The following is a 72089-nucleotide window of genomic DNA, read 5'->3' as shown; positions in this document are numbered from 1 at the left end:
GGCAGTAAAATGCTCAAAATGAGACATCCTGCTAAAATGGGGTAGTAACATACTCAACATCACCAGTCAAGGTTGTAAGATCATACTAAACAGGCTACACCGGAAGTACTCGAAACTGGGGTATGACTCTGATCAACCAATCCTATGGGACTACGGAGTAGTAACACGTGATCCTGATAGACGGAAGAGAAAGCCTAGTTCCTTAACCCCGCAGGAAAGATATGATGACTCAGATCAGAAGGCCATGAGGTATAAGGAGTAAAAAGAGCCTTACGTTCCTTCCCACAATCAATTCCCTCACATAACTAAAGAATTTTAGACTCAACTTCGACCAGTTTGGCTTGCTAATCCTATAGGCAGTCAGGCTCTGATACCAAAGCTGTCAGGACCCCGACTCAATGCCACATCGATCTAGCATGTAACACCTCATATCACTTTGCGGCCTCACGCACGGTATTCCCACGGGTGTCGCCTTACCTTTGCCCGGGACCGTTTGCGCCTTTTGGCACACGTATATGATTGTGTCGCTAGCATCCATATGATAAGGAGCCCGGGCTGACATGGCTAGTCGTAAACCCAAAGTGGCACAAACTTACAGGGACAGGCATCCATGACCCAGCATCGAACGTGTCGGTCATCAGCGAGTGAATCCAGGCTGTAGCGCTGGGCTAGCAGGACTCTGGTGAACCGGGCTGTAGCGGGCTAACAGGACTCCGGTATTCATCGCGTGACATTTCCCCGAAGGGACAGACACAGGAACGAAGAAGGACACATGCCGGCCAGCCTAAGTGTTCCGGAGCAGTAGCACGCTACCATGGCTCAGTGGAAGCACTAGGAGACATTTCCCGGTAAGAGAGGCTACTAAGAATAAACAACTAGATAGTCAGATCCCACACATAACAATACACATTACACGTACGCATAACATGCAAGTATGTGCTGTACAACATGGCATCACAGCATAACTCAACAACTCATATAGATAAAGGCTCAGAAGAGCCATCATAGCATTTATTGCAAACAGGGGTCACAAGACCCATCATACAGAGCATACAAGCAACAAGCGGAAGCATTACATGTCTGGGTACAGATATCTACAAATGAAAAAGGCTGAAGAGCCTGACTATCTACAACATCCGATCAAGATCGTAGCTGAGGTACAAGCTACTCGTCGAAGTCCACGAGAACACTAGTAAGACCGAAGTCTCCGCTGCAAAAACATAAATAAAGCACCATGAGTACAAAGGTACTCAGCAAGACTTACATCAGATCCTATCATACATGCATTTGTATCAAGAGGGTAATGTGGGGTTTAGTTGCAGCAAGCCAGCTTTGACTCTGTGGCTATCCTGTTCTACGACTACCAGAACTTCTTTGAGGTGATATGGCGCACACGAGTCCACTAATCACCACACAATACACTACTATGGATTCATTCCTATCTCCCTACGAGAAGTCCATCCATAGCACTCACACTTGTCTTGAGCATTTTATAGTATCCACTTTAAGTTATCTATGTACCATGTAAGCATCCAAGAAGTCCATATCCGCGGACCCGGCTATTCGAATAGATCATGTTAACCCTGCAGGGGTGTACTTCTTCACACACGCTCTCGCCACTTACCGCCATGTACACGTCATGTATCTCGGCAACCTTCAAGCGGAAGCCTGGCGAGGGTGTCGGCCACGACCTGACTAACCACACAAGACTCTAGTCCAGGTTTATCGCCTATTCGGGTTCTATCCGCAAGGAGATCCGGCCGGGGTGTCGCTCACGGCCCCAAACAATGTGAACAGGGTTCCCAAGCCCACCTCGCCGGATGGATCTACGCTTGGTACACCGTGCCACTTGTGCCTAGTCTGTCCCAAGCCCACCTGGCCGAGTGCCACTTGGTAGACTACTAACACTACCTACAAACACCAGAAACTAGTTGCAACTCCTGGACAGAGATCAAGTTGGTTAATAAGCCGAGAGGGGTCGAGTTACCGGAACCCAATGTGTGGTAGTATCGAGTCATTGGACGACATACACAGAACTCGGTGCTTAAGGACGGTTCCAGTGAGACAACCCACCATGTACTCCTACATGGCCTCTCACCGCTACCTTTACCAAATCGTGTTCACACACTTCACTCTCAGCATCAGAACATATCGTAACACTCCAATTCATTCCCAATGAATCAGACCTGACACAACTCTAAGCAATAGCAGGCATGGCATGGTAGGAACACAACATGGCTCAATCAACTCCTACACATGCTAGTGGATTTCAACTATTTACTGTGGCAATGATAGGTCATGCAGAGGAATGGGTTCAACTACCGCAGCACAAAGTAGCAGATGAATCGTTGTTGTCCTAATGCAATAACTGAGAGCAGGAGCGAGAGGGTAGGATTGTATCGGAATGAACAAGGGGGTTTGCTTGCCTGGCAGATCAACAAGGGAGGCACTGCTTCGTAGACAGGTACTCTCGAGCACTCTTCGGAGCAGGACCTATCGAGAAGGAACGGTGCCAACAATCAAAACACAAGCATATGCAACAATATGATGCATGATCATGGCATATAGATGTGATGCTGTTTGAGCTAATGCAGCTAGCATTCATTTGCTTGAAGTCCATTTGAATCAAGAATTCAAATGCAACTCCAAGCTAAGTCTTTATAAATGCCATTTATGTGTTTTCACCTATACAGTATGTATAAGTTGGTTTGTCATGCATGAAACTAGTACAGATGGAAAGATTGCATTTTTCTGATAATTTTTCATATGTAAGTTATTTCAATCTGAGCTACGGTTGAATTTCTATGAATTTTTGAAGTTTTGAACATTTTCTGGAATTTCCTGTTTTAAAATAATTCCAGAAAATAAATAATTGCGTCAGCATGACGGCAGCGTGACGTCAGCAAATCAACGTGGCTGACCAGGTCAAACCTGACGTGCGGGGTCCACACGTCAGTGACTATCTAACTAATCTAAGTTAATTAGTGTTAAACTACTGCTAACTAAAATGCCAATGAAGTTAATTAAACTTAATTAAAAACTAAACTAGGATTAGCTGGGGCCTGGGCCCACTTGTCAGCGACCCAAGGGAGGTCAAACCCCTGGTCAACAGGGCCTAACCAGCCGGCGGCTCGTCGCCGGTGGCAACAGACGCGGCGGAGGGCTCGGGTTCGCTCTCCCGGCGACCATTTGGGCGGCGGAGAGCATCTGCGAGGAGCCCAGGCTCGCGCGCATCCAATGGGACACGCGGGAGACCGTGGGGGTGCCGGAGCTCGCCGGAGCAGAGCTCGCGGCGGCGGCCGGAGTTCGGCGGCTTGCGGGCGCGGCGTTGCCGTGCACGGCAGTGGATGCGGAGGGCTCCTACGGCCTCCTGGCGTCACCAGGAACACGGTGACGCGCGCGGGTGTGGCTGGCTCGTGCTCTGGCCACTGTGGCGCCATGGCCGGCGGCGAGGAGCTTGCGGGCACGGTGGTTGAGCTAGCTAGACGGGGCAAACGAGCACGGGGAAGAGGGGGAAACGAAGTAGAGCTCACGGCGGATCCAGCGAAGGCGTCAGCGAGCTCGGGGAAGACCTGGTGACAGCGAATCGACGGCGGCGGACGGCGGAGCCCGAGGAGGAAGACGATGGCGATGGCGGCGATGGAGGCCGTCCGGAGGTGCGTGGCTCGACGAGGAGGTAGCCGGCGACGTGGCGGAGCTCGTGGACTCTACGGAGGGGCGAGGGGAGGCCGGTGGCTACGGTGGTGCTCGTCGGTGGTGGCGGTGGCGTTCGGTCCAGCGCGAGAGAGAGAGAGAGCAGAGGAGAAGGGAACACGGGGGAGAGTGAGAGGGGGTCGGCGCGGCGCGTGGCGACGTCCGGGGCGTCCAGGGCGACGAGAGGGGGAAGCAGGAGGTGGCGGGGAACGTGGCCCCGGCCGGACGCATGGCCGCGCGCGCCGGCGCGTGCCCCTGTCCTCCTGGCGCGAGGAAGGGGACGATTGGCACGTCCAGCTGGCTGGGCCGGCCTGCTGGGCCGCTGGGCCAGGCCAGGCCGCACAGTGCCCGGCCGCGGGTGAGTCCAGGTAGGTTTTTCCTTTTTTTATCTTTTCTATTTTCTGACATTTGTTTTGATTTAATAATAATACTAAATCATTTTATTTCCTTATGCCAATTTTTATAGAAGCTAGTTATATTATTCCAGAGCTCCTTAATAAATGACATAATTTTTGGACATATAATATATATATAACATTTATATATCCAATGCAAATAATTATGCATTAATTCCAAATGCCCAAAATATATACTTATGAGCTCCTAAAAATATTGGTTTGATTTTTATCTCTGTCCAATATTTTCAGAGAGCAACATGAGCATTTTCTTGGACCTTTTTGGAGCACTTTTTGTTTGGGCCATTTTAGAGATGATTCTGAGGGTTTCTCAAATCCTCATTTCAATTTTAAATGAAATTTAAACATGATGCACACATGACTAGCTAGCCTTGAGCATACCAGAACTAGGGATGTGACAACTCGCCCCCACTTGAAAAAATCTCGTCCCGAGATTCAGGGGTCGATGGAAAGGAAGCGGGGTACTCCAGTCGAAGACGATCTTCTCGCTCCCAAGTAGCTTCTCTCTCGGAATGATGAGACCACTGAACTTTGAGAAACTTGATGTTATGACGTCGGGTGACACGCTCTGCCTGATCAAGAATGCGAACCGGATACTCTCGATATGTGAGGTTATCTTGGAGATCAAGCGTTTCGTGGTCCACTCCGCGGATAGGATCCGAGAAGCAACGCCTGAGTTGAGAGACGTGGAAGACATCATGAACTCGAGAAAGATGTGGGGGTAGTTCCAACTGGTAGGCAACCTCTCCTCGTTTAGCGAGAATGTGAAAAGGACCAATGTAACGAGGAGCCAACTTGCCCTTGATACCGAAACGATGGGTACCCTTCAAAGGAGTAACCCGAAGGTAAGCTTTGTCGCCAACTTTATAAGTCATATCCTTATGATGACGATCATGCTGGCTCTTTTGACGAGACTGGGCTGTTTTCAAATTCTCACGAATGATGCGAACTTGCTCTTCTGCCTCCTGGATCATGTCCAGTCCAAAGAATTGTCTTTCACCGGTTTCTGACCAGTTCAAAGGTGTTCGACATCTTCGTCCATAGAGTATCTCAAAAGGAGCTTTCTTGAGACTGGATTGATAGCTATTGTTATAAGCAAACTCGGCAAAAGGAAGACATTTCTCCCAATCCATACCGAATGAGACAACGCAAGCTCTAAGCATGTCTTCGAGAATTTGGTTGACCCGTTCCACCTGACCACTCGACTGAGGGTGGAAAGCGGTACTGAAGGAAAGATGGGTTCCCATGGAAGTTTGGAAACTCTCCCAGAAATGAGAAGTGAAAAGACTGCCACGGTCTGAATTGATCTCTAGTGGAACACCATGAAGTGATACTATTCGAGAAATATATAAGTCAGCGAGCTGACTAGCGGTGATGCTCTCTCGAACAGGAAGGAAGTGCGCCACTTTGGAGAGACGATCAATGACTACGAAGATAGCATTATTCCCTTTCTTGGTCCTGGGAAAGCCGGTGATGAAGTCCATACCAACCTTATCCCATTTCCACTCAGGAATAGCTAAAGGCTGAAGGGTGCCAGCAGGCCTTTGATGCTCTGCCTTAACGCGACGACAAACGTCACATTTAGCAATGAACTCAGCGGTTTCTCTCTTCATCCTAGTCCACCAGAACCTCTGGCGTAGGTCCTGATACATCTTAGTACTACCGGGATGAATCGTGAGAGGAGATTCATGCGCCTCCTTAAGAATCAATTGTCGAAGATGCTGCTTCTTGGGGACCACCAGGCGGTTCCCAAAGAAAACGACACCTCGATCATCTATAGAGAAACTACCAGCAATACCCTTGGCAATGTTTCTCTTGATCCGGGTAATCCCCGTATCATGCTTCTGGGCTTCTATGATATGATCTACAAGAGTAGGTTTCGCCACCAAGGTAGAAAGGAATCCGTGAGGAGCAATGTGAAGGTTAAGCTTACAGAATTCCTCATGGAGAAGTGGTTGACCCTGCTGCAACATGAGATTGTTGCAATAGGATTTACGGCTTAGAGCATCAGCCATGACATTAGCTTTGCCTGGGGTGTAGGTAATCCCTAAGTCGTAGTCTGAGATCAACTCCAACCAACGTCTTTGCCTAAGGTTCAAATCCGGTTGGGTGAAGATATACTTGAGACTCTGGTGATCGGTGTAGATCTCGCAATGTTTACCAAGAAGGTAATGTCGCCAGGTCTTGAGTGCATAGACTACGGCTGCAAGCTCTAGATCATGTGTAGGATAATTCTCCTCATGTGGATGCAACTGAAGAGATGCATAGGCAATCACATGACGATCCTGCATAAGAATGCAACCTAGTCCCTGTCGTGAGGCGTCGCAGTAGATAATAAAATCTTTAGTGAAATCCGGTGGCACAAGTATGGGAGCAGAAGTCAGGCGTCTTTTCAGTTCCTGAAAACTGTACTCACACTGTGGGGACCACTCAAACTTTTTATCTTTCTTGAGAAGTTCCGTGAGGGGTTTGGCTACTTTGGAGAAGTTTTCAACAAAGCGGCGACAATAGCTGGCTAGTCCAAGGAAACTCCTAACTTGTTTAACGGTTTCAGGTGGAGTCCAATCAAGAACGGCCTTAACTCTCTCAGGATTGACAGCAATGCCCTTACCAGAGATTACGTGGCCTAGATAGGTCACTTCTGGCAACCAAAATTCACACTTGGAGAACTTGGCGTAAAGGCGGTGCTCTCTGAGTTTTTCTAGCACAAGTCTAAGATGTTCGGCATGCTCTTCCTCGTTCTTCGAGTAAATAAGAATATCATCGAGATAAACCACGACGAACTTATCTAGGTACTCCATGAAGATCGAGTTCATCAGGCGGGAGAATGTGGCTGGGGCGTTGGTTAGACTGAAGGACATAACGGTGTACTCGTACTGGCCATAACGAGTGACAAAAGCCGTTTTGGGAATGTCCCCATTTCTGATTTTGATTTGGTGGTAGCCTAACCTCAAATCCATCTTGGAGAAGACTGAGGATCCAGCGAGCTGATCATACAGATCGTTGATCCTGGGGAGCGGATATTTGTTCTTTATCGTGACCAAATTAACGGGACGATAATCTACAACCATCCGGTCCGTACCATCCTTCTTCTTGACGAAGAGGACGGGGCAAGCCCAAGGAGAAGAACTAGGACGGATGAAACCCTTTTGCAAGGACTCATCAAGTTGTTTCTTAAGCTCGGCTAGTTCTAAGGGTGCCATTTTGTAAGGTCTCCTAGAGATTGGAGCAGTTCCTGGGATAAGATCTATGACGAACTATACATCTCTATCAGGTGGAACACCTGGCAGTTCCTCTAGAAAGACATCCGGAAAGTCACGGACTACCGGGATATCTTCAAGGTCTGGAAGAGGGCTGGCATTAAGAGAATAGAGTTGGCGCTTTGCAACTCTGGTGGAGACAGTGACTATCTTGCCAGATGGGTGTGTCAGCTGAACAGATCTGGTGTAACAATCAATCTTGGCATGATGAGCTGTCATCCAGTCCATACCCAAGATGATGTTAATATCCGAGGACTTGAGAGCTATAAGTGATGCAAGGAATACAAGTCTGTCTACAAGGATTTCGTTACCATGGCTTACACTAGAATTTTGCCATTTGGATCCAGGAGTTTGAATAAGTAGTGGGGAGGGCATATCACAAAATGACATGTCGTGCAAGCGGGCATAGCTTTCAGAAATGAAGGAATGAGACGCTCCAGTATCGAATAGAACCGATGCTGGGTTACAGTTGACAAGGAGTGTACCAAGAACGACATCTGGATCATCATGAGCGTCTTTAGCTGAGACGTGATGCACAAGTCCAAGTTTAGGGTGAGCTGACTTGGCACTGATCATCTTGCGTGATGGCTTACCACGGCCAATAGACTTCTCGGGCTGGGGTGGGGCAACTCTGGTCTGAGTGCAGATACGAGCAATGTGGCCTGGCTCTCCGCACTTGTAACAAATCTTGGAGGTAGAACGTGGACCCGTATTGGCAGGTGGTTCACCAATAGGCCTGGGTGGTGCATACCGCTGAACTGGGTGAGGCGCCACACAAGATGGCCTCGGTGAATATCCGGGTGGAAGAGCAGAGTTCGGAATCCAAATCCGGCGCTTCTGAGAACTAGAACCGGAGGAAGATACCAAATCACGGGTGTGCTTACGAGACTCCTCGTAGGTGAGCTGAGCTGTCTCTGCATTAATGGCCTTGTTCACAAGAGCTTGGAATGTATTGCAATGGTGCAAGTGGAGATCACGACGCAACTCGGGGTTGAGACCCTTCCGAAACCTAGCCTGCTTCTTGGCGTCCGTGGACACCTCTTCTGTGGCATAACGAGCAAGGTTCTCAAACTCTCTACTATAAGCATCAACAGCCATCTTACCCTGGGTGAAACTACAGAACTCTTCTCTCTTGCGATCGATGAGGGCTTCAGGAATGTGATGCTCGCGAAAAGCCTCACTGAAATCCCTCCAGGTAGGAATCTGGCCAGCTGGAAGCATAGCCTCATAGTTTTGCCACCAAAGACTAGCAGGACCTTCCAGGTGATATGCAGCATAGGTGACCTTGTCATCTTCAGCTACGTTCGCAGAACGGAGCTTGTGTGTGATGCTACGGAGCCAGTCATCTGCATCGAGTGGCTCGATGGAATGATGAAAGGTAGGTGGGTGCAAGCGAATGAAGTCATGAATGGTTGCAGACCCTTTGAACCGATGTGCGGTGTTCTCCTCGATACGTGCCAACAAGCGGTTAGACTCACGCTTGTTCTTCTCCATCTCTAACATGAACTCTATCAACGAAGGCTGGTCGGGAGGATCCTCATCCCTACCATCTCCGTGGTTCTGGCTACGAGCAACAGAACTTCGCTTAGCTGATGACATCCTGAGAAACGAAACCAAGGACGGAATCAGCATCAACTATAGGCTATAGAATGTAGGACAAGGAAATTAGTATCTCTCGAACCCCTAGGGAAATTCCGGCAGCATAACGGCAGTAAAATGCTCAAAATGAGACATCCTGCTAAAATGGGGTAGTAACATACTCAACATCACCAGTCAAGGTTCTAAGATCATACTAAACAGGCTACACCGGAAGTACTCGAAACTGGGGTATGACTCTGATCAACCAATCCTATGGGACTACGGAGTAGTAACACGTGATCCTGATAGACGGAAGAGAAAGCCTAGTTCCTTAACCCCGCAGGAAAGATATGATGACTCAGATCAGAAGGCCATGAGGTATAAGGAGTAAAAAGAGCCTTACGTTCCTTCCCACAATCAATTCCCTCACATAACTAAAGAATTTCTAGACTCAACTTCGACCAGTTTGGCTTGCTAATCCTACAGGCAGTCAGGCTCTGATACCAAAGCTGTCAGGACCCCGACTCAATGCCACATCGATCTAGCATGTAAAACCTCATATCACTTTGCGGCCTCACGCACGGTATTCCCACGGGTGTCGCCTTACCTTTGCCCGGGACCGTTTGTGCCTTTTGGCACACGTATATGATTGTGTCGCTAGCATCCATATGATAAGTGTTGGGGAACGTAGTAATTTCAAAAAAAATCCTACGCACACGCAAGATCATGGTGATGCATAGCAACGAGAGGGGAGAGTGTTGTTTACGTACCCTCATAGACCGAAGCGGAAGCGTTCACAACGTAGAGGAAGTAGTCGTACGTTCTCCTCACGATCCAACCGATCCCAGCGCCGTTACTCCGGCGCCTCCGAGTTCTTGACACATGTACAGCTCGGTGACGCTCCTCGGGCTCCGATCCAGCAGAGCTTCGGGGAGAGAGAGTTTCGTCAGCACGACGGCGTGGTGATGATCTTGATGTTCTACCGACGCAGGGCTTCGCCTAAGCACCGCTACGATATGACCGAGGTGGAATATGGTGGAGGGAGGCACCGCACACGGGGCTAAGGAACGATCTCAAGGATCAACTTGTGTGTTCTAGGGTGCCCCCCTGCCCCCGTATATAAAGGAGCAAGGGGGAGGGCCGGCCGGCCCTAGGAGGCTCGCCAAGGGAGGGGGGAGTCCTCCTCCTAGTGGGAGTAGGACTCCCCTTTCCTAGTCCAACTAGGAAGGAGGAAGGGGGAAGGAAGGAGAGGGAGAGGGAGAGGGAAAGGGGGGCCGCGCCCCCCCTCCTTGTCCTATTCGGACTCCCCATGGGGGGGGGGGGCGCGCCACCTCCTGGCGCAGCCCTCTCTCTCCCCTCTTGGCCCATTAAGGCCCATTACTTCCCCGGGGGGTTCCGGTAACCCCTCCGGCACTCCGGTTTTTCCGAAAACTTCCGGAACCTTTCCGGTGTCCGAATATAGCCGTCCAATATATCAATCTTTATGTCTCGACCATTTCGAGACTCCTCGTCATGTCCGTGATCACATCCGGGACTCCGAACTCCTTCGGTACATCAAAATACACAAACTCATAATATAACCGTCATCGAAACCTTAAGCGTGCGGACCCTACGGTTCGAGAACAATGTAGACATGACCGAGACACGTCTCCGGTCAATAACCAATAGCGGGACCTGGATGCCCATATTGGCTCCTACATATTCTACGAAGATCTTTATCGGTCAGACCGCATAACAACATACGTTGTTCCCTTTGTCATCGGTATGTTACTTGCCCGAGATTCGATCGTCGGTATCCAATACCTAGTTCAATCTCGTTACCGGCAAGTCTCTTTACTCGTTCCGTAATACATCATCTCACACTAACTCATTAGTTGTAATGCTTGCAAGGCTTAAGTGATGTGCATTACCGAGAGGGCCCAGAGATACCTCTCCGACAATCGGAGTGACAAATCCTAATCTCGAAATACGCCAACCCAACATCTGCCTTTGGAGACACCTGTAGTACTCCTTTATAATCACCCAGTTACGTTGTGACGTTTGGTAGTACCCAAAGTGTTCCTCCGGTAAACGGGAGTTGCATAATCTCATAGTTATAGGAACATGTATAAGTCATGGATAAAAGCAATAGCAACATACTAAACGATCGGGTGCTAAGCTAATGGAATGGGTCATGTCAATCAGATCATTCAACTAATGATGTGACCTTGTTAATCAAATGACAACTTCTTTGTCTATGGTTAGGAAACTTAACCATCTTTGATTAACAAGCTAGTCAAGTAGAGGCATACTAGTGACACTCTGTTTGTCTATGTATTCACACATGTATTATGTTTCCGGTTAATACAATTCTAGCATGAATAATAAACATTTATCATGAAATAAGGAAATAAATAATAACTTTATTATTGCCTCTAGGGCATATTTCCTTCAGTCTCCCACTTGCACTAGAGTCAATAATCTAGATTACATAGTAGTGATTCTAACACCCATGGAGTCTTGGTGCTGATCATGTTTTGCTCGTGGAAGAGGCTTAGTCAACGGGTCTGCTACATTCAGATCCGTATGTATCTTGCAAATCTCTATGTCTCCCACCTGGACCAAGTCCCGGATGGAATTGAAGCGTCTCTTGATGTGCTTGGTTCTCTTGTGAAATCTGGATTCCTTCGCTAAAGGCAATTGCTCCAGTATTGTCACAAAAGATTTTCATTGGACCCGATGCACTAGGTATGACACCTAGATCGGATATGAACTCCTTCATCCAGACTCCTTCATTAGCTGCTTCCGAAGCTGCTATGTACTCCGCTTCACATGTAGATCCCGCTACGACGCTTTGTTTAGAACTGCACCAACTGACAGCTCCACCGTTTAGTGTAAATACGTATCCGGTTTGCGATTTAGAATCGTCCGGATCAGTGTCAAAGCTTGCATCAACGTAACCGTTTACGATGAGCTCTTTGTCACCTCCATATACGAGAAACATATCCTTAGTCCTTTTCAGGTATTTCAGGATGTTCTTGACCGCTGTCCAGTGATCCACTCCTGGATTACTTTGGTACCTCCCTACTAAGCTTATAGCAAGGCACACATCAGGTCTGGTACACAGCATTGCATACATGATAGAGCCTATGGCTGAGGCATAGGGAACATCTTTCATTTTCTCTCTATCTTCTGCGGTGGTCGGGCATTGAGTCTTACTCAACTTCACACCTTGTAACACAGGCAAGAACCCTTTCTTTGCTTGATCCATTTTGAATTTCTTCAAAATTTTGTCAAGGTATGTGCTTTGTGAAAGTCCAATTAAGCGTCTTGATCTATCTCTATAGATTTTGATGCCCAATATGTAAGCAGCTTCACCGAGGTCTTTCATTGAAAAACTCTTATTCAAGTATCCCTTTATGCTATCCAGAAATTCTATATCATTTCCGATTAGTAATATGTCATCTACATATAATATCAGAAATGCTACAGAGCTCCCACTCACTTTCTTGTAAATACAGGCTTCTCCAAAAGTCTGTATAAACCCAAATGCTTTGATCACACTATCAAAGCATTTATTCCAACTCCGAGATGCTTGCACCAGTCCATAAATGGATCGCTGGAGCTTGCACACTTTGTTAGCTCCCTTTGGATCGATAAAACCTTCTGGTTGCATCATATACAACTCTTCTTCCAGAAATCCATTCAGGAATGCAGTCTTTACATCCATTTGCCAAATTTCATAATCATAAAATGCGGCAATTGCTAACATGATTCGGACAGACTTAAGCATCGCTACGGGTGAGAAGGTCTCATCGTAGTCAATCCCTTGAACTTGTCGAAAACCCTTTGCGACAAGTCGAGCTTTGTAGACAGTAACATTACCGTCAGCGTCAGTCTTCTTCTTGAAGATCCACTTGTTTTCTATTGCTTGCCGACCCTCGGGCAAGTCAACCAAAGTCCACACTTTGTTTTCATACATGGATCCCATCTCAGATTTCATGGCCTCAAGCCATTTTGCGGAATCTGGGCTCACCATCGCTTCTTCATAGTTCATAGGTTCATCATGATCTAGTAGCATGACTTCCAGAAAAGGATTACCGTACCACTCTGGTGCGGATCTTACTCTGGTTGATCTACGAGGTTCTGTAGTAACTTGATCTGAAGTTTCATGATCAACATCATCAACTTCCTCACTATTTGGTGTAGATGTCGCAGAAACCGGTTTCTGTGATAAACTACTTTCAAATAAGGGAGAAGGTACAGTTACCTCATCAAGTTCTACTTTCCTCCCACTCACTTCTTTCGAGAGAAACTCCTTTTCTAGAAAGGATCCATTCTTAGCAACAAATGTCTTGCCTTCGGATCTGTGATAGAAGGTGTACCCAACTGTCTCCTTTGGGTATCCTATGAAGACACATTTCTCCGATTTGGGTTCGAGCTTATCAGGTTGAAGCTTTTTCACATAAGCATCGCATCCCCAAACTTTAAGAAACGACAACTTTGGTTTCTTGCTAAACCATAGTTCATAAGGTGTCGTCTCAACGGATTTTGACGGTGTTCTATTCAGTGTGAATGCGGCCGTCTCAAGAGCATAACCCCAAAACGATAGCGGTAAATCTGTAAGAGACATCATAGATCGCACCATATCTAGTAAAGTGCGATTACGACGTTCGGACACACCATTACGTTGTGGTGTTCCGGGTGGCGTGAGTTGCGAAACTATTCCGCATTGTTTCAAATGTAGACCAAACTCGTAACTCAAATATTCACCTCCACGATCAGATCGTAGAAACTTTATTTTCTTATTACGATGATTTTCAACTTCACTCTAAAATTCTTTGAACTTTTCAAATGTTTCAGACTTATGTTTCATTAAGTAGATATACCCATATCTGCTTAAATCATCTGTGAAGGTGAGAAAATAACGATATCCGCCACGAGCCTCAACATTCATCGGACCACATACATCTGTATGTATGATTTCCAACAAATCTGTTGCTCTCTTCATAGTACCGGAGAATGGGGTTTTAGTCATCTTGCCCATGAGGCACGGTTCGCAAGTGCCAAGTGATTCATAATCAAGTGACTCCAAAAGTCCATCAGTATGGAGTTTCTTCATGCGCTTTATACCGATATGACCTAAACGGCAGTGCCACAAATAAGTTGCACTATCATTATCAACTCTGCATCTTTTGGCTTCAACATTATGAATATGTGTATCACTACTATCGAGATTCATCAAAAATAGACCACTCTTCAAGGGTGCATGACCATAAAAGATATTACTCATATAAATAGAACAACCATTATTCTCTGATTTAAATGAATAACCGTCTCGCATCAAACAAGATCCAGATATAATGTTCATGCTCAACGCTGGCACCAAATAACAATTATTTAGGTCTAAAACTAATCCCGAAGGTAGATGTAGAGGTAGCGTGCTGACCGCGATCACATCGACTTTGGAACCATTTCCCACGCGCATCGTCACCTCGTCCTTTGCCAGTGTTCGCTTAATCCGTAGTCCCTGTTTCGAGTTGCAAATATTAGCAACAGAACCAGTATCAAATACCCAGGTGCTACTGCGAGCTCTAGTAAGGTACACATCAATAACATGTATATCACATATACCTTTGTTCACCTTGCCATCCTTCTTATCTGCCAAATACTTGGGGCAGTTCCGCTTCCAGTGACCAGTCTGCTTGCAGTAGAAGCACTCAGTTTCAGGTTTAGGTCCAGACTTGGGTTTCTTCTCCTGAGTAGCAACTTGCTTGCTGTTCTTCTTGAAGTTCCCCTTCTTCTTCCCTTTGCCTTTCTTCTTGAAACTAGTGGTCTTATTGACCATCAACACTTGATGCTCCTTCTTGATTTCTACCTCCGCAGCCTTTAGCATTGCGAAGAGCTCAGGCATAGTCTTTACTAACCCTTGCACATTATAGTTCATCATGAAGCCTTTGTAGCTTGGTAGCAGTGATTGAAGAATTCTGTCAATGACACAATCATCCGGAAGATTAACTCCTAGTTGAGTCAAGTGATTGTAATACCCAGACATTCTGAGTATGTGCTCACTGACAGACCCATTCTCTTCCATCTTGCAGCTATAGAACTTATTGGAGACTTCATATCTCTCAATCCGGGCATTCTGTTGGAATATCAACTTCAACTCCTGGAACATCTCATATGCTCCATGATGTTCAAAACGTCGTTGAAGACCCGGTTCTAAGCCGTAAAGCATGGCACACTGAACTATAGAGTAGTCATCAGCTTTGCTCTGCCAGACGTTCTTAACGTCGTCAGTTGCATCAGCAGCAGGCCTGGCACCTAGCGGTGCTTCCAGGACGTAACTCTTCTGTGCAGCAATGAGGATAATCCTCAGGTTACGGACCCAGTCCGTGTAATTGCTACCATCATCTTTCAACTTTGCTTTCTCAAGGAACGCATTAAAATTCAACGGAACAACAGCACGAGCCATCTATCTACAAACAAACATAGACAAGCAAGATACTATCAGGTACTAAGTTCATGATAAATTTAAGTTCAATTAATCATATTACTTAAGAACTCCCACTTAGACAGACATCTCTCTAGTCATCTAAGTGATCACGTGATCCAAATCAACTAAACCATAACCGATCATCACGTGAGATGGAGTAGTTTTCAATGGTGAACATCTTATGTTGATCATATCTGTTATATCATTCACGCTCGACCTTTCGGTCTCCGTGTTCCGAGGCCATATCTGCATATGCTAGGCTCGTCAAGTATAACCTGAGTATTCTGCGTGTGCAAAACTGGCTTGCACCCGTTGTAGATGGACGTAGAGCTTATCACACCCGATCATCACGTGGTGTCTCGGCACGACGAACTTTGGCAACGGTGCATACTCAGGGAGAACACTACTTGATAATTTTAGTGAGAGATCATCTTAAAATGCTACCGTCAATCAAAGCAAAATAAGATGCATAAAGGATAAACATCACATGCAATCAATATAAGTGATATGATATGGCCATCATCATCTTGTGCTTGTGATCTCCATCTCCGAAGCACCATCGTGATCACCATCGTCACCGGCGCGACACCTTGATCTCCATCGTAGCATCGTTGTCGTTTACGCCATCTATTGCTTCTACGACTATCGCTACCGCTTAGTGATAAAGTAAAGCAATTACAGGGCGTTTGCATTTCATACAATAAAGCGACAACCATATGGCTCCTGCCAGTTGCCGATAACTTCGGTTACAAAACATGATCATCTCATACAATAAATATAGCATCACGTCTTGACCATATCACATCACAACATGCCCTGCAAAAACAAGTTAGACGTCCTCTACTTTGTTGTTGCAAATTTTACGTGGCTGCTACGGGCTTAGCAAGAACCGTTCTTACCTACGCATCAAAACCACAACGATAGTTTGTCAAATAGACTCCGTTTTAACCTTCTCAAGGACCGGGCGTAGCCACACTCGGTTCAACTAAAGTGAGAGAGACAGACACCCGCCAGTCACCTTTAAGCACGAGTGCTCGTAACGGTGAAACCAGTCTCGCGTAAGCGTACGTGTAATGTCGGTCCGGGCCGCTTCATCTCACAATATCGCTGAACCAAAGTATGACATGCTGGTAGGCAGTATGACTTATATCGTCCACAACTCACTTGTGTTCTACTCGTGCAAAACATCAAACCATAAAAACCTGGCTCTGATACCACTGTTGGGGAACGTAGTAATTTCAAAAAATTCCTACGCACACGCAAGATCATGGTGATGCATAGCAACAAGAGGGGAGAGTGTTGTCTACGTACCCTTGTAGACCGAAGCGGAAGCGATCACAACGTAGAGGAAGTAGTCGTACGTTCTCCTCGCGATCCAACCGATCCCAGCGCCGTTACTCCGGCGCCTCCGAGTTCTTGACACACGTACAGCTCGGTGACGCTCCTCGGGCTCCGATCCAGCAAAGCTCCGGGGAGAGAGAGTTCCGTCAGCACGACGGCGTGGTGACGATCTTGATGTTCTACCGACGCAGGGCTTCGCCTAAGCACCGCTACGATATGACCGAGGTGGAATATGGTGGAGGGGGCACCGCACACGGGCTAAGGAACGATCTCAAGGATCAACTTGTGTGTCTTAGGGTGCCCCCCTGCCCCCGTATATAAAGGAGCAAGGGGGAGGGCCGGCCGGCCCTAGAGGGCGCGCCAAGGGAGGGGGAGTCCTCCTCCTAGTGGGAGTAGGACTCCCCTTTCCTAGTCCAACTAGGAAGGAGGAAGGGGGAAGGAAGGAGAGGGAGAGGGAGAGGGAAAGGGGGGCCGCGCCCCCCCCTCCTTGTCCTATTCGGACTCCTCATGGGGGGGGCGCGCCACCTCCTGGCGCAGCCCTCTCTCTCCCCTCTTGGCCCATTAAGGCCCATTACTTCCCCGGGGGGTTCCGGTAACCCCTCCGGCACTCCGGTTTTATCCGAAACCACTCGGAACCTTTCCGGTGTCCGAATATAGCCGTCCAATATATCAATCTTTATGTCTCGACCATTCGAGACTCCTCGTCATGTCCGTGATCACATCCGGGACTCCGAACTCCTTCGGTACATCAAAATACACAAACTCATAATATAACCGTCATCGAAACCTTAAGCGTGCGGACCCTACGGTTCGAGAACAATGTAGACATGACCGAGACACGTCTCCGGTCAATAACCAATAGCGGGACCTGGATGCCCATATTGGCTCCTACATATTCTACGAAGATCTTTATCGGTCAGACCGCATAACAACATACGTTGTTCCCTTTGTCATCGGTATGTTACTTGCCCGAGATTCGATCGTCGGTATCCAATACCTAGTTCAATCTCGTTACCGGCAAGTCTCTTTACTCGTTCCGTAATACATCATCTCGCAACTAACTCATTAGTTGTAATGCTTGCAAGGCTTAAGTGATGTGCATTACCGAGAGGGCCCAGAGATACCTCTCCGACAATCGGAGTGACAAATCCTAATCTCGAAATACGCCAACCCAACATCTGCCTTTGGAGACACCTGTAGTACTCCTTTATAATCACCCAGTTACGTTGTGACGTTTGGTAGTACCCAAAGTGTTCCTCCGGTAAACAGGAGTTGCATAATCTCATAGTTATAGGAACATGTATAAGTCATGGATAAAAGCAATAGCAACATACTAAACGATCGGGTGCTAAGCTAATGGAATGGGTCATGTCAATCAGATCATTCAACTAATGATGTGACCTTGTTAATCAAATGACAACTTCTTTGTCTATGGTTAGGAAACTTAACCATCTTTGATTAACAAGCTAGTCTAGTAGAGGCATACTAGTGACACTCTGTTTGTCTATGTATTCACACATGTATTATGTTTCCGGTTAATACAATTCTAGCATGAATAATAAACATTTATCATGAAATAAGGAAATAAATAATAACTTTATTATTGCCTCTAGGGCATATTTCCTTCAATAAGGAGCCCGGGCTGACATGGCTAGTCGTAAACCCAAAGTGGCACAAACTTACAGGGACAGGCATCCATGACCCAGCATCGAACGTGTCGGTCATCAGCGAGTGAATCCAGGCTGTAGCGCTGGGCTAGCAGGACTCCGGTGAACCGGGCTGTAGCGGGCTAACAGGACTCCGGTATTCATCGTGTGACATTTCCCCGAAGGGACAGACACAGGAACGAAGAAGGACACATGCCGGCCAGCCTAAGTGTTCCGGAGCAGTAGCACGCTACCATGGCTCAGTGGAAGCACTAGGAGACATTTCCCAGTAAGAGAGGCTACTAAGAATAAACAACTAGATAGTCAGATCCCACACATAACAATACACATTACACGTACGCATAACATGCAAGTATGTGCTGTACAACATGGCATCACAGCATAACTCAACAACTCATATAGATAAAGGCTCAGAAGAGCCATCATAGCATTTATTGCAAACAGGGGTCACAAGACCCATCATACAGAGCATACAAGCAACAAGCGGAAGCATTACATGTCTGGGTACAGACATCTACAAATGAAAAAGGCTGAAGAGCCTGACTATCTACAACATCCGATCAAGATCGTAGCTGAGGTACAAGCTACTCGTCGAAGTCCACGAGAACACTAGTAAGACCGAAGTCTCCGCTGCAAAAACATAAATAAAGCACCATGAGTACAAAGGTACTCAGCAAGACTTACATCAGATCCTATCATACATGCATTTGTATCAAGAGGGTAATGTGGGGTTTAGTTGCAGCAAGCCAGCTTTGACTCTGTGGCTATCCTGTTCTACGACTACCAGAACTTCTTTGAGGTGATATGGCGCATACGAGTCCACTAATCACCACACAATACACTACTATGGATTCATTCCCGTCTCCCTACGAGAAGTCCATCCATAGAACTCACACTTGTCTTGAGCATTTTATAGTATCCACTTTAAGTTATCTATGTACCATGTAAGCATCCAAGAAGTCCATATCCGCGGACCCGGCTATTCGAATAGATCATGTTAACCCTGCAGGGGTGTACTTCTTCACACACGCTCTCGCCACTTACCGCCATGTACACGTCATGTATCTCGGCAACCTTCAAGCGGAAGCCTGGCGAGGGTGTCGGCCACGACCTGACTAACCACACAAGACTCTAGTCCAGGTTTATCGCCTATTCGGGTTCTATCCGCAAGGAGATCCGGCCGGGGTGTCGCTCACGGCCCCAAACAATGTGAACAGGGTTCCCAAGCCCACCTCGCCAGATGGATCTACGCTTGGTACACCGTGCCACTTGTGCCTAGTCTGTCCCAAGCCCACCTGGCCGGGTGCCACTTGGTAGACTACTAACACTACCTACAAACACCAGAAACTAGTTGCAACTCCTGGACAGAGATCAAGTTGGTTAATAAGCCGAGAGGGGTCGAGTTACCGGAACCCAATGTGTGGTAGTATCGAGTCATTGGACGACATACACAGAACTCGGTGCTTAAGGACGGTTCCAGTGAGACAACCCACCATGTACTCCTACATGGCCTCTCACCGCTACCTTTACCAAATCATGTTCACACACTTCACTCTCAGCATCAGAACATATCGTAACACTCCAATTCATTCCCAATGAATCAGACCTGACACAACTCTAAGCAATAGCAGGCATGGCATGGTAGGAACACAACATGGCTCAATCAACTCCTACACATGCTAGTGGGTTTCAACTATTTACTGTGGCAATGACAGGTCATGCAGAGGAATGGGTTCAACTACCGCAGCACAAAGTAGCAGATGAATCGTTGTTGTCCTAATGCAATAACTGAGAGCAGGAGCGAGAGGGTAGGATTGTATCGGAATGAACAAGGGGGTTTGCTTGCCTGGCAGATCAACAAGGGAGGCACTGCTTCGTAGACAGGTACTCTCGAGCACTCTTCGGAGCAGGACCTATCGAGAAGGAACGGTGCCAACAATCAAAACACAAGCATATGCAACAATATGATGCATGATCATGGCATATAGATGTGATGCTGTTTGAGCTAATGCAGCTAGCATTCATTTGCTTGAAGTCCATTTGAATCAAGAATTCAAATGCAACTCCAAGCTAAGTCTTTATAAATGCCATTTATGTGTTTTCACCTATACAGTATGTATAAGTTGGTTTGTCATGCATGAAACTAGTACAGATGGAAAGATTGCATTTTTCTGATAATTTTTCATATGTAAGTTATTTCAATCTGAGCTACGGTTGAATTTCTATGAATTTTTGAAGTTTTGAACATTTTCTGGAATTTCCTGTTTTAAAATAATTCCCGAAAATAAATAATTGCGTCAGCATGACGGCAGCGTGATGTCAGCAAATCAACGTGGCTGACCAGGTCAAACCTGACGTGCGGGGTCCACACGTCAGTGACTAACTAACTAATTTAAGTTAATTAGTGTTAAACTACTGCTAACTAAAATGTCAATGAAGTTAATTAAACTTAATTAAAAACTAAACTAGGATTAGCTGGGGCCTGGGCCCACTTGTCAGCGACCCAGGGGAGGTCAAACCCCTGGTCAACAGGGCCTAACCAGCCGGCGGCTCGTCGCCGGTGGCAACAGACGCGGCGGAGGGCTCGGGTTCGCTCTCCCGGCGACCATTTGGGCGGCGGAGACCATCTGCGAGGAGCCCAGGCTCGTGTGCATCCAATGGGACACACGGGAGACCGTGGGGGTGCCGGAGCTCGCCAGAGCAGAGCTCGCGGCGGCGGCCGGAGTTCGGCGGCTTGCGGGCGCGGCGTTGCGGTGCACGGCAGTGGATGCGGAGGGCTCCTACGGCCTCCTGGCGTCACCAGGAACACGGTGACGCGCGCGGGTGTGGCTGGCTCGGGCTCTGGCCACCGTGGCACCATGGCCGGCGGCGAGGAGCTTGCGGGCATGGTGGTTGAGCTAGATAGACGGGGCAAACGAGCACGGGGAAGAGGGGGAAACGAAGTAGAGCTCACGGCGGATCCAGCGAAGGCGTCAGCGAGCTCGGGGAAGACCTGGTGACGGCGAATCGACGGCGGCGGACGGCGGAGCCCGAGGAGGAAGACGATGGCGATGGCGGCGATGGAGGCCGTCCGGAGGTGCGTGGCTCGACGAGGAGGTAGTCGGCGACGTGGCGGAGCTCGTGGACTCTACGGAGGGGCGAGGGGAGGCCAGTGGCTACGGTGGTGCTCGTCGGTGGCGGCGGTGGCGTTCGGTCCAGCGCGAGAGAGAGAGAGAGAGCAGAGGAGAGGGGAACACGGGGGAGAGTGAGAGGGGGTCGGGGCGGCGCGTGGCGACGTCCGGGGCGTCCAGGGCGACGAGAGGGGGAAGCAGGAGGTGGCGGGGAACGTGGCCCCGGCCGGACGCGTGGCCGCGTGCGCCGGCGCGTGCCCCTGTCCTCCTGGCGCGAGGAAGGGGACGATTGGCACGTCCAGCTGGCTGGGCCGGCCTGCTGGGCCGCTGGGCCAGGCCAGGCCGCACAGTGCCCGGCCGCGGGTGAGTCCAGGTAGGTTTTTCCTTTTTTTATCTTTTCTATTTTCTGACATTTGTTTTGATTTAATAATAATACTAAATCATTTTATTTCCTTATGCCAATTTTTATAGAAGCTAGTTATATTATTCCAGAGCTCCTTAATAAATGACATAATTTTTGGACATATAATATATATAACATTTATATATCCAATGCAAATAATTATGCATTAATTCCATATGCCCAAAATATATACTTATGAGCTCCTAAAAATATTGGTTTGATTTTTACCTCTGTCCAATATTTTCAGAGAGCAACATGAGCATTTTCTTGGACCTTTTTGGAGCACTTTTTGTTTGGGCCATTTTAGAGATGATTCTGAGGGTTTCTCAAATCCTCATTTCAATTTTAAATGAAATTTAAACATGATGCACACATGACTAGCTAGCCTTGAGCATACCAGAACTAGGGATGTGACAGATTGGGCTTGGGAGGGGTGCGCCCTCCACCTGGCCGCCTCCTCCTCTCTCCCACTATGGCCCAATAAGGCCCATATACTTCCCGGGGGGTCCGGTAACCTCCAGGTACTCCGGTATATGCCCGAACTCACCCGGAACTATTCCAATGTCCAAACATAGGCTTCCAATATATCAATCTTCATGTCTTGACCATTTTGAGACTCTCTCGTCATGTCTGTGATTACATCCGGGACTCCGAACTACCTTCGGTACATCAAAAAACGTAAACTCATAATACCAATCGTCATCGGACGTTAAGCGTGCGGACCCCACGGGTTCGAGAACTATGTAGACATGACCGAGACACGTCTCCGGTCAATAACCAATAGCGGAACCTGTATGCTCATATTGGTTCCTACATATTCTATGAAGATCTTTATCGGTCAAACCGCATAACAACATACGTTGTTCCCTTTGTCATCGGTATGTTAGTTGCCCAAGATTCGATCGTCGGTATCTCAATACCTAGTTTAATCTTGTTACCGGCAAGTCTCTTTACTCATTCCGTAATACTTCATCCCAGAACTAACTCATTAGTCACAATGCTTGCAAGGCTTATAGTGATGAGTATTACCGAGAGGGCCCAGAGATACCTCTCCGAAACACGGAGTGACAAATCCTAATCTCGATCTATGCCAACCCAACAAACACCTTCGGAGACACCTGTAGAGCACCTTTATAATCACCCTTTTACGTTGTGACGTTTGGTAGCACACAAAGTGTTCCTCTGGTATTCGGGAGTTGCATAATCTCATAGTCTGAGGAACTTGTATAAGTCATGAAGAAAGCAGTAGCAATGAAACTAACACGATCATAATGCTAAGCTAACGGATGGGTCATGTCCATCACAGCATTCTCCTAATGATGCGATCCCATTCATCAAATGACAACACATGTCTATGGTTAGGAAACATAACCATCTTTGATTAACGAGCTAGTCAAGTAGAGGCATACTAGGGACTATAGGTTTTGTCTATGTATTCACACATGTGCTAAGTTTCCGGTTAATACAATTCTAGCATGAATAATAAACATTTATCATTAATTAAGAAAATAAATAATAACTTTATTATTACCTCTAGGGCATATTTCCTTCAACAAGAAGTAGATGATGATCAGATGAACACGGACCACACTAGGGAACCCGTCGGTGATGAATTCATCAATCGCAAACAGTTGTATACTAGCAGGCATTTGCCCACAACACACACGACTTATTCCATCACAAACAGGTAGGATGGATCAACTATATGCCACGTATCGCACATTGTCAAAAAGTAATGCGGTAGACCTTTTTTAACATGTGTTAAAAAACAAGGACCTTGAGGTTAATTTAACTGATGGGATGGATCACAGAGGTCATTTAATTTGACCTATATGACCCATCCTATCAGTTAATTTAACATCAAGACAACTTCCCATCTAGTCACCCATCTGATGGCTGCTCCAGCCTGATCACACTTAACTTGAGAGCTCTTTTAGATGAGATATTGGTGGAGCAACTAGTCCTTGCTGATATAGGATGCCTCTTCGCATCCTTATTGCATACCCGGATGACCCGTCGCCCAATGGCCAATAGATGTTGTGTAGACAGAGCATATCACATACATCTTATTAGAAGCAATCGTCTGTGTTATTATCGGTCTTCGCACACATTTCTGATTACAGATATGTTTGTCGCGTATCACACACATCTTGTTATATTGAACCATTTATGTTCTCTTGTCTCAACACAAATAGTTCATCCGAGTGAACCGCATGCCGTATATCGCACACACCCTGATCTGGCTGACCGTTTCTTTTGTGTTGCCTAATCACAAACAGTTCATCCGAGTGAATCGTATGTTGTATATCGCACACACCTTAATTTGGCTGCTCGTTTCTTTTGTTCCTCCTCATCGCAAACAGTTAATTGAACTGAATAGTATGTCCTACATCGCACACACAACTAAAATTTGAACCGTGTTTGATGCATCCGTCATCGTAAACATTTTGCACCTTTTTGGCATTTTTTTACACCACCGTTTGTGATTATTGCATCGCACATAGTTTCGTCGAAGGGTTTCTGATCATAGTGTCGCGTTAGCAGCATCCTGTAGTAGTGTAGGGACACTATTGTCATACTTGTGCATTGAATGTAGCTAATATTTGAGTGTGTTTCATGAATGGATCAACGATCGAGCATAAAGGTCTAGGGATAACTTTCTTTAGCATTAATATTTTGAAAGACATGGTTGCTTGTTAGTATGCTTGAGTATTGATGTCTTCATGTCGAATTATAGACTATTGCTTTGAATCATTCAAGTCCAAATGCCCATGCTACAAAAGAAAGAGTATATGATGAATATGATAGGTAGCATTCCACATCAAAATTCCATTCTCAATTGCTACTTTATCATGATGAGTTTTATGAAAAAGTGTTGTTGTTATAATGCTAGGAAAGTGACTGAAATTATCATTGATCAAATCTATACACTATGTTAGCATTCACACTTCATAAATTATTTCTTTTATCATTTACCTACTCGAGGACAAGTAGGAATTAAGCTTGGAGATGCCGATGCGTCTCCAACGTATCTATAATTTATGAAGTATTCATGCCATGTTACAAAATTTTTATATGGTTTTGATATGATTTGCATGGAACTAACCCAGACTGACGTTGTTTTCAGCAGAACTATCGTGGTGTTGTTTTTTGTGTAGAAATCAAAGTTCTCCAAATGGAGCAAAACTTTTTGACGGTTTTTTGGAAGAAAAGAGGCACTAGAAGCTTCGTGGGAGGACCAGAAGGTGAAGGAGGCGAGCACAAGACACCTGGGCGCTCCACGAGGCCTAGGCACGCCCAGGTGGGTTATGCCCACCTCGAGGCCCATCTTCGCGTGAAAACGACGCTGAAAAATCCTATAAATACAGAAACCCCCAGAAATAACCCTAGATCAAAAGTTCCCCCACCGCAAGCTCCGTATCCACGAAAAACCAATCTGGACCCTGTTCCGGCACCCTGCCGAAGGGGGATATCATCACCAGAGGCCATCTTCATCATCCCGGCAGCCACCATGATGAGGAGGGAGTAGTCCACCCTCAAGGCCGATGGTTTGTACAAGTAGCTATGTGTTTAATTTCTCTCTGTGTGTGTTCTTGAGATGGCACGATCTTGATGTATCGCGGGCTTTGTTAATATAGTTGGATCATATAGTGTTTCTCCTCTCTATCTTGTTGTGATGAATTAAGTTTTCCCTTTGAGATTTCATTCTTATCGGATTGAATATTTTTATGGATTTGAGAGCACTTGATATATGTCTTGCATATGAATACTCGTGGTGATAATGGGGTATTATATTGATTCACTTGGTATATGTTTTGGCACTCAACTCGCGGATTCCCGAGGTGACATTGGGGTAATCTATGCATAGGGGTTGATGCACGTTTTCATCCTACTTTCTCCGGTAGAAATCTTGAGGCACTCTTTGAGGTTCTTTGTGTTGGATTGAGTATTATGAATCTGAATTTGTTTTCGTGTTATTTTAGTACGAACTCTTGGGCAGATCGATCAGAAAGGATAACTTGGGGTTATCTTAGTACGAACTCTTGGATAGATCGATCGGAAGGGTGTTATCTTAGTACGAACTCTTGGAAAGATTGATCAGAAATAATAATTTTGAGGTGGTTTCGTACCCTACAAACAAATTCTTCTTATGTTCTTCGCTAGATAGGAATTTTGGAGTGATTCTTCATCGCATGTTGAGGGATGGTTATATGATCCAATTAGATTAGCATTGGTGAGAGATTGCACTAGCGAAAGTACGGACCCTAGGCTTCATTTTCAAGCATTGCAATATCGTTTGTGCTCACTTTTGCTGCTCGTTACCTTGTTGTTTTTTTCTTTGTTCCTATTACAAAAATCGATGTCTACTATCATTACTACAGTTGTATCACCATCACTTCATCGAACTAGTGCACATATACAAATTACCATTGTATTTGGTGTGTTGTGGACACAAGAGACTCTTTGTTATTTGGTTGCAGGGTTGTTTGAAAGAGACCATCTTCATCCTACGCCTCCCATAGATTGATAAACCTTAGGTCATCCACTTGAAGAAAAATTGCTACTGTCCTACAAAACTCTGCACTTGGAGCCCCAACACTAATCTACAAGAATAATTTGTGTAGTAGACATCAGTGGTAATCTGCTGCATATTTGAACACGAGCGGTTTTTTTAGAAAAATACTGGCATGATATCTTAAGTACACAAAAATTGGCACCTGGGCTCAAGATGGACAGAGATGGACAGGTTCTCATTTTCTTAAATCCAGATAGGTCAGAATACGACCTTCATAAAAGGATTCAAATTTTGTATGAAAAAGATTTATTTTCTTTTTGTTTTGTTTAGGTTAGCTGTTTTGTTCTCATTCTCATGTATATCTGGATTATGACTTCACAAAACGAGCTATGTTTTTCTAGGCAAAAAAAGATTATGAATGACTCATTTTTAACCTTGTGTCACCTGTTTATATTGTTTTTCCTATAATATCATATCCAAATTGACCTTCTGATCTTTGAAAGGTGTGAAATAAATAATACTGAATTTGCCATATACAATACATCAGAAGAGTATATAAGAACTAAAAAGTAGATACCATGCGATGATCCGAGTGAGACACAATTCCCCGCCCATCTATCAATTCATTAAATAAATATTGTTAATTAACGCTACTTGAAGCAACGATGCGTCCATCCCATTGCTTTGATAATCCCAGTGGGGTATTTCTTCCCAGTGTATTATGTATCGATGGCTATTTAAGGATTGGTTTTGCGGATGCATTTCTGTAATTGTTCCTGAATCTTGATTGTATTCTTAGGCTTAGTTTGTGATTGTGATGATTGCTATAGCCGGGCAAAATAGAGCGTGTCATTCTGTCTAGTATATATCAAATATCGAAACAATGATATGCTGGGATAACATAAAAATCCAATGCATAAACGTGACACAAGAATGCTAGTTATATACTTGTCTTTGTATGATTTTAGATATTTATAACATTCATACAATAATTCTTTTTGTACCATGTTTTAAGCATGATTGTAACTGAAATCCACGTACATTTTTTTATTACTAGGGTACAAGTATAAGATATTGTGATGAACGTAAAACCCCAGTTAGTTCAAAAAGATTGTTTCATATTTTTTTTGAACAAATTCAATTAGTTTTTCTCCTAATAACAATACAAACAAAGACAACAAGGCAAAAAAAATGCATCCACATCGTTCTAAAAGAGTGAAATCTCCGTTTGTTTGGAAAAAAAATCTTACTAAACAAGACAAAGTTACACTTGTGAAGAATATACATGAGTGGAAATTAAATTTGAAAGATAGAAATATCATATCTACATGATTAATGAAAGAAAGCGACTAGATTGCCTTTGTTAAAAATGGCTCAAGTGTCTTTGCAAGGGAAATCAATCATTGCAACTTTATTCATTGGTTATAATGTTACATGGTTTGCTACTCACACTAATATTAGATCGGGTGGATCATGCAACCACATGTTGGCGGGTGATGCAACAAAATTGCTAGATAAGAATGTGCAACTTGACTAGCTTCCCTTGGGGCATTCTTCATAGCTTGCAGCTGCAACACCAATGAAATTCTTACCATTATGCATAGTCTCTCTACTACCTCCACACACCTACAATTGATTATTAGTCTGCATCCTTAGTCTTGAAAAGAGCAGATAGCCGCCCCTCAAGACCCTTGCTTCTTGCATGACGGTCGAATTAACATAGTGTATAGACGCTATGAATTTTCTAGGATCATTATAAGTGTTGCATTAGCACCCCACTCTCATCATTGTTATCGAAAGCTAGATCCACATCTAGTTTTACATAGTTCTTGGGTGGCCTTCTCCTAGCCACATCTGAATCCCTTCTGTCTTCTATGTATCTATAGCGTAATGAGACACAAGGCATAATGGATTGTATTGAGCGAACTAGAGCTTGAATTGGTTTAGCTCGAACACTATTGGACGCCAATACCACCACTATTTTTTGAGATCCACATATTCCATCATGCGAACCAATGTATACGTATTTGTGGATCTTTATCTCTTCATGAGTATTGGGACATGCCTAAAGCAAGGAAAAAAACTTTTTTTGGCTTTGTTAAAAATTGCACAAGATATTAGTATACTGAGAAAACAACGAGAATGAAGTACTATATAGAAAGCTTCAGGCGAATGTTACAGAAAGAGAAGCGATGTTAGGGCATCCACAATGTTTGATTTTACTGCCTCTATGGCCGCCTCCATGCCTTTAGAGGCCGGCCCCATACACTACAACTGTCTGCCTCTAGGCAAAAACGTCTGTCATCTCCTCCAACCGAAGAGGCAGCCTCTAAGCCTTTTCTTTGATTAAAATATTCTCACGGGCCTACTTGTCATTAAGATGATCAAGTTCATGCACAGTTCTGATCAGGAGACACAAGTACAAAATAGAATTATTTAGTTCTTTTTAAGGGGTACAGAAATATTTAGTGTCATGGTTGGGCTATACATTGCATGTCTTTTTTTATCAAGTTTAGAGGCGGGTATATGGGCCCCATCTTAGAGGTAGAGCTGCCTCCAAACACACTGTTGGTGCTCTTATGCTCCTTCTTAGCCCATGATAGCCTACAAGGACTCAACTGTAATTATCTAGCCCAATTTCAGCCCAGAGGAGAAGGACAAGATTGTAATTCCATCTTTGCAGAAAGGACCTGCTATTTTTCCCAGTCTAGGGTGCGCGTGAGCACGAGCCCAAATCGGTGCCCAAACCCTAGCCGCACGGCCAGATCGTCGGCGTCTCCCGTAGCCCCGCCCCACCCGCCGGCTTCCCCGCTCGACTCGGCCTCGCTTCTCACGTGCCGGTTCGGTAACCCTAGCGCGGCGCCGGCGGCCGGCGTGCGGGGCAGCAGGCTTCGGCGCCGCGTGGGCCGTTGGGGCAAGCTGCAGTTGCGAGGTGCGTGTCGGCGTCAAGTTCAAGCGAGCAGTGGGGCAGTGTCAGGCGGAGCGGCAGCATCAGTGAAGCTCAAGTTCAAGCTAAAGGTTTGATAACAGGATCGACTGACTGATTCTTCCATTCCGAGTCTTTTATTTTCTTTATTATCCTCGGGTGATCTTTACAGCAATGTGGATCTCTCCACCGACCAAGGAAGAGGTAGCCAAAGCAACGATTGTATAATTCCAGGGAATTTGTGATTAAAAACGGCTCCTGGGATCATAAGGTCGCAGGGTCGCAGCCAATAGTGTTGTGGTCGCTCATGAGCTTCCCACTGTAATGGCCACGGTTGACAAGATACTCCAGTGTTTTAACATATGTCTTTTTTTATCAGATATTCACTTGGTAGGAATTCCTTTCATAGAAAGTTCATTGCTTTGTGCTCCCGGAGTCTGTAATAAGTAGGCTGGCTTGTGGTATTTGGCACCCTGCTTCTCAGCGTTGCAGCCGCTTGTGGATGGTAGTTTTTTTTTCTTTCCTTGTTTTTAGCTTAGAGTTGATGCTGGTGACATTTGTCCTTCGGGTTGAGATGCACTGGACGTGTTGCTCCCTAGAATCTCTAGTCCGTCTCGGTAGCTTGTGAACCTTGGGTTTCTTTAATGGAAATCGGAAGGGGGAGACCCTTCTTTTATAAAAAAAAAGGTTATTGCTTCATGTATGTTTAATAAGGCCCCTAAATTTCTGTCCTGTTTCATGTGAATTTTAAATTGTACATGATACGTAGCAATGTGTTTTTACTAATGGTGAATTATTAATCCATTCCACCCCACCCAGATGGTTGCAATTGTGCAAAGTACTGAACCATCGGATACTTGGTATGTCTGTCAACCAAAAGTAATTTGTAAGAAGCTCAGGGCTGAAGATAATAAAATATATTTCCTTACCAGTCATAGGCTTGCATATTGTGAGGTAGGGGAATGCTGGTACCATGCATGGGAAACATTTAATAGATTAGAGATTGTACCTAAGCCCTTCAAGCACCATTAGTTTACTATTTGCAGCCAAGTCCAAGTTGATCGAAACTAGCTAGGGACTGCATATCTGAAAAGTTAAATTTGTTGGGAGGGTCCTGTATTGGTAAAGTGCTATATCGTACTTGTGAAGCACTCGATAATTGAATTTGCTCTTAATTATTAACCAACCAAACTGTAATACAATTAATTAGGATAAACTGTCTTAAGGGCAGCCCTAGTGCTCCAGCCTGGACTGTGTCATCATACTTACCATGTAGGATTTTATCTGACGTGGAGGGGTAATTAAAGGAGAGAGAAAGGGAGATTGTATCCTCAACACGGTGCAACTCTTTTCGGCGAAACCGAGGCATAATAATATGCATCTTGATCCGGTGTGCCCTATTCTCTCACCCTCAAGCCTTTCTGCTCCATGACTCTGCCACCATTTGCTCCTCGGGGTCGCCTTGCTTGTGGCCACCACTAGTAGCCGATGTTTTCCCTTTGGCCCAAGATGCGGCGTCGTCTCCCCTCCACCCCAAGCCGCTGCATTCGTCACATCGTCGTCCCGAGCGACCATCGTCTTGCATCTCATCACCCAAGCTGCCACCGTGCGGCCACCAGTTTTGCCGCTTGCCTGCTCGAGTAGCTCCTTGCAGACGACGCTCGATCCCGGGAACAAGCCGTAGGCACTGCCATCCAGGACATTCTCCGTCCGCAACCCTCCTTTACGCACTCCTTTAGATATCTAAGCTCGGCGGTTGTTGGAGCCGGGCTCCTTCACTGGCCGACACCTAGAGCTCCTTGTCAATCAGTGGTGCTACAGGCAGTGGCGGAGCTTCTTTGACAAAATAGTGGGCCTACGCCCAGTTTTGCTGCAAAATAGTGAGCCTAAGAGGAAAACTGGGCCACGAGAAAAAAACTTGGGCTATGCTCTAGTTTGGCCTGTCCAGCCCTTGACTGTAGCTTTGCCGCTGCCTGCAGTGGCGTTTAGGGCTGTGCAGGTAGCCGCATTTTGGGCGACAAGCTGGTCATCGACGCGCTCCTTGCCGATCTCACTGAAGTCAATTTGGACCTCATCTCTTACCATGAGTCAAGTGCATACGACTAGTTACATTTCATTGCTCTTCTTGGAATGGAAGCAGAGTGGAGTCATTTGTGGACCATCGGTTCATTTGTTCAATTGATTTTGCAGATTCTCTGTTTGGTATCAGCAATCATGAATTTGCAGAAGCTGCTTTTAGAATTTAGATATTTTAGTGTGCACAGTTGTATGATTTGGAAAGGTGTGTTACAAATGCTTAATGCTTTCTCTGAAATGTTCGCAGATGGTTCCGTGAAATCTAACAAGATCTATCTGAGTGATTCCATATTTTTAAGAGAATCATGTTTGGATGATATTTTTGGAAAACCATATCGGGCGTTTCAGTTGTCAATTTGTTCCAGAGCTGTAGATGAATAAGCATCGTGAGAGCGTGCAATTTTCAGTTAATTTTTCTTGTTATGGTTACTTGCGTAATTGGGCAACTCATTTTTTAGTAATTAGGCTCGACGTGTGGCTGGTTTCACACCACAAACAGACCACAAAGTTGAGATGATAATATTAATCACAAACCAAGTTAAATAGATGTAACATTCAAGATGCAAACCACTCTAGTAGATGTATCTAAGCACCTATTGAAAGTATGAGATACAGCTTTAGATTCCTAAACCTGGGATGTACATTAGTTCACTGTTGTTTTATCATCTGTTTGTGGTTGTAACTCAAGCTCTGCTTTCTCAATGGAAAGAATTGCAAATGTCACTTTGCGTTTTCTCGAAAAAAAAATTAGATTCCTGGGACTGCCCTAAAGCTAATAGCCCTAAAGATTGATTATTTTCTTATTTGTTTTGAATGTTCAAACAATATGGAAGTTTGTCAAACTCACTTAAATCAATGCTCGATTTTCTATACCATGCAGACTATTTTTCTATTATTTTTAGTTGGCTCTTTTGATAACCTGCTATTTCTGTCTCATATTTTTCTAAACAATCTGCTTGGTGCAGCGGTAAAGCTGTTGCCTTGTGACCATGAGGTCACGGGTTCGAGTCCTGGAAACAGCCTCTTGCAGAGATGCAGGGAAAGGCTGCGTACAAAAGACCCAAAGTGGTCGGATCCTTCGCTGGACCCTGCGCAAGCGGGAGCTACGTGCATCGGGCTGCCCCTTTTATTTTTCTTAACAATCTACAACTGGAGTTTGATGAGCAAGTTTATCACTGGGCAATACTCAGCACAACTATTTCTTGAACTTGAAGCCTTTTCTTTTAACGGGTTAAATACATACCAACTGAGCAAAAAGGAAAATTGAAACTGCCATAATTGGCTCCCAGTGTAGGCTAACTAGGTTGCCTTTGGCATCGAGGTGGATTATGATGATCCGACATTCCTAACTAGCTCTTGCCTAATTTTTCATTTGGCTATCATACATTTTTCTGCTCTCGTGGCTATTTTCCCACATCAGATTTTAAAATAAGTTAAGCATGATTCAGCAATCACAAACAAATCCTTATTAAGTGTAAATCTTATGAATTTTGCAGATCATCTCAGGGATCTTTGGATTGGCTATATCATCTTAAGCCATGGGGAGCAGACAAATTGTCGCTGTTCTTCAACTAGGTGGAGTATTCACAACTGATGATGATGGGCATATGACCTATTCTGGCGGAGAGGCACATGCGATGCTTGTGAAAAGTGGTTGGACTTTTAAAGCGTTTAAACATGAGATATCTTCAACACTCAATAACCTCAAGCTTGATTCCTATGCATTCAAATACTTCCTTCCTAAAAATAATAAGACTTTGATTTCAATTTCCAATGACAAAGACCTTAAGCGCATGGTTGAATTCCATGCGGACTCGGAGACAACAGACATCTACGTCATTAAGAAGGTTGACAACAGGTAACCTTCTGACTGATATAAATATCCCTCTTAAGCGTATTTTAAAAGTGACATGAGATATATTTACAGGGTAAAGAGCTCTGTAGCAGACTCCAGTGCTCCTGCAGATTCTGCTATAATAGAGACTACTCCAGATGGATCTAAGCGGCAAAAGATATGTGCAAGTTGGGAGAACACAATCACTGGAGTTGGCCAAGTATTTGAGGGTCCAAAGGAATTTCGTGATGCGTTGCACAAGTATGCCATTGCACATAGGTTTCATTACAGATTTGTCAAGAATGACTCTTCTCGTGTCACTGTGGAATGTACTGATGAAGGATGTCCCTGGCGCATACATGCTTCCAAATCTTCTGCAAATCAGGAGTTCATGATCAAGAAAGTGGTTGGGAGCCATACATGTGAATCAGAGACAGTCAAAAGTAATCGTCTAGCTTCTCAAAAATGGGTTGCTAGTGTTATCAAGGAAAAATTACGTGACAGTCCAAACTACAGGCCAAGAGATATTGCAAATGATCTCCAGCGTGAATACGGACTAAGCCTGAACTATTCTCAAGCTTGGCGAGGCAAATTAATAGCTCGAAAAGAACTTTACAGTCCACATGAAGAGGCATGTAATCAGTTACCTTGGTTTCGTGATAGAATTTTCGCAACAAACCCTGGGAGTATGGCAACAGTAGAGGCATTGGAAGGTTCAAAGTTCCGCTTCTTTGTTGCATTCCATGCCTCCCTTCATGGTTTTGAGAATGGTTGCAGGCCTCTTCTCTTTCTTGACCTGATAACTGTGAAACCAAATAAGCATTGGAAACTATTAGGTGCTACTTCTGTTGATGGTGAAGGTGATGTGTTCCCCGTTGCATTATCTGTAGTGGATGACGAGAGTCAAGAAAATTGGCATTGGTTTCTTGAACAGCTAAAGGCATCGTTGCCTATGCCTGGAGACATAACATTCATATCAAATGGCAGAAGTGGTCTGTGGGATGATGTTTCTCTAATATTTCCAGATAGTTATCATGGATACAATGTCAACTTTTTCATTGAAGAATTTAAAACAAAATTGGATGACAGCTGGAGTGAAGAAGTAAAAGATATAATGGTCGAGCATCTTAAGGATGCCATATATTCGTGCAGAGTTGATGAATTCAATCATTATCTTGATCTCATCAAAGCTGAGTCTGATAAGCTTGCTGAATGGCTTTTGGAGACTAAACCTGAGCGGTGGTCAGATGCGTTATTCAAAGGGTCACGTCTTGGCCAATACACATGCAATATTTCCGAGACAATTGCAGAGTGGATCCCCAACAGATATGAGCTCCCTGTAGTGCAGCTGCTTGATACAATCAGATGCAACCTGATGGAGATGATCTATACACGCAGGGAATCTTCCAATACATGGTCAGAAGTATTAACACCATCAGCGAATCAGAAACTTCAGGAAGAGATGAACAAAGCTCTTTCACTCAGTGTTGTTTGCTCAACTGAAAATGATGGAAACAATAATGTGTTCGAAGTATGTGATGGTTCGGTCTATACAGTCAACATTGATACATGGGAGTGCACCTGCAGAAAGTGGCATGTGTCTGGGATTCCTTGCTGTCATGCCATCGCTGTGTTTGAGCAAACTGATCAGAATCCAGTCGAGTACTGTGCCAAGTATTTCAGAAGAGATTACTACCGCATGACTTACGCCATGTCAATCAACCCGATACCTGATGTCATTGTACCTCCTGCATCAACTGACCTAACGCAGAGCATGGGATTGCAACCATGCCCCATTCTAGCCCGCCGCCAAGTTGGCCGACCAAAGGAAAAGCCAGCTGATCCTCGTATTGCAATTAAAAGGGCGGTGCGCTGCAGCAGGTGCAAGGGCTATGGGCACAACAAAGCAACTTGCAAAGTCCCTCTCACAACATAAGTTGTACTTGCTGTTATCAGTTCTCAGAATGTACATTATGTTGATAGTTGCTTTCCTTCTCCTTAATGAACTCTAGTGGTACCTTTATGTGAAGATTTTCATCGTTCATCTGACAATGTGCAGAACATTACCTTGTCTGTGTGGATCATAGCCCGAAACGTGTTGTACTGCTGCTGTGCGTTATCATTGAATATTTAGAAACATTTCCTAGTAGGCGGCATGGGGAAAGATTTTGAAGGTTGTTTGAACTGAATAACTGATGCACACTGTTATATCTATCTCCCTTTGTTCCCCCAGGCCCGGGCCTGATTTACATGGTTGTTTTTGCCACCAAAAAGCTGTTCGTTACGTTTCCTTTTGGTGACCTGATGCAAATCATTCTCTTATCACAAGAGGGGTGGGTTTTGAGCAGTAATTCAAGTTATATGCTCCCTCCATCCGATAATATAAGAGCGTTTTACACTAGTGATGGAGGGAGTAATATCTTGGGATTCATATATATAAGAGGCAATTTATGTAGCACTAACATCACCACAGTATAAACTAAACTGGTTCTTCAAGAATCATCCCTTCTATGCAAAAATCGTCATCTGTTGTGGAATTCGCTTCAGTCTTTCACTGGGCCGAATTTTTTACTCTCCAGCAATAGCTCTAAGCGGGAAAACCGTCAAGTCATATGTGCAAAAGTTTTCTTGGCGGCGAATTTCAGGAAGAAATATTTTCTCCAAAATAAACAAATATTGTGGAACAGGGAAAATGCCATTGCGCAAAGTGCAATCTTACGCAGTTTGTGACTTGATTGGGAGATTTTCAAAGTAAACGTGTTCTGCAACATCTAAACCATTTTTCTATTTCTCGCTCATTGTGGGAGATGCACAACCATCGAGCCCATGACGGTCGAATTAAGGTTTGAGAAGTGTCCCTAACACTAGGTGGACAGAGCAATTTTTTTCCTCCAGACTTCACCGACGAGCCCTTGGATGTGCCTCCCCTATGCTTGACGCTCTGGCGGCTGGTGGCGGGAGTGGAATCTCGGTGCCTCTGCTCCGCTTAGTATTTTAGATTCACCCTTTGATATCACACTTCCAATCAAAATTTGTACGAGATTGGCGTTCGAAGAATAAAACATGGTTTGATATAGAAACTTTAAGTGGGTATCAAATAAACTGGAATGAACGGTATAATCCACTAGGTAACAAACCATATTTTATATGCAGCCATTTGCTTGAAACTAATATAATCTGTCATCTAGAGGACGCTTCTTGGGGCTTGTTGAACTGGGGCTGAGCACGCCAACAAACAGCTGCTAAAGGTTAGTGACGAGAATGTGGATTATGTGATCATATTTGAAAATTGATGGATGTCAACGCTGTCAACAATGTGGATTATGTGATCTAGAGAGAATATGTGAAACTTGATGGATGGCAACGCTGTCAACAAGGAGGCAGGTAGATGGCCACTGGACGGATCAAATGCAGTTTTTCAGACAGTAGAAATTTCATTATGGACTGAAAGGATCTATTGGTTGAGTGGATGTCAACTAACAAGATCATAACTTCTGGATTAGAAACTTCATCTACAACTGATAAAATTGAAAAGTGCATTTGATTCCAGTACCATCACAATAGAAAATTGGACCAAACTTTCCTACAGCTACCTACATGTTCAACAACACAACTACGTACGCCAAGTCCAAAGTAATTGATCAAATGCATTTTTTTCAAAAAGTAGAAATCACATTATGGACTGAAAGGATTTATTGGTTGAGTATATTTCAACATACAAGATCACAACTTCTGGATTACAAACTTCATCTACAACTGATAAAATTGGGAAGTGCATCCGATTCCAGTACCATAGCAATATAAAATCCGACCAAACTTTATCATACATGCTACCAATACAGCGACAACATTCCAAATGATGATGCACGACGAGTTCAATCCTTCTCAAAAGATACTGGAAATTAAAAAAAACAGCAATTATGATAGAAAGTGTGGCAACAAACTACATTCCCATAGATTGCTATGCTGTCTTCGCCATGTAGATGTAGTCAAGTCCATGAGACCTGAACCAGAATATGTAATGAGATTAATGGTCAAAAGATATATCAACTAACCTATAAAAGACATATATGCCAAGCAAAATCAACTTTGCTGGATGATTCAAGTTCCAAAAATAGTGTAACAATATCAAGGAGAGCTATGAAGGAAACAACTCATCAATTGGAATTTCATTTCTGTCAATTTGGCAGGATGGCAGAAATTATAAAATGACACATCGAGAGCATATAGAATGCATCGTCCTTTGCTAAACTTGAAATGAAAAAAGCCTTATAAGAGTATGAGAGCATTTGTAGTTGAACGATCATGAATGACACGAGCACTGGCGGAGCTACAGCAAGGCCAAAGTGGAGGTAGCCCGCCCATGATCTCTATCTTTTTTCTTTCACATACGACATCGGTAGCCCATAAGCCTAGTCTACTAGCAGTGGGAGATTCGCACGACACCAACCATGGAGCAGTAATTATGGACACAAGGAGCAGCCTAGCAGCAGCGGCACAGCAAGCACCAGTGGCCACTAGCTGGCCAGCATCATATATCAAACAGCCAAGGGCGAGCACCGGCTGCATATATCCGCTGATTTAGTTAAAATATTAGTGAGGGCAGTCTTATGTCCAATGAAGTAGCACGATTCATCGTAATTTTGGAAAATAAATGTTCACTTGTTTGTCTGGCCCGCCCAACTATTTTTGCGTAGCTCCGCCACTGGACACGAGTGTTTGAATGTCCAGAGAATTTGGGAACAATTGTTCTTATACACTTGATAAATATGTCAATACCATGCAAATCCACAAAGTGATAAGAAAAGAACAAGTTTACAAAATTGAATCAAGGCACTAGTTGATCAACTAAATATTCATTAAACATGCAGGAAACATGGAACGGCGTAGATTGTAACAATACTATAATGCTTGAACCTAATGAACCACTGAGTACTGAAACAAATATTACCGAAGTCAAATCAAATTTATCTAATACCTGAGGGGATACTCAAAACAACACCCCACGCCTAGCAGGTACAACGTACTTCACGCTTCCCTGGTGATCCTCTCGCTTGGCCAAACCAGCATCCTCTCCTCTCTTGGTCAAATCAGCACCCTCTCCTCTCTTGGCCAAACCAGCACTCTCTCGTCCCTTGGCCAAACCAGCATCCTCTTGTCCCTTGGCCAAACCAGCAGGCATTCTTGCACCATCCACTTTTGCTTGAATAGGAGAATCAGCAGGGCACTGAAAGCGAACAATAACACTTCAGTACCATTACTAACAAATACCAACCACAAGATAAAACATTACCTCATATATATATCTTATCTTAGCCTCCTCCTTCGCCAACATAGCCTTCTCAAACTCCAACCAATCCTGCTTATTCCGGATGTATACAGGTACATCCGGTTGCAAGAAAGGAATATGATTGATACCACGACATTGAATGGCCGGGGTAGAGTGGCCACCTTTGTATTTATCAGCATCAACAGGGTGCTTCAAATCATACTCCCCGTACTTCGTACAACCTGAGCATCCGCCTTAGGCAAAAGAAAGACATGTAGACAGTCACTACATATTTAGATATAAAATGTAGTAAAGCTAAGGACCAGTGGATGAGATGAAGGGCAACCAAAAGGCTAACCAAATTAATGTGACCTAAAACTCTATAAAGAACTTAATCTAAGGTAAAAGGAATACCATTGATTTGTCATTTAATTACCAAATAACTAGCCAGGAGAAAGAAAACATGTGTAGACGATCACTATATGGCTGGGCATGAACTAGCATAGATATTAAAACTGTAGTAAAGCTCAAGGAAAGTGGATGAGATGAACAGAAACATGACACAAGGGGCAACCAAACAGGTCGGCCAAATAAATGTGATCCCAAATTGAGCAGAACATATCTAAGGTGGAAGAAATACCATTAATTTGTCATTTGATTACCAAAAAATAACCAACCAAGCAAAATAAAAGCATGTGCAGAAAGTGACTACATATGGCTGCGAATGAACTAGCTTAGACATTAAAACTATAGTAAAGCTCAAGGACAATGGATGAGATGAAGGGAAACATGACACAAGGGGCAAACAAACAAATGTGACCCCAAATTGTATGAACAGAACTTAATCTAAGGTGGAAGAAATACCATTGTCAATAGGTTTAACCATACAGAAACAATTGAGCATGTATTCTTCATTTTCGCCTTCTATTCGTGTGATTTCACCAAAGAATAGATTGTCGACGTGAAAACCATCATCTCCTTTGGTTTTTGCAGTCAAATTGATATGATAGAATTTGTTAATAAGGCCGCCCTCCTTCTCGTAAATTTGTCGGGAGCACACAACATTATCAAGTTCATATGCAAGATTCTAAAAAGGAGGCATGGATTGTATCAGCAATTAGTACATGAACAGAAGACGACCAATACAAGCCTGGTAATAGGACAAAGAGTGAGGGCGGGAGGAGGGAGAGAGATCAAACCCCCAAAAGATGGTGGTCTTCATTGTATTTATCCAGTAAAGCTTGAACCAATAGGTTCATATTCCTACGCCCGGGATTGCCTTCGAACGACTTCTTCCTTGTGCCATCAGGCCAGTAAAGGCGATGTCGCACTGCAACCTCCGCCGACGATAGCCCATCTCTGCACCTGGTTGAGGTTAGAACACACTATATGTTAGTAGATTGTAATTTCTGAAATGCAGAAATCCATGGCAAAGTTGAGAAAAAACACATTATTGGAGAGCGCAGGCCATCAAGATGGCTTTTGATAGCCTTTTCAGTTTCCTCCAAGCTCCGGAATGGCCCCCCCAGATGAGGATACGTGTGGTAAGAACCCCCCAGATCTATTCTGATGAAAAACTGTATATGCCAACCAGGAGGTTTACGAGCCGAGATGAGTGGAGACGAGTGTGTTGACATTGGTGAGACATCATGAGTTACCACCTCTGCCTGCTTGGAGGATGAGGAAAGGTACTCACACCTGAAAAGGAACATGGTCAGAAGGTTAGTAGACAACAAATTTTAATAGCTGGGGATGAATAATTCATATAATAGATGTTTTTGCAGATGCCACATGCTCACGTCTGAGGTGGAACACAAGGTTGATGAGTTGAAGAACAACTAGAGAAAGAAAAAAATGGTTTATTCTTTATTCTTTACATATATACGAGAACCCTTCATCCCCTTAGACTCATATTTTGTTTCCTAGTAATAATTAACTAACCATCTAGTGCAGGAATATAGCCGCCAGCATAGCAGAGACAAGTGGTAGAAAGCCAGTGGATCATGATTAAGATAGTATAGTTGAGGATTGCACACTACTTAACTAGTGTAACTGGAAATGTTTGCCTTGGCTTTTTTAACAAAAAGTTGGGGTTTGGCTATGTTGCTTGAGAGGCAGTCGAGAGAGGGACGGGTCGATAAAGGTCATACGGAGCGGGCGACTTCCATGCGTGCATCTGGTATGCTTGGTCTCGAGTGGTGGAGGTCGGAGTAGTCGCCGGCTGCCGTCGGGAAGAGCCACCAGACAAGAGCGTTGCCTAGTCCGGGCGACGGGGCGACTTCTCTATAGAGATCACCATGCCTGTGGTGTCCTCGGGCCGGCATGGAGCGGCGGCGAGGTCTATGGTTTAGAGGATGTTTTTATTGATCTAGGTTTTGTAGATCGGGTTTGCTGGGGAGGCGATGGGAAATGGGGAAAGAAAGAAGCTTTCCTGTGGTGGAGACGCGAGGGGAACAAGAACAGGGAGCGAGTACGGTACTCCGTCCAGAAATACCTAGTACACCTGATATATGGTACTCCCTCCGTCCCATTATATAAAAACGTTTTTTACACTATACTAGTGTGAAAAACGCTCTTATATTATGAGACGGAGGAAGTAGTTCAAAGTTGCGACATTTATTTTATATCAAACAAAGTAATAACTAAAAATTTAAAAGTTTAGAAGCTTTTTTAGAATAAACTTGATTTTTTTGCATTATTATATAATTTTTTAGGATAAAAACCAGTGTCGACTTCTGGGAAAAAATATATTTACAAGTATAGATTCACATTATTTTGACCGGATTTTTTTTAAGAAGTCGATCGGGTTTTTCTCTTTGTGGATTTTTTATACAAGTACAATGAAAGGTCAAGTTTATTTAAAAAAAACTCAGATTTTTTATATTTGTTATTTAATTGCTGTTTCTTTTCATATAGGGTGTATATTATACGGAAAAAACTTACATTCAGACGACCGATCTCGCGCGCGCATCCGGGGGCTCCATGTCCGTTGGATCGCTGTTGATCAGACGGATGAGAACGGCCCCACTTTCCGCATCACGCGCGTTCGTTTTCCGAAACAGAGCTATTGTTTCAGGATAAGCATCCGTGCAACTGGCCTCCGTTGACTCGTGTCTCTGGTAGGGCGACGCTTCTGGATTTGGGAGGGCGTCGGCGTTCGGCGACCGGGGCATATCCAATGTGGTGGCGAGGGCGACGGGTTCGGCGGTGGTCGACGTCGACTCCAGCAGGTATGGATCGGAGACCCCCTCCCGCATTTATGGGCGACCACCGTCCTGACACCACCAACACTAGACACAGCCACATCACAACACCTTACACTCCACGAACACTCCAAGTTTCTGCAACAACAACGTTGTTGCGGAACGGCGACAGCGAAGGCTGTGCGAGGCGGCTGGAGATGTTATTGCTATTTTTATAGCAAGGGTCTTGTTACAGAAAATTAGGCGCGGTGTGAGATTTTTTTAATTTTTTTGCAACAAGGGTCTTGTTGCAGAAAATTAGAGAATAAGAGTTTTTGCAACAGGGGACTTGTTGCAGAAAAATAGAGAAAAGGAGTTTTTGCAACAAAGCTCTTGTTGCCGGAAATTAGAGATGAGAAAGTTTCGCAACAAAGCTCTTGTTGCAGGAAATTAGAGAAGAGGAGGTTTTGCAACTGCTTCTTTTTTTTAGGAAGCTCGCTCCTTGTCTTCGGTGGCTTTTTCTCTGTGTGTGTGTGAGGGGGGGGGGGTCCTCTCTAAACCATAACATGGTGATGCATGGAGGTAGTGAGCTTTGTGTTCTGGCATATCAATTTATTTGAATATGGCAACTTTATGTTATTGTGATGAATTTTGTTTTGGCTAGTTCAGTTTTTTATGGAGTTGAAATATTTCGTCGATGTTGCGCCGAAGATATTGTCATTCGACGACACTGTATTTGTAGGGGATTAACTCCGACCCAAGTACATTCATCGGGCATGGCTTCCCATCTATTTGACGGGGACTCGAATGACTTTCAACAGTCTTTATAGGTAATCAAGTTCTTGTAAGTTGTGTGGTCCAACTGCGGTATCTTTGCCGAAGTTTTAGAAATGTTTCATCTTGCAAAGATAGATACCACGGAGAAGCTATCTGTAAGAGATTTTATTGAAAATTTTAGTTATAGGAGTTACCTTGTAATTTCTTGGATCTTGGATACAAATCATTGTGCCTATAATGTTTACGAGTATGAATATATTTATAGGTGTTTAAAAGAACAAGTACTATTTCTTTGACTAAAAAAACAAAAAAAAACAATAGAGCGTTTCACAATCTAAGACATCTGGTCCTGATGATAGTGTTAGTGATCGTCTCGAGATAAAGAAAAAATCACGACGAGAGAACGTTCGAGAGAGACGTACCCTGTAAGCAGCGACATGCTGGGTTTTTTTTTTCGCTTTCGCCGTGACGTTTAGGGTCGATCACCGGCCGGTCTGAGGCTAATATGCTGGCTTCGTGGCCGTGCTAGGCTGCTAGCGCGTAGCACCCCCTTTATAACGCGCAGAAAACAGCGGACCACGACTCGGACATGGAAACAAAGAGCAGACCATGAGTCGGACTTTATTTGAGAGAGAGAACCATGAGTCGGACTTGGAAACGTTGTGCGACAAGTATATCGCGAGCATCAATCCGCGGACGAATCCGGACGTGTCCGCTGACAGTGATAAGACACTTCTTAAATTACCATAACTGCATCCGGACATCTCATACTAGATTCTTAAATCCATATAAAAGCATGCAAAGGAAAAGACATACATACTACATAGATCATCTAACTATTCGTCGGAGATGTCGACTATCTCCGTGCCCGGCTCCGGGTAAATGGGCGGCAGCAGCAGCTTCGGCTCCTTCGGCTGCTCCGCTCCGGCCCACTCTTCAATCTCCGTGTCGAGTTCGGCGAAAATCGCGTTGGTCGCCGCCAGCTCCTGCCAGAGGAACTCCTGGTTGGCCTCCACATAGGCCTCATTCTGAATGGACTTCAGGATGGACTGCTGCTCCGCCATCTCCGCGGCTTGCGCGATGGTGAACTCCGCTTCCGCCTCCTCCATGCTGAACCCGGGAGCTGGCTGCCCCGCCTCGTCCTCCTCCAGATCTGCCACCTCCATTGGTTCTGACAACTGCTCTCCCTCCTCCTCCTTCGGCTCTAGCGGGTCCGGAGGCGGCCCGGCAGCGATGCGGGCAGCGTGCCTCGCCTGGAACTCCTCCGCAATATGCCTTCGGCGCTCCGGTGTGAGCATAGCGTACATGGTGATCTTCTGCCAGACCATGGCGATGCCGGAGAGCGTGGGAGAGTGGGGAATAGGAGGCGGATGGGCTCAGGTTACGGAGCAAGGAGGGAGGAGGTAGATGTGTTAGGTTTGGGGGACGCCGACCGGCTTAAATAGCCGGATTTGGCCTCGGGCGGCGAGCCGGAGCGGCGCCACGTGTCGTTCAAACAGCGGCGACGGAGGGGGCGTCTGTCGGACCGTCGGGTTTCCGATTCCGGGGTGTGCGACTGGTTGGCCACCCCTGTCAGCGGCTATGGGTGTGCAGACGTCCAGTGCGGGTGGCCCGCGGGCAAAACTACATGCCATCGACTGTAATTCTCATATCCAATCGTGGGTATTAGAACGATTTTGCGTCCTTGCCTTTGCATGATGTTCCTTGGGCGGGTCATTTCTGTGTAAAGGAGAGGAGAGCGCTCGATTGGGTGAGAATCCTAGTCAGCATCCTTGTCGCGCCCCTTTCCATCGCCCTTTGCAGCGTCTTGTATGATATGGGTCTTTGCTTGTTTTGCTTTGTGTTTTAAGTGTTGGATCCTTGTTGGACACATCCTTTTGAGAGAGCCAAAAATTATGCTATGCTTGCTCCTATGCTTCACTTAAATTTTTAGAGCTATGCATTTGGTCTAGCACTTCACTTATATTTTTTTAAGCACTGTGTGCTTTGCTAATTTTGAAGAAATGCTCTCATGCTTCACTTAGATTTATTTGGGAGTTAGTAAATTTTTAAGAAATTCTCTCTTGCTTCACCTAGATTATTTTGAGAGAAAGAAAAAATTATGCTCATGATCTTCACTTATATTTGTTTAACCTTATCAAAAGCAACATATGAAAATAGTCCCAAAGTGATAGATATCCAAGGAGGATATAATAAAAACTTTCGCGAAGATCATTGGCCAAAATAAACTTGATTCTTAGTAATGGTTTTGAGATATGACAATATGATATGTGAGTCATGTTGATGAGTAATTGTGCTTTAGTAAGAATATTGATGTTAAGGTTTGTGATTCCCTATGCAAGCACGAAAGTCAATAGTTATGCAATGAAATTTATATCCTACTTATGGTGCATTATTCGGTGTTACTTAAGCTTAATGCTTGGGTACGAGATTTTTGGCTTTTTGGTTGGTCGCTTCTCAATCTTTTTGCTAGCCTTCATTTTGCACTAAGTATGATCACTACTTGTGCATCCAAAACCCTTAAACCAGTTTTGCCATATGAGTCCATTATACATGCAGTATTTCCATGTCCTTCTAAGCAAATTTGCATGTGCCATCTCTAATGTTCAAAATAAATTTCTTTTTTGTGTGCTCTACTACTAGTGAGGCGGTAAGAGTAGCCAATATTTTCCATACTAGATGTGTTATTCTCACGATGAGTGTTTATTCACTTGTCATTGCACGAGAGTACGACAAAGGTACTAGGGATGCCCAGTCCCGAAATGAATAATGAACTTACTTTATGTTGTCAAATAATAAATTCCTTGGAAAGTGTTGGTATGGGGGCACCCGTTGATACAGTTAGCCATGGAAAGTGAAAGTTATGGTGGAAAAAAGAATAAACTTTATTTTCTATTTGGGAACCGCCTATGATGTATCTAGCATGGAAAGTGTTGGGATGCTCCAAGTCGTTTTCGTTGGTGGGAAAAGTATGCCTCTCAAAAATAATTTTTATCTCTCAATTTAAGCTTTGAGCTCTGTCACCTCTACAAATCCCTACTTCCCTCCACGAAGGGCCTTTCTTTTACTTATGCAATTTTTATTTTGAATTTGAGCCTCCATCTTCTCTTATAAAGCACCAACTAAGGGGCACTATGATCGTATTTGAGCATTGGGTGTAGCTAATATTCGAGTGTGTTTCATGAATGGATCAACGATTGAGCATGATGGGCTAACTTGCTTTAGTATTGATATTTTGAAAGACATGGTTGGTATGCTTGAGTATTAAAGTCTTCATGTCAAAACTAGACTATTGTTTTGAATCATATAAAAGTCCATATGTCCATGCTATAAAGAAAAGAATATGATGAACATGTTAGGCATCATTCCACATCAAAAATTCTGTTTTTATCATTTACCTAATCGAGGACGAGCAGAAATTAAGCTTGGGGATGCTGATATGTCTCCAACGTATCTATAATTTTTGATTGTTCCATGTTGTTATATTATCATTCTTGGATGTTTTACAATCATTTTATATCATTTTCTGGTACTAACCTATTGACATAGTGCCCAGTGCCGGTTGTTGTTTTCTGCGTGTTTTTTACATCACAGGAAATCAATATCAAATGTAGTCCAAATGCAATGAAACTCCTGGAGGATTCTTTTGGTCCAGAAGACATCCAGTGGGCCAAGGAAGCACCTGGGGGCTGCTCGAGGGGAGCAGCACCCACCAGGGTACGCTAGGAGGCCCAGGCGCGCCCTGGTGGGTTGTGCCCACCTCGGGTGCCCCCTGAACTGCCTCTTTGCTCTATAAATACCCAAATATTCCAGAAACCCTAGGGGAGTCGACGAAAATCAATTCCAGCTGCCGCAGAGTCCAGAACCACTAGATCCAATCTAGACACTGTCATGGAGGTGTTCACCACTTCCATTGGTGCCTCTCCTATGATGCGTGAGTAGTTATTTGTAGACCTACGGGATCATAGTTAGTAGCTAGATGGCTTCCTCTCTCTCTCTCTCTCTTGATTATCAATACAATGGTCTCTTGGAGATCCATATGATGTAAGTCTTTTTGCAGTGTGTTTGTTGGGATCCGATGAACTTTGAGTTTATGATCAAATCTATGTTTTTATCCATGAAATTCATTTGAGTCTTCTTTGATCTCTTATGTGCATGATTGCTTATAGCCTCATATTTCTTCTCCAATATCTAGGTTTTGTTTGGCCAACTTGATCTATTTTTCTTGCAATGGGAAGAGGTGCTTTGTAGTGGGTTCGATCTTATGGTGCTTGATCCCGGTGACAGAAGGGGAACCGACACGTATGTATCGTTGCTACTAAGGATAATAAGATGAGATATATATCTCCGCAATAGATAAATGGATCTCATCTACATCATGTCATCGGTCTTATTGCATTACTCCGTTTTCTCATGAACTTAATACACTAGATGCATACTGGATAGCGGTCGATGTGTGGAGTAATAGTAGTAGATGCAGGCAGGAGTCGGTCTACTAATCTTGGACATGATGCCTATATAATGATCATTGTATGGATATCATCATGATTATTTGAAGTTCTATCAATTGCCCAGCAGTAACTGTTTTCCCACCGTTTGCTATTTTTCTCGAGAGAAGCCACTAGTGAAACCTACGGCCCCAAGGTCTCTTTTCATCATATTTGCCTTTGCATTTATTTTTTAGATCTATTAAACCAAAAATACAAAAATACCTCACTGCAATTTATTTGTTCCGCGATCTATTTATCCTATCTACCACTTTTACCTCACGTTATTTGCCTATCTTGAGGCGCCGTACCCGAAAGGGATTGACAACCCCTTTAACACGTCGGGTTGCGAGTATTTGTTATTGTGTGCAGGTGTTGTTTACGTGGTGTGAGGAGGTTATCCTACTGGTTCGATAACCTTGATCTCATCACTGAGGGAAATACCTACCGTCGCTATACTACATCATCCCTTCCTCTTTGGGGAAATACCGACGTAGTTCTAGCAGACATCAAAAGGAATTTCTGGTGCCGTTGTCGGGGAGGATCTTCAACATCAACCAGGTTCATAATCACAAATCTCATCTCCTCACAATTTACATTATTTGCCATTTGCCTCTCGTTTTCCTCTCCCCCACTTCACAAAAATTTGCCGTGTCATTCGCCCTCTTTTTCGTTCGCCGTTTTCTCGTCAGATCTTTTATTTGCTTGAACTTGTCACCATGAGTGACTTTGGTATGGCAGAAATAGATGATGGCCTAACTCCTAAAGTGGAGCGTACGGGTAATCTAGATGCCAAAACTTTTGTTTTGGGGCAAGGGAATTTTATGGGAAAAGAACATATCCAAGAATTTTTCAATTGTGTCGGAAAATTAAGTCTTGATGATATCCCTATACTTAAAAGGACTAAATCTTATGCGGAAGCTATCTCGACACTTGTTTTGAAACTTGAAACTAGATTTATTCATACTCATCCTACCTTGCAAAGATTGTTTTATGAGTTGCCCGTTACAAAGGATCCTAAAGCTAAAAAGTTATCCACTCTTGTTTTGATGAATGAATTTGACTACATAATACGGGAAGCTAGGGAAATCTTTGATTTTTATAGCATGAATCATGAACAACCTGTGATTGATGAAATTCTTTATATAGTGATCATGCTTTGAGACATTTGCTTGGATATAACCAAATCTTTGATGAGAATCTTAAAAATCAAGTCCCCATTTTAGATATGACCCAACAAGTTTTTAACGATGTTAATCAACACTATTCTTGGATCACTGTCGGAAATCAAAGGGGTTATGATAAAAAGCAACTTGATAGTGCTAAGGGTTTTATGGATAATGTGTTTTATGTCTTATTTACGAAGCCTCCCGACACAAATACCTCCAAGGGAAACAAGGATAAGAGTGAAAAAACTTAGATCCTACGCTTTATGCCTAGCTAGGGGCGTAAAACGATAGCGCTTGTTGGGAGGCAACCCAATGAATAATATTTTTTTTGCTTTTTTGCTTCCTGTTCTTGAGTTTTAGCACAATTACACTATTGTTATGATTGTGTTTTGTGTTTTAGTTAGTGTTTGTGCCAAGCAAGACCTTTGGGAAGACTTGGGTGAAAGTTTATTTATCTTGCTGAAAAATAGAAACTTTTGCGCTCATAAGATTATTTGTCATTTTTTACAGAAGAGTGATTTTAAGTTGATTATTTTTCCAGAGGATTAATAGACAAATTCCTCACGTACAAAAATTTATTTCATAATTTTTGGAGTTAAATAAGTATTCAAAATTTCCAGATTGCTACGGACTGTTTTGTTTTTGACCGATTCTGTTTTCTTTGCGTTGTGTGCTTGTTTTGATGATTCTATGGTTTTAGTTGATGAGTTTTTGCCATAGAAAAGTTGGAATATAGTAGATATAATGCAGAAACAAAATAAGAATAGGTTTGCTATAGTACTTATAGTAGTGGTTTGGTTTCTTATACTAACGGATCTCATGAAGGTTTTGTTTGAGTTTTGTGTGATTGAAGTTTTCAAGGTTTGGGTTATCTTACGATGGATGAAGGAATAAGGATAAGAAAAAGGCTAAGCTTGGGGATGCCCGAGGCACCCCAAGATAATATTCATATAAGTAGTAAGCAACTAAGCTTGGGGATGCCCCCGAGTGGCATCCCCGCTTTCTTCTAACAACCATCGGTATTTTACTTGAAACTATATTTTTATTCGTCACATGATATGAGTTTTGCTTGGAGAATGTTGTATGATATGAGTCTTTACTTGTTTTGCCTTGTGTTTTAAGTGTTGAATCCTTGCTGGACACACCCTTTTGAGAGAGCCAAAAATTATGCTATGCTTGCTCCTATGCTTCACTTAAATTTTTAGAGCCATGGATTTTCTCTAGTACTTCACTTATATCTTTTTGAGCACGGCGTGCTTTGTTAATTCTGAAGAAATGCTCTCATGCTTCACTTAGATTTATTTGGGAGTTAGTAAATTTTTAAGAAATTCTCTCTTGCTTCACTTAGATTATTTTGAGAGAAAGAAAAAATTATGCTCATGATCTTCACTTATATTTGTTTAACCTTATCAAAAGCAACATATGAAAATAGTCCCAAAGTGATAGATATCCAAGGAAGATATAATAAGAACTTTCATGAAGATCATTGGACAAAATAAACTCGATTCTTAGTAATGGTTTTGAGATATGACGATATGATACGTGAGTCATGTTGATGAGTAATTGTGCTTTAGTAAGAATATTGATGTTAAGGTTTGTGATTCCCTATGCAAGCATGAAAGTCAATAGTTAGGCAATGAAATTTATATCCTACTTATGGTGCATTGTTCGATGTTACTTATTCTTAATGCTTGGGTACGAGATTTTTCGCTTTTTGGTTGGTCGCTTCTCAATTTTTGCTAGCCTTTATTTTGCACTAAGTATGATCACTACTTGTGCATCCAAAACCCTTAAACCAGTTTTTCCAAATGAGTCCACTATACCTACCTATATGCGGTATTTCCATGCCGTTCTAAGAAAATTTGCATGTGCCATCTCTAATGTTCAAAATAAATTTCTCTCTTGTGTGCTCTACTACTCGCGAGGCGGTAAAGGGTAGCCAATATTTTCCATGCTAGATGTGTTATTCTCACGATGAGTGTTTATTCATTTGTCATTACACGAGATTACGACAAAGGTACTATGGATGCCCAGTCCTGAAATGAGTAATGAATTTACTTTATGTTGTCAAATAATAAATTCCTTGGAAAGTGTTGGTATGGAGGGCACCCGTGGATACAGTTAGCCATGGAAAGTGAAAGTTATGGTGGAAAAAAGAATAAACTTTATTTTTTGTTTGGGAACCACCTATGATGTATCTAGCATGGAAAGTGTTGGGATTCTCCAAGGTGTTTTGGTTGGTGGGAAAAGTATGCCTCTCAAAAATAATTTTTATCTCTCAATTTAATCTTTGAGCTCTAGCACCTCTACAAATCCCTACACCCCTCCGCGAAGGGCCTTTCTTTTACTTATGCAATTTTTATTTTGAATTTGAGTCTCCATCTTCTCTTATAAAGCACCAACTAAGGGGCACTATGATCGTATTTGAGCATTGCGTGTAGCAAATATTCGAGTGTGTTTCATGAATGGATCAATGATTGAGCATGATGGGCTAGGGATAACTTGCTTTAGTGTTGATATTTTGAAAGACATGGTTGCTTGTTGGTATGCTTGAGTATTAAAGTCTTCATGTCAAAACTAGACTATTGCTTTGAATCATATAAAAGTCCATATGCCCATGCTATAAAGGAAAGAATATGATGAACATGCTAGGCATCATTCCACATCAAAAATTCTGTTTTTATCATTTACCTACTCGAGGACGAGTAGGAATTAAGCTTGGGGATGCTGATACGTCTCCAATGTATATATAATTTTGTATTGCTCCATGTTGTTATATTATCATTCTTAAATGTTTTACAATCATTTTATAGTCATTTTATATCATTTTTTGGTACTAACCTATTGACATAGTGCCCAGTGCGAGTTGCTGTTTTCTGCATGTTTTTTACATTGTAGGAAATCAATATCAAATGGAGTCCAAATGCAACGAAACTCCTGGGGGATATTTTTTTTGGACAGAAGACATCCAATGGGCCAAGGAAGCACCTGGGGGCTGCTGAGGGGAGCAACACCCACCAGGGCGCGGCAGGAGGCCCAGGCGCGCCCTGGTGGGTTGTGCCCACCTCGGGTGCCCCCTGAACCGCCTCTTTGCTCTATAAAAACCCAAATATTCCAGAAACCCTAGGGGAGTCGACGAAAATGAATTCCAGCCGCCGCAGAGTCCAGAACCACCAGATCCAATCTAGACACCATCATGGAGGGGTTCACCACTTCCATTGGTGCCTTGATGTCTACTACACAACCTTCTTCTTCTAGACGTTGTTGGGCCTGCAAGTGCACAGGTTTGTAGGACAGTAGCAAATTTCCCTCAAGTGGATGACCTAAGGTTTATCAATCCGTAGGAGGCGTAGGATGAAGATGGTCTCTCTCAAGCAACCCTGCAACCAAATAACAAAGAGTCTCTTGTGTCCCCAAAACACCCAATACAATGGTAAATTGTATAGGTGCACTAGTTCGGCGAAGATATGGTGATACAAGTGCAAAATAGATAGTAGATATAGGCTTTTGTAAACTGAAAATATAAAAACAGCAAGGTAACAAGTGGTAAAAGTGAGCGTAAACGGTATTGCAATGATAGGAAACAAGGCCTAGGGTTCATACTTTCACTAGTGCAAGTTCTCTCAACAATAATAACATAATTGGATCACATAACTATCCCTCAACATGCAACAAAGAGTCACTCCGAAGCCACTAATAGCGGAGAACAAACGTAGAGATTATGGTAGGTCACGAAACCACCTCAAAGTTATTCTTTCGGATCAATCTATAAAAGAGTTCGTACTAGAATAACACCTTAAGACACAAATCAACCAAAACCCTAATGTCACCTACATACTCCATTGTCACCTCAAGTATCCGTGGGCATGATTATACGATATGCATCACACAATCTCAGATTCATCTATTCAACCAACACATAGAACCTCAAAGAGTGCCCCAAAGCTTCTACCGGAGAATCACGACGAAAACGTGTGCCAACCCCTATGCATAGGTTCCCAATGTCACGAAACCCGTAAGTTGATCACCAAAACATACATCAAGTGGCACGTGATATCCCATTGTCACCACAGATACGCACGGCAAGACATACATCAAGTGTTCTCAAATCTTTAAAGACTCAATCTGATAAGATTACTCCAAGGGGAAAACTCAATTCATACAAGCGAGTAGAGGGGGACAAGAAACATAAGATCCAACTATAATAGCAAAGCTCATGATACATCAAGATCATATCACCTCAAGAACACGAGAGAGAGAGAGAGAGATCAAACACATAGCTACTGGTACATACCCTCAGCCCCGAGGGTGAACTACTCCCTCCTCATCATGGAGAGCGCCGGGATGATGAAGATGGCCACCGGCGATGGGTTCCCCCTCCGGCAGGGCGCTGGAACGGGCTCCCGAGAGGTTTTTGGTGGCTCTGGGGGTTTGCGGCGGCGGAACTCCCGATCTATCTTCTGTTCTGGAAGTTTTAGGGTACGTAGGTGGAGCTACGGGGGCCCCACGAGGCAGGGGGCGTGCCCTAGGGGGGTGGGCGCGCCCCCCACCCTCGTGAGCACCTCCCGTATCTTCTGACGTGGAGTCCAAGTCCATCAGGTGGGTTTCCTTTCAAAAATAACTTCTCCAGTTGATTTCGTTCCGTTTTGACTCCGTCTGATATTCCTTTTCCTCGAAACACTGAAATAGGCATAAAATAGCAAATCTGGGCTGGGCCTCCGGTTAATAGGTTAGTCCAAAAATAATATAAAAGTGGATAATAAAGCCCAATAGTGCCTTAAACAGTAGATAATATAGCACGGAGCAATCAAAAATTATAGATACGTTGGAGACGTATCAAGCATCCCAAGCTTAATTCCTGCTCGTCCTCGAGTAGGTAAATGATAAAAAAGATAATTTTTGATGTGGAATGCTAGTTGGCATAATTTCAATGTAACTCTTCTTACTTGTGATATGAATATTCAGATCCGAAAGATTCAAGATAAAAGTTCATATTGACATAAAAATAATAATACTTCAAGCATACTAATCAAAGTAATCATGTCTTCTCAAAATAGCATGGCAAAAGAAAGTTCATCCCTACAAAATCATATAGTTAGGTCATGCTTCATTTTCGTCACACAAAGATGTTCCCAACTTCTATACCCCCGATGACAAGCCAAGCAATTGTTTCATACTTAAATAATCTCAAACTTTTTCAACCTTCACGCAATACATGAGCGTGAGCCATGGATATGGCACTATGGGTGGAATAGAATATGATGATGGGGATTGTGTGGAGAAGACAAAAAAAGGAGAAAGTCTCACATTGACAAGGATAATCAACGGGCTATGGAGATGCCCATTAATTGATGTCAACATGAGGAGTAGGGATTGCCATGCTAGAGCTATGAATGCTCAACAAAAGAAAACTAGTGGGTGTGCATCCAACTCGCTTGCTCATGAAGACCTAGGGCATTTAAGGAAGCCCATCATAGGAATATACAAGCCAAGTTCTATAATGAAAAATTCCCACTAGTATAAAAAGACAACTTATGAGACTCACTACATGAAGAACAAGGTGCTACTTTGAAGCACAATATATGAGACTCACTATATGAAGAACAAGGTGCTACTTTGAAGCACAAGTGTGGAAAAAGAGATAGTAGCATTGCCCTTTTTATTTTATTTTATTTTATTTTTTTTGGGCCTTTTTTTGGCCTTTCTTTTTTTTTCTTTTTGGGAAATGCTCTAATAATGATGATCATCACACTTCTATTGATTACAACATAAGGATTACAACTCGAAACTTAGAACAAGATATGACTCTATATGAATGCCCCCGACGGTGTACCGGGATGGTGCAATGAATCAAGAGTGACATGTATGAAAATAATGCATGGTGGCTTTGCCACAAATACGATGTCAACTACATGATCATGCCAAAAGTAATGTATGTCATGATGACGATGAACGAAACAATGGAAAGTTGCATGGCAATATATCTCGGAATGGCTATGGAAATGCCATAATAGGTAGGTATGGTGGCTGTTTTGAGGAAGATATAAGGAGGTTTATGTGTGATAGAGCGTATCATATCATGGGGTTTGGATGCATCGGCGAAGTTTGCACCAACTCTCAAGGTGAGAAAGGGCAATGCAGGGTACCGAAGAGGCTAGCAAAGGCGGAAAGGTAAAAGTGCGTATAATCCATGGACTCAACATTAGTCAAAAGAACTCATATACTTATTGAAAAAATTTAGAAGTCATCAAAAACCAAGTACTGTGCGCATGCTCCTAGGGGGATAGATTGGTAGGAAAAGACCATCGCTCGTCCCCGACCGCCACTCATAGGGATGCACAAGCCAGGTACACTTCATGTTTCAAATTTGTTACACAACTTTAACCATACGTGCATGCTACGGGACTTGCTAACTTCAACACAAGCATTCTTTAAATTCATAATCACCCAACTAGCATGACTTTAGTATCACTACCTCCATATCTCAAAACAATCATCAAGCATCAAACTTCTCTTAGTATTCAACACACTCATAAGAATTCTTACAAATCTTGTATGCTTAGCATATTATGATTATTTAAGCAAATTACCATGCTATTTAAGACTCTCAAAATAATATAAGTGAAGCATGAGAGTTCATCTATTTCTTAAAAATAAAACTACCACCATGCTCTAAAAGATATAAGTGAAGCACTAGAGCAAAAACAAACTACTCCGAAAGATATAAGTGAAGATCAATGAGTAGTCGAATAATTATGCAACTATGCGAAGACTCTCTCTCATTTAATAATTTCAGATCTTGACACTTTATTCAGACAGCAAGCAAAGCTAAAGAAAACTACATTGCAAGGATAGCACAACTCATGTGAGGAAGCAAAAACTTAGGCTCAACCGATACTAACCGATAGTTGTTGAAGAAGAAAGGTGGGATGCCTACCGGGGCATCCCCAAGCTTAGATGCTTGAGACTTCTTGAAATATTATCTTGGGGTGCCTTGGTCATCCTCAAGCTTGAGCTTTCGTGTCTCCTTAATTCCTCTCATATCATGGTTTCTCTTTTTATCAAAAGCTTCATTCACAACAAACTCAACAAGAACTCGTGAGATAGGTTAGTATAGACCAATGCAAAACCATATCATTTTCTACTGTAACAAATCACTTAAATAATTATTCAACATTGCATACTAAATGCCTCTGCATATTTAATACTCCTATCCTCAAATAGAATCATTAATCAGGCAAACATATGCAAACAATACAACCATAACAGCAATCTGCCAAAACAGTATAGTCTGTAAAGAATGCATGAGTAGCAATACTTCCCTGAATCCAAAAATTATGAACTAAAATTCCCACTGTAATAAATTTATCAGAGCTCAGTATGCAAAAAGATTCAACATTATACTACTCTCTGACTTTTCTAGGGAATTTTTGCAACAGCGGTAAACTTTTTGTTTTTCAAACAGCAACATGTATACTAGCAAAATAAGCATGGCAAAGGCTATCCTTGACTTCTTTATTGAAACTAAAGATGCAAAACATTATTATAACTAACATCAAGCAAATACTAACAAGATAAAATGCCGCTCCAAGCAAAACACATATCATGTGGTGAATAAAAATATAGCTCCAAGTAAAGTTACCGATGAACGAAGTCGAAAGAGGGGATGACATCCGGGGCATCCCCAAGCTTAGGCTCTTGGTTGTCCTTGAATATTACCTTGGCGTGCCTTGGGCATCCCCAAGCTTAGGCTCTTGCCACTCCTTATTCCATAGTCCATCGAATCCTTACCCAAAACTTGAAAACTCCACAACACAAAACTCAACAGAAAACTCGTAAGCTCCGTTAGTATAATAAAGTAAAACCACCACTTAGGTACTGTAATGAACTCATTCTAAATTCATATGGGTGTAATATCTACTGTACTTCAACTTATCTATGGTTCATACACTCCGATACTACTCATAGATTCATCAAAATAAGCAAACAACACATAGAAAACAGAATCTGTCAAAAACAGAACAGTCTGTAGTAATCTGTATCAAACGTATACTTCTGGAACTACAAAAATCCTACCAAATTAGGAAGTCCTAAGAAATTCGTGTATCAATCCATATCAAAAAGAATCAGATCAGAATCACGTTTCTGTTAATTAACAAAACTAATTTACTGGGTGCAAAAGTTTCTGATTTTCAGCAGGATCAACACAACTATCACCGTAAGCTATCCTAAAGGTCTTACTTGGCACTTTATTGAAACAAAAGCTATAAAACATGATTACTACATTAACATAATCATGTGGACACACAAAAACAGGAAGGATAAATATTGGGTTGTCTCCCAACAAGGGCTTTTCTTTAATGCCTTTCTAGCTAGGCATGATGATGACAATGATGCTCACATAAAAGATAAGAATTGAAACATAACGGGAGCATCATGAAGCATATGACTAGCACTTTTAACTCTAACCCACTTCCTATGCATAGGGATTTTGTGAGCAAACAACTTATGGGAACGATAATCAACTAGCATAGGAAGGTAAAACAAGGATAGCTTCAAAACTTGAAGCACATAGAGAGGAAACTTGATATTATTGCAATTCCTACAAGCATATGTTCCTCCCTCATAATAATTTTCAGTAGCATCATGAATGAATTCAACAATATAACCATCACCTAAAGCATTCTTTTCATGATCTACAAGCATAGAAATTTTATTACTCTCCACATAAGCAAAATTCTTCTCATCAATAGTAGTGGGAGCAAACTCAACAAAATAACTATCATATGATTGAAAATTAAGATCAAGATGACAAGTTTCATGGTTATCATTATTCTTTAAAGCGTACGTGTCATCACAATAATCATCATAGATAGGAGGCATGCTTTCATCATAGTAAATTTGCTCATCAAAGCTTGGGGGACAAAAAATATCATCTTCATCAAACATAGCTTCCCCAAGCTTGTGGCTTTGTATATCATTAGCATCATGGATATTCAAGGAATTCATACTAACAACATTGCAATCATGCTCATCATTCACATATTTTATGCCAAGCATTCTATGTTATTCTTCTTCTAGTACTTGAGCACAATTTTCTTTCCCATCATTTTCACGAAAGACATTAAAAGGATGAAGCATATGAGGCATCTTTAATTCCATTTTTTTGTAGTTTTCTTTTATAAACTAAACTAGTGCTAAAACAAGAAACAAAAAGATTCGATTGCAAGATCTAAAGATATACCTTCAAGCGCTAACCTCCCCGGCAACGGCGCCAGAAAAGAGCTTGATGTCTACTACACAACCTTCTTCTTGTAGACGTTGTTGGGCCTGCAAGTGCACAGGTTTGTAGGACAGTAGCAAATTTCCCTCAAGTGGATGACCTAAGTTTTATCAATCCGTAGAAGGCGTAGGATGAAGATGGTCTCTCTCAAGCAACCCTGCAACCAAATAATAAAGAGTCTCTTGTGTCCCCAAAACACCCAATACAATGGTAAATTGTATAGGTGCACTAGTTCGGCGAAGAGATGGTGATACAAGTGCAAAATAGATAGTAGATATAGGTTTTTGTAAACTGAAAATATAAACACAGCAAGGTAACAAGTGGTAAAAGTGAGCGTAAACGGTATTGCAATGATAGGAAACAAGGCCTAGGGTTCATACTTTCACTAGTGGAAGTTCTCTCAACAATAATAACATAATTGGATCACATAACTATCCCTCAACATGCAACAAAGAGTCACTCCGAAGCCACTAATAGCGGAGAACAAACGTAGAGATTATGGTAGGGTACGAAACCACTTCAAAGTTATTCTTTCGGATCAATCTATAAAAGAGTTCGTACTAGAATAACACCTTAAGACACAAATCAACCAAAACCCTAATGTCACCTAGATACTCCATTGTCACCTCAAGTATCCGTGGGCATGATTATACGATATGCATCACACAATCTCAGATTCATCTATTCAACCAACACATAGAACCTCAAAGAGTGCCCCAAAGTTTCTACCAGAGAATCACGACGAAAACGTGTGCCAACCCCTATGCATAGGTTCCCAATGTCACGAAACCCGCAAGTTGATCACCAAAACATACATCAAGTGGCACATGATATCCCATTGTCACCACAGATACGCACGGCAAGACATACATCAAGTGTTCTCAAATCTTTAAAGACTCAATCTGATAAGATTACTCCAAGGGGAAAACTCAATTCATTACAAGAGAGTAGAGGGGGAGAAGAAACATAAGATCCAACTATAATAGCAAAGCTCACGATACATCAAGATCATATCACCTCAAGAACATGAGAGAGAGAGATCAAACACATAGCTACTGGTACATACCCTCAGCCCCGAGGGTGAACTACTCCCTCCTTGTCATGGAGAGCGCCGGGATGATGAAGATGGCCACCGGTGATGAGTTCCCCCTCCGGCAGGGCGCCGGAACGGGCTCCCGAGAGGTTTTTGGTGGCTCTAGGGGTTTGCGGCGGTGGAACTCCCGATCTATCTTCTGTTCTGGAAGTTTTAGGGTACGTAGGTATATATGGGTGCAAGGGGTACGTCGGTGGAGCTACGGGGGCCCCACGAGGCAGGGGGCGCGCCCTAGGGGGGTGGGCGCGCCCCCCACCCTTGTGAGCACCTCCCGTATCTTCTGACGTGGAGTCCAAGTCCATCAGGTGGGTTTCCTTCCAAAAATAACTTCTCCAGTTGATTTCGTTCCGTTTTGACTTCATCTGATATTCCTTTTCCTCGAAACACTGAAATAGGCATAAAACAACAAATCTGGGCTGGACCTCTGGTTAATAGGTTAGTCCCAAAAATAATATAGAAGTGGATAAGAAAGCCCAATATTGCCTAAAACAGTAGATAATATAGCATGGAGCAATCAAAAATTATAGATACGTTGGAGACGTATCATGCCTCTCCTATGATGCGTGAGTAGTTCTTTGTAGACCTACGGGTCTGTAGTTAGTAGCTAGATGGCTTCATCTCTCTCTCTCTCTCTCTCTTGATTATCAATACAATGGTCTGTTGGAGATCCATATGATGTAAGTCTTTTTGTGGTGTGTTTGTTGGGATCCGATGAACTTTGAGTTTATGATCAGATCTATGTTTTTATCCATGAAAGTTATTTGAGTTTTCTTTGATCTCTTATATGCATGATTGCTTATAGCCTCGTATTTCTTCTCCGTTATTTGGGTTTTGTTTGGCCAACTTGATCTATTTATCTTGCAATGGGAAGAGGTGCTTTATAGTGGGTTCGATCTTACGGTGCTTGATCCCAGTGACAGAAGGGGAACCGACACGTATGTATCATTGCTACTAAGGATAACAAGATGAGATCTATATCTCTGCAATAGATAAACAGAGCTCTTCTACATCATGTCATCGTTCTTATTGCATTACTCCGTTCTCTCATGAACTTAATACACTAGATGCATGTTGGATAGCGGTCGATGTGTGGAGTAATAGTAGGAGATGCAGACAGGACACGGTCTACTAATCTTGGACGTGATGCCTATATAATGATCATTGCCTGGACATCGTCAAGATTATTTGAAGTTCTATCAATTTCCCAATAGTAATTGTTTTCCCACCGTTTGCTATTTTTCTCGAGAGAACCCACTAGTGAAATCTATGGCCCCTGGGTCTCTTTTCATCATATTTTCCTTTGCAATCTATTTTCCTTTGCATTTATTTTCAGATTTATTAAACCAAAAATACAAAAATACCTTGCTGCAATTTATTTGTTCCGCGATCATTTATCCTATCTACCACTTTTACCTCATGTTATTTGCCTATCTTGAGGCGCCGTACCCGAAAGGGATTGACAACCCCTTTAACACGTCAGGTTGCGAGTATTTGTTATTTGTGTGCAGGTTTTGTTTACGTGGTGTGAGGAGGCTCTCCTACTGGTTTGATAATCTTGGTCTCATCACTGAGGGAAATACCTACCGTCGCTATACTGCATCATCCCTTCCTCTTTGGGGAAATACCAGCGTAGTTCTAGCAGACATCACCTTTTTCCTTAAAGTCTATTTAGACAGACACAGACTGAGGGTATTCTAGGCATCCATGCTCCTGCAAATGCTAAGATTCGAGATGTCAGTTGCTTGTCTTCAAGCCTCAACCTTATTATGACTCGTACTAGGGCAATCGGGTTTAAGTTAAGCACGAACAACTTAGTTTTCCACTTCTCTTCCGACACAAGCTTCTTTGCCAAGCCTTCGCCATCAACTGGAACTCCAGTAAGAAAGGCAAGGGGCGTGATGGCAAGGCAATCTCAAATCATAATGGGAGTTTTAGGTTTATTTAGATAGATTCGCCTTTGGGGTTGTTACAACATCGGTTCTTCTAGAAGGAGCTCTTAGTACGGTGGATGCATCGAATGCAAGCTGTAAGGAAGAATAATTCTCTTAGCAGAAAAGAATGAAATTCAATTAGTCCCACACTTCCGTAGGAATCAAAGAGTACACAAGCACATTCATTTAATGGGAAAGCTTTCCTTGGCTAGGCCCCTATGAAGAAAGATGCCAATTCCCAAAAGCAGTAACAATAGCAATAGTAGTAGGAGTAGCATTAGGAATTAAGACGTCAGGCCTCATTCATCAAAGTAGCAGTTCTTAGGGGCTGAAAAGGAGCCCAGGTTCCCCGCAACAAGCTTTGAAAGGAAGAAGACACGAAGGCAGGAGTTACACTTAGCCTTTGCTCCTCTTTGATAGAAGTAGCTCTTTTGTTTGCCAGAATGGCTTGTTAGCAAGAAAATGCCTTCTTAGGAAGTGAAGAAGAATACGCCTACTTGAGAATGCCCTCTTGTTGTTCTCGAAAGGTGGGAAGAGGAGGAAGAGAATATAGAAAAAGTGCCGACATTCAAGTATACTATAGATGTTCCAGAACTACTAAAGGGAAGTTCTAGTAGAAAGGACAACTAAGTGAAAGGCCTTCTTAGAAAGGCGGAGTGACAGGTAATGCCCTATTTCCTAACAGTGAAAGCTAAGATCAGACAAGAAAGAAGCTAAAGGCTAGGCAAAGAAGACGAGGGAGAAATCGTAGGTGAAAACGTTGGGTTACCAACTCTGGTGGGTTCTCACACCAAAGTTCCTTTGTTTCGGGCAAGCCCAATTACAAACAAAAGAGAAGGTCGGTCCCGTACTCAAACCAAATCAGAAGGGCGGTACTTACTTGGATGGAAGAATCCCAGGTCAGTCCCATAACCGAACAAAGGCTAGACCGAAGGTCCCCTCCCACGGGTTAGGTGCTTAGCTGAAGGTGGAAGGCGAAGCCAAGGTGAGAGCAAGGGTTGAAAGACAATATAGAAGAATTCCATCTCCCCTATTTGTTCCATGATCAACGGTTGGTCAAGTTGAGATGAACTACGGGAATCTATATATGGACTTCAAGGTCAATCAACCCATGCAAGGAAACTCGACAGAATTTGTTTTTTTTATGGATTCAAGCAAATAATGAGAAGTATGGCTTGGCTAGGGAAGTTGTAGTAGTGGCAGAGGTCGAGCTTTGAGATGAGAAGAGGACTGAGTCGTCTAGCTTTTATTCCAAAATCACGTATCACCGATCAGCTTATTCGAGAGGAGCTGCTTGCCTTGTCCACTTCAATAAGGAAGACTCCATCCATCTAACCCATATCCATTGGAACGAAAAGCAAGTGGTAAAGTCACCCTTTGGCTAAAAAAATGATTTGTATGCGTGGCGCAACACACACCTCTGCAAAAGAAGAGAAAGAACAGAAAGAAGCATGCCCACAAGACGACAAATGGATTGAATATCCTTTACTTTCGTCACCGGTGCTATTGAATCCGCATTTATAAGAAAGAACTCCAGGACTGAATTGCTTTGAGTGGGGCTTGCCCATTAATTAGATCACCTGAGTAAGCCAAGAAAGACGAAAGTGATCGATGTATGTGACAAAGAGAACTTATGAACATGAAAGCTAGCCTATTCGCTAAATATTTTAGGAAGCGAAGAAGACAGAAAAAAGTTCGGTAATCTTCTCCCTTTGGTAGGCATTTACCCAAGGCATTGATATTATGAGTCTCTCGATTATACGTGAAATAGGGAGTTCAAGGTCTTATTCGTCTTTCTTGGCCTATGTGAATATGAGCCAATTCCGGGAAGTGAATAATTGTCTATTGAAAGTGCAAGTCGATGTTCCTAATATGAAAGTGAAAGTGGAGTAAAATCTGGATATGAAGGTTCAAGTCCAGTTCCAATCTAGATATAAAAGTGTTGTTCAATCATCGAAAGTGATCTCTCTTTTGTTTTTCTCTTTTAGTCCGCTTTTCTTTTTTCTTTCTTTGGAGTCGGGTTCTTAAGACAGGACTGGAAATCGGGTTTTCTGAATATCTCTCTTCCCGAGAAGTAAGTTTTTTCGAGATCGAAAGAGTACCCTCGAGAGACTAGACTGATAGTAATAGTAGTGTGCCTTCAGTTGAGGAGAATTGTTCACAAGCAGTGGTTATGAGCTCTTTCTTGTGGAGGCCCAAAATAGGTAATTCCTTCACTTCAGTTGCACTAGTGGATTGAATAACCTTTTCTTTAGTTCTAACAAAGTGCATGTGTTTTTGGTTAATAAAAACATGAGTTTTGATAGGCTGGAGGAAAGATACTATAAGTAGGACAAAGAAAGACCCACTAAGAGACCGGAACTCAATACGATTCAACCAATCAAAATTGCTTTGCTAAAGATACCCGTTCAGCTGTTCCTTTACCGGCAACAACTATGGAATAACAACCTTCGCTTTGCTTTCGCATCGGATCTCGGCATTAGCAAATCTTAAAATAGAGTAGATCCCAGGGCGTACCTAATGGTTTCATTGATTTGAATGGATTGATCCGTTGTACCATTGTAGGAATCCTCATCCGATGTATGAATCCCGTGGAGGAAGTGGGGAAACAAATCCAATTATTTGATTTTGATAGGAGCGGTGTCGGTATTGAGGGTTACTCTATCTCTTCAGTCATGAAGTTAATACAAGCGAGGATTGATTTTAGTTATTCATATAAGAAATAAGAGGAATAAATAATCTCAGGGAAGACAGGCTTTCCCGCTCTCGGCACATCTGCGCTAGGGATTCTTCTCTACCTTCTTGCATTGAGATGCCATCAACTCTTTCCTGGGAACTCATGTCAATACGTTGGCTATGGAAAAGCAAGCTATAGCAGATCGTTGAGTATAGAGAAAAAGGAATGGGGTTTCATTAGCTCTCTGCGCACATCCAGTATAATACCTTTGCGAGCGCCTACGGAAAGGGGTGCCGTGTTCTCTTTACAATGGGGGTGATCCAGGTTTCCAAAAGACAAGTTGGTTGTATCTTTTTCTATTGGCAATCCCCAATCTGTTGCTTGTTTGTTACGAACAAAAGAAGCCGATACTAGAAGAGGTGTTTATCCAACGGAGGTTCGTATCTCTTCCATGTGAGACCAGCAACCTCAGATCATCCCGGACTTATGTGCTAGAATAGCTTCGTTATGAGTTGAAGCAGCCTCAGCTACTATTCCTACTAAGGAGGAGTCGCCTTTTTCAATCCCCTCCCATTTGCAATTCCATGTTGATGTAATGACTGTAGAGTATTGGCAAGAAAACATTACATGCAGGTCCTAGCCTACATTCGTTGGTGGTTGACTACCGGGAGGGCAGAATAGCAACAGTGAGGAAGCATACCACCCAAAGTAAGACGTGACAACCTTCTTCGTCTCCAAAAGCCCCTTTTAGTCTGTCTGGCCTTAGGAGAAATGATACATAATCGCATCTTCTCCCCCTTTCTCGTATCTCCACGGAAGTAAGTACTGGTATGATCGGAACTAGTATTTAGATATATGTGACCGTCTAGAAGTTTGACTCCGTTGATGGTATACGGAACTTCCTTCCTGCGAAAGGTCGAGTTCATAAATCAAGCTTGTGGAAAAAGTGAGTACCGATATTTGATGGTGATGGTGAGGATGACTAACCTCGCTCTTGCAATCATGAATATTTTCTAGATACTATAGGCATATACCTTCTTCTGAAGGGTCCCCGTCCTATCTTTTCTGCCTTCCGCTCTGGAATCGACTATTGGTGGGTTGTAATGTGAACCTATGGATCTCAATGAACAACTTCGATAAAAGGATGGGCAAGAAAGACAACACGTGTTGACCCAAAGCCCTAGTTCATACACAATCATAATGTTGGTCAACCATCCGAACCGGGATTCCTGTTATTCATACGAAGGAACAAGAAAAGAAGTATGGGATAAATGGTTTTTGAGTTGGGCATGATGAAAGCGGGTATAATGGCATTACTTAGAAGCTATTATGTCCTGTCTTGGCTTTAACAATAAGCTTGTGCAACTGATGACTCCCTCCATCCCTGGCATCACCAAGACTAATGGATAAGGTTTTGTTGCATCTTAATCTAACTGCATGCGGAGCTCAGCTCCTAAGAAATTAATAAGAAATATCTAGTTTTGTTTCATAAGTGGCGAGCCAAGGAATAAGGATACCGCCCCCTGATCTGTATTTCAAAAGAAGATTCAACGCTGCAAGAAATATAATTATGCATAGATTGACTTGTAAAGAAAGACGAACCGAACAGTGCTAAGCAAAGAAAAATTCTCTTATTTCTATGCTTGATTCAATCTCTACTCATCTACTTTTAGTTCTACTTTCTGTATACGAAGTATGAGATTTTTGAGCTGTTCAGTTCTCGCTATGTCATTTATTGGGTTTTAGTGCATTCACTCAATTCTCTGTGAAGTCCGTGGACATGTTGTGGTTCATTGCAGAGAACAACCATCACATGGATCAAGCTATAAGGAATCACCCGCGAGCGAGGGCAAGTCTCAATTACGGTAGGAATGGAATACACCAATCATAACTCTGGTTTGGTCCCTAGTTCCCTAAGTAGTTAGTGAAACTTCCAGCTGGACTGACTGGATTTAGAGCTTAATGCTCCTATCTTTGAACTAGAATCTTAGCGCTTATTTCATGAAGATAGCTACTTTAGTTGATACAAGAATGCCTACTTTGGACCAATAGGATCTAGTCCTACTTGAATGCCAATCCAATCTCTTTCCCAACAAGAATTCCTAATCCCTAAATCCAAGCAAGGCATGATTGTTAGTCAGGATAACCAGCTTATGTACCGCATTAAGAAGTACCGACTATGATTTTTCCGCTTCTTGATCAATAGGACCTACTTCTCTGGTAAAGTAACCTTCAAGACGGGTTTGGAAACTTAGGCATACAACATAAAAAAGTTCAGAAACCTCCGTCTTTTGGTCATATTTTATTCGATGAAATGTGGGAATGACTAAGAAAAGTTAGGCGAAACAGATATGCATGCACCATAGAGGTTTATCCACCATAGGTTTGTACACAAGAATAGTAGTCACAGCGAGGGATGCACATAAATCAGATCTCTGCTGGTATAAGTGATAGGTTTTGGAAACAATATAATGAATGTAATGCACAAAAGGAATAGAACTAAATGGAAAGTCGCTGATAGGGAATCACCTTCCAATCCATTTAAAGAAAAAGTTCCATAAAAGTGGATGAAAATGAGATTCCAAATAAGTGCAATAACTTCATTATCAAATGCCAGGCTTATACCATTACGACTTGTGATTAGTTTACGGTATGGACTATTGAACAAGTAGTTTTACGGTGATAACAATAAGAAGAAACAGTTTCCACTAATGAGCGGAGGTAGCCGTCACTCAGTAATTCATGTTATCTCACTACTAAAGTCATCCCTACCCCCTTCCTGCTGGCTACCGAGTTCAGAGAAGTCTGTAAGATCTTTCTCTTTTTTCATTTTCCGCCACCTCCTGCGTCTTTCTATTTAACATCTTTAATTCGGCATTAGCTTTGTTAGAGAAAGCCATGCGTGAATGATACGTCTCCAGCGTATCTATAATTTTTGATTGCTCCATGCTACTTTATCTACTGTTTTAGGCAATATTGGGCTTTATTATCCACTTTTATATTATTTTTGGGACTAACCTATTAACCGGAGGCCCAGCCCAGATTTGCTGTTTTATGCCTATTTCAGTGTTTCGAGGAAAAGGAATATCAAACGGAGTCAAAACGGAATGAAATCAACTGGAGAAGTTATTTTTGGAAGGAAAGCAACCCAGGGAACTTGGAGTGCATGTCACGGGAGATACGGGCTACCCACGAGGGTGGGGGGCGCCCCCCCCGGGCGCGCCCCCCTACCTCGTGGGGCCCCCGTAGCTCCACCGACGTACCCCCTGCACCCATATATACCTACGTATCGTAAAACTGCCAAAATAGAAGATAGATTGGGAGTTCCGCCGCTGCAAGCCTCTGTAGCCACCAAAAACCTCTTGGGAGCCCGTTCTGGCACCCTGCCAGAGGGGGATCCCATCACCGGTGGCCATGTTCATCATCCCGACGCTATCCATGACGAGGAGGGAGTAGTTCACCCTCGGGGCTGAGGATATGTACCAGTAGCTATGTATTTGATCTCTCTCTCTTGTGTTCTCTCTCGTGTTCCTCTAGGGCACGATCTTGATGTATCCCGAGCTTTGCTATTGTAGTTGGATCTTATGATGTTTCTCCCCCTCTACTCTCTTGTGATGAATTGAGTTTCCCCTTTTGAGTTATCTTATCGGATTGAGTCTTTTATGAGAACACTTGATGTATGTCTTGCCGTGATTATCTGTGGTGACAATGGGATATCATGTGCCACTTGATGTATGTTAAGGTGATCAACTTGTGGGTTTCGTGACATTGGGAACCTATGCATAGGGGTTGGCACACGTTCTTGACTCTCCGATAGAAACTTTGAGGCACTCTTTGAAGTACTTTGTGTTGGTTGGATGAATCTGAGATTGTGTGATGCATATCGTATAATCATGCCCACGGATACTTGAGGTGACAATGGAGTATCTAGGTGACATTAGGGTTTTGGTTGATTTGTATCTTAAGGTGTTATTCTAGTACGAACTCTTTTATAGATCAATCCGAAAGAATAACTTTGAGGTGGTTTCGTACCCTACCATAATCTCTACGTTTGTTCTCCGCTATTAGTGGCTTTGGAGTGACTCTTTGTTGCATGTTGAGAGCTTGTTATATGATCTATCTATGTTATTATTGTTGAGAGAACTTGCACTAGTGAAAGTATGAACCCTAGGCCTTGTTTCCTATCATTGAAATACCGTTTACGCTCAGTTTTACCACTTGTTACCTTGCTGTTTTTATATTTTTGGTTTAAAAAACCTATATCTACTATCTATTTTGCACTTGTATCACCATCTCTTCGCCGAACTAGTGCACATATACAATTTACAATTGTATTGGGTGTGTTGGGGACACAAGAGACTTTTTTTTATTTGGTTGCAGGGTTGTTTGAGAGAGACCATCTTCATCCTACGCCTCCCACGGATTGATAAACCTTAGGTCATCCACTTGAGGGCAATTTGCTACTGTCCTACAAACCTGTGCACTTGCAGGCCCAACAACGTCTACAAGAAGAAGGTTGTGTAGTAGACATCAAGCTCTTTTCTGGCGCCGTTGCCAGGGAGGTTAGCGCTTGAAGGTATATCTTTAGATCTTGCAATCGAATCTTTTTGTTTCTTGTTTTAGCACTAGTCTAGTTTATAAAAGAAAATTACAAAAAATGGAATTAAGGATGCCTCATATGCTTCATCTTTTTAATATCTTTCGTGAGTATGATGGGAAGGAAAATTGTGCTCAAGTACTAGAAGAATAATTACATAGAATGATTGGCATAAAATATGTGAATCATGAGCATGATTGCAATGTTGTTAGTATGAATTCCTTGAATATCCATGATGCTAATGATATGCAAAGCCACAAGCTTGGGGAAGCTATGTTTGATGAAGATGATATTTTTTGTCCCCCAAGCTTTGATGAGCAAATTTACTATGATGAAAGCATGCCTCCTATCTATGATGATTATTGTGATGATACGTATGCCATAAAGAAGAAGTTTGCTTATGTGGAGAGTAGTAAATTTTCTATGCTAGTAGATCATGAAAAGAATGCTTTAGGTGCTGGTTACATTGTTGAATTCATTCATGATGCTACTGAAAATTATTATAAGGGAGGAACATATGCTTGTAGGAATTGCAATAATATCAAGTTTCCTATCTACGTGCTTCAAGTTTTGAAGCTATGCTTGTTTTACCTTCCTATGCTAGTTGATTATCGTTCCCAAAAGTTGTTTGCTCACAAAATCCCTATGCATAGGAAGTGGGTTAGACTTAAATGTGCTAGTCATATGCTTCATGATGCTCCCGTTATGTTTCAATTCTTATCTTTTATGTGAGCATCATTGTCATCATCATGCCTAGCTAGAAAGGCATTAAAGAAAAGCGCTTGTTGGGAGACAACCCAATACTTATTCTTACTGTTTTTGTGTGTTCACATGATTATGCTACTGTAGTAATCATGTTTTGTAGCTTTTGTTTCAATAAAGTGCCAAGTAAGACCTTTAGGATGGCTTACGGTGATAGTTGTGTTAATCCTGCTGAAAATCAGAAACTTTTGCACCCAGTAAATTAGTTTTGCTAATTCACAGGAACATGATTCTGATCTGATTCTTTTTGCTATGGATTGGTAAACGAATTGCTTAGGACTTCCTAATTTGGTAGGATTTGTGGAGTTCCAGAAGTACACGTTTGATACAGATTACTACATACTGTTCTGTTTTTAACAGATTCTGTTTTCTGTTTGTTGTTTGCTTATTTTGATGAATCTATGAGTAGTATCGGAGGGTATGAACCATAGATAAGTTGGAGTACAGTATATATTACACCAATATGAATTTGTAATGAGTTAATTACAGTACCAATGTGGTGGTTTTCTTTTCTTTTACTAACGGAGCTTACGAGTTTTCTGTTGAGTTTTGTGTTGTGGAGTTTTCAAGTTTTGGGTAAAGATTCGATGGACTATGGAATAAGGAGTGGCAAGAGCCTAAGCTTGGGAATGCCCAAGGCACCCCAAGGTAATATTCAAGAATAGCCAAAAGCCTCTTTCGTCTTCGTTCATTGGTAACTTTACTTGGAGCTATATTTTATTCACCACATGATATATGTTTTGCTTGGAGCGTCATTTTCTTTTGTTAGTATTTGCTTGCTGTTATTTAGAATAGTGTTTTGCATCTTTAGTTTCAATAAGAAAGCCAAGGATAGCCTTTGCCATGCTTATTTTGCTAGTATACATGTTGCTGTTTGAAAAACAGAAAGTTTACCGCTGTTGCAAAAGTTCCCTAGAAAAGTCAGAGAGTGATATAATGTTGAATCCTTTTGCATATTGAGCTATGATAAATTTATTACAGTGGGAATTTTAGTTCATAATTTTTGGAGTCAGGGAAGTATTGATACTCTTGCATTCTTTACAGACTGTACTGTTTTGGCAGATTGCTGTTATGGTTGCATTGTTTGCATATGTTTGCTTGATTAATGATTCTATTTGAGGATAGGAGTATTAAATATGCAGAGGCATTTGTTATGCAATGTTGAATAATTATTTAAGTGATTTGTTACAGTAGAAAATGATAAGGTTTCGCATTGGTTTATACTAACCTATCTCACGAGTTCTTGTTGAGTTTGTTGTGAATGAAGCTTTTTGATAAAAAGAGAAACCATGATATGAGAGGAATTAAGGAGACACAAAAGTTCAAGCTTGGGGATGCCCAAGGCACCCCAAGATAATATTTCAAGAAGTCTCAAGCATCTAAGCTTGGGGATGCCCCGGTAGGCATCCCACCTTTCTTCTTCAATAACTATCGGTTAGTATCGGTTGAGCCTAAGTTTTTGCTTCTTCACATGAGTTGTGCTATCCTTGCAATGTAGTTTTCTTTAGCTTTGCTTGCTGTTTGAATAAAGTATCAAGATCTGAAATTCTTAAATGAGAGAGAGTCTTCGCATAGTTGCATAATTATTCGACTACTCATTGATCTTCACTTATATCTTTCGGAGTAGTTTGTCATTTGCTCTAGTGCTTCACTTATATCTTTTAGAGCATGGTGGTAGTTTTATTTTGAAGAAATAGATGAACTCTCATGCTTCACTTATATTATTTTGGGAGTCTTAAATAGCATGGTAATTTGCTTAATATTAATATACTTGGTATTCAAGATATATGAAACTTTCTTTTGAGTGTGTTGAATACTAAGATAAGTTTGATGCTTGATAATTGTTTTGAGATATGGAGGTGATAATATCAAATTTGTGCTAGTTGAGTAATTGTGAATTTGAGAAATGCTTGTGTTGAAGTTGGCAAGTCCCGTAGCATGCACGTATGGTTAAAGTTGTGTAACAAATTTGAAACATGAAGTGTACCTGGCTTGTGCATCCTTATGAGTGGCGGTCAGGGACGAGCGATGGTCTTTTCCTACCAATCTATCCCCCTAGGAGCATGCGCGTAGTACTTGAATTTTTGATGGCTTCTAAATTTTTGCAATAAGTATATGAGTTCTTTTGACTAATGTTGAGTCCATGGATTATAAGCACTCTCACGTTTCCGCCTTTGCTAGCCTCTTCGGTACCGTGCATTGCCCTTTCTCACCTTGAGAGTTGGTGCAAACTTCGCCGGTGCATCCAAACCCCGTGATACGATACGCTCTATCACACATAAACCTCCTTATATCTTCCTCAAAACAGCCACCATACCTACCTATCATGGCATTTCCATAGCCATTCCGAGATATATTGCCATGCAACTTCCATTATCATCATCATGACATACATTACTTTTGTCATATTGCCATCGCATGATCATGTAGTTGACATCATATTTGTGGCAAAGCCACCATGCATTATTTTTCATACATGTCACTCTTGATTCATTGCACCATCCCGGTACACCATCGGAGGCATTCATATAGAGTCATACTTTGTTCTAAGTATCAAGTTGTAATCGTTGAGTTGTAAGAAAAAAAATAAAAGTGTGATGATCATCATTATTAGAGCATTGTCCAAAGTGAGGAAAGGATGATGGAGACTATGATTCCCCCACAAGTCGGGATGAGACTCCGGACGAGAAAAAAGGGAGGCCAAAAAAAGAGAAAGGCCCCGCAAAAAAATTAGAGAAAAAGAGAGAAGGGACAATGCTACTATCCTTTTACCACACTTGTGCTTCAAAGTAGCACCAAGATCTTCATGATAGTGAGTCTCATAAGTTGTCTTTTTATACTAGTGTGATTTTTTCATTATAGAACTTGGCTTGTATATTCCAATGATGGGCTTCCTCAAAATGCCCTAGGTCTTCGTGAGCAAGCGAGTTGGATGCACACCCACTAGTTTTCTTTTGTTCAGCATTCATAGCTCTAGTGCATCCGTTGCATGGAAATCCCTACTCCTCATGTTGACATCAATTGATGGGCATCTCCATAGCCCGTTGATTAACCTCATCAATGTGAGACTTTCTCCTTTTTTGTCTTCTCCACACAATCCCCATCATCATATTCTATTCCACCCATAGTGCTATATCCATGGCTCGCGCTCATGTATTGCGTGAAGGTTGAAAAAGTTTGAGATTATTTGAGTATGAAACAATTGCTTGGCTTGTCATCGGGGGTATAGAATTTGGGAACATCTTTGTGTGATGAAAATGAAGCATAGCCTAGCTATATGATTTTGTAGGGATGAACTTTCTTTTGCCATGTTATTTTGAGAAGACATGATTGCTTTGATTAGTATGCTTGAAGTATTATTATTTTTATGTCAATATGAACTTTTGTCTTGAATCTTTCGGATCTGAATATTCATATCACAAGTAAGAAGAATTACATTGAAATTATGCCAAAGTATCACTCCGCATCAAAAATTCTTTTTTATCATTTACCTACTCGAGGACGAGCAGGAATTAAGCTTGGGGATGCTTGATACGTCTCCAACGTATCTATAATTTTTGATTGCTC

General features: G+C 42.8%; 2 protein-coding genes across 3 annotated transcripts; one reads left to right on the top strand and one right to left on the bottom strand.

Moving 5' to 3' along the window:
- Positions 1–29145: 29145 nt before the first annotated feature.
- On the top strand, positions 29146–35523 carry LOC123136789 (uncharacterized). Its single transcript, XM_044556292.1, has 3 exons — positions 29146–29477; positions 32958–33319; positions 33389–35523. The coding sequence occupies exons 2-3, from the start codon at positions 33000–33002 to the stop codon at positions 35229–35231; spliced, it is 2163 nt and encodes a 720-aa protein (XP_044412227.1). The 5' UTR covers positions 29146–29477; positions 32958–32999; the 3' UTR covers positions 35232–35523.
- A 1452-nt stretch (positions 35524–36975) lies between these two features.
- On the bottom strand, positions 36976–43042 carry LOC123136788 (uncharacterized). Of its 2 annotated transcripts, none has more exons than XM_044556291.1 (7): positions 42946–43042; positions 40014–40262; positions 39764–39929; positions 39429–39651; positions 38589–38818; positions 38274–38522; positions 36976–37299 (listed from the first exon to the last, which is right to left on the bottom strand). In XM_044556291.1, the coding sequence occupies exons 1-6, from the start codon at positions 42960–42962 to the stop codon at positions 38286–38288; spliced, it is 1122 nt and encodes a 373-aa protein (XP_044412226.1). In that variant the 5' UTR covers positions 42963–43042; the 3' UTR covers positions 36976–37299; positions 38274–38285. The 2 variants fall into 2 exon arrangements, with proteins under 2 accessions (XP_044412226.1, XP_044412225.1); XM_044556290.1 differs by lacking the exon at positions 42946–43042 and adding an exon at positions 40715–41052.
- Positions 43043–72089: the final 29047 nt, after the last annotated feature.

The sequence above is a fragment of the Triticum aestivum genome, chromosome 6B, assembly GCF_018294505.1.
Source record: "Triticum aestivum cultivar Chinese Spring chromosome 6B, IWGSC CS RefSeq v2.1, whole genome shotgun sequence".
NCBI classification, from domain to species: Eukaryota; Viridiplantae; Streptophyta; class Magnoliopsida; order Poales; family Poaceae; genus Triticum; species Triticum aestivum.
Note: the sequence above shows the minus strand (reverse complement) of the source record. Positions and strands in the feature narration are given on the sequence as shown.

What these genes read in the sequence shown, in the direction of transcription:
- LOC123136788 (XM_044556290.1), bottom strand. Translation starts at nt 40,740, where the DNA reads ATGCACGCATGGAAGTCGCCCGCTCC. An exon ending in AAGACCACCATCTTTTGGGG is followed by an intron (nt 39,652 to 39,763) that starts GTTTGATCTCTC and finishes CCTCCTTTTTAG; the next exon opens with AATCTTGCATATGAACTTGA. An exon ending in GGTTAAACCTATTGACAATG is followed by an intron (nt 38,819 to 39,428) that starts GTATTTCTTCCA and finishes CTTTTGCCTAAG; the next exon opens with GCGGATGCTCAGGTTGTACG.
- LOC123136789 (XM_044556292.1), top strand. Translation starts at nt 33,000, where the DNA reads ATGGGGAGCAGACAAATTGTCGCTGTTCTTCAACTAGGTGGAGTATTC. An exon ending in ATTAAGAAGGTTGACAACAG is followed by an intron (nt 33,320 to 33,388) that starts GTAACCTTCTGA and finishes ATATATTTACAG; the next exon opens with GGTAAAGAGCTCTGTAGCAG.